This window comes from Pipra filicauda, unplaced genomic scaffold, assembly GCF_003945595.2.
Source record: "Pipra filicauda isolate LSUMZ 115617 unplaced genomic scaffold, ASM394559v2 scaffold210_size2929891_pilon, whole genome shotgun sequence".
In the NCBI taxonomy this organism is placed as follows: domain Eukaryota; kingdom Metazoa; phylum Chordata; class Aves; order Passeriformes; family Pipridae; genus Pipra; species Pipra filicauda.
Genome location: NW_024104322.1, coordinates 1,372,245 through 1,444,333, shown reverse-complemented (window position 1 = coordinate 1,444,333; position 72,089 = coordinate 1,372,245). Strand labels below are relative to the sequence as shown.

The 72,089-nt window shown below is 36.3% G+C and overlaps 1 protein-coding gene across 4 annotated transcripts; it reads right to left on the bottom strand.

Annotated features, from left to right (window-relative positions):
• Window positions 1-13,726: 13,726 nt before the first annotated feature.
• MDFIC (MyoD family inhibitor domain containing) lies at window positions 13,727-64,542 on the bottom strand. Of its 4 annotated transcripts, none has more exons than XM_027746152.2 (5): window positions 64,487-64,542; window positions 62,330-62,485; window positions 50,774-50,905; window positions 27,896-28,171; window positions 13,727-15,113 (listed from the first exon to the last, which is right to left on the bottom strand). In XM_027746152.2, exons 2-5 carry the CDS (start codon window positions 62,418-62,420, stop codon window positions 14,866-14,868), a joined length of 747 nt encoding a protein of 248 aa, XP_027601953.1. In that variant the 5' UTR covers window positions 62,421-62,485; window positions 64,487-64,542; the 3' UTR covers window positions 13,727-14,865. The 4 variants fall into 4 exon arrangements, with proteins under 4 accessions (XP_027601953.1, XP_027601954.1, XP_027601955.1 ...); XM_027746153.2 differs by lacking the exon at window positions 64,487-64,542 and adding an exon at window positions 62,952-63,029; XM_027746154.2 differs by lacking the exon at window positions 64,487-64,542 and adding an exon at window positions 62,764-62,838.
• Between the last annotated feature and the right edge of the window lie 7,547 nt (window positions 64,543-72,089).

Here is a 72,089-nt window from a genome sequence, read left to right as displayed (position 1 = left end):
ACCTTTTACCGAACATCACCATATTGACCAAATCATGGCACTAAGTTCCGTGTTCAGTCTTTCCTTAAAGACCTGCAGGGGCAGTGGCTCCACCATCTCCCGGGACAGCCCATTCCACTATCTAATCACCCTTACTGTGAAGAATTCCTTTCTAATGTCTAACCTAAACCACCCTGGCACAGCTTAAGACTATATACTCTTGTCCTGTTGCTAATTGCCTGGGAGAAGTGGCCGACCCCCATTTTGCTACAACTTCCTTTCATATGAGAATCTTTGCTTTCTTGACTTTTTCTTTTTTGCTACTGCTTTTTAAGGAACCATTAAGGAACCATGCTGTTCCAAAGAAAAGACTGAAAATAAAAGTTGTGTTCTCAAGCATCTGATTACTAGGTTGTCACCCAGACTCTGTATAATTGTAAATCATACAGTTGTAGATCAGTGATGTCTGTTTTTAAAGACATTCTAATATAGAGCAGCTCATAAACATTAATACATATGGATTTGTATTTCTACATTAAAAAAAAAATCTAGACACACCTCTAATTTGTGATACTCTGACATTTTGTTTATTTGAAGAAGGAAAAATAACCCTAAAACAAACACAAATTATTGTATGGCTAAGTTGGAAATCAGAAACTCTGCAGAAGGGATGATGAAGTCTATGTCTGTGTCAAATGGGAGGCACACATTAACATCAATTTTGCTCTTTCCTGGATGGCTAGACTTGCAATGTTACTACCAACCAGAGAAGTCCAACTTGTACACGCTTACATGGGATATTCCCCTGATGCAGTCTCTTCCACTAATCTTCTAAGTGTTGTATGTGATTCCTTCTGTGTGCAAAAGCTACAGGGCAAACAGCGATCAATGTGTAATTTGACTTGATGCCCTTTGAGTTTCCCAGTACTCTGAAACAGGCAAAATCACTTAGAGCAGCTGATTCAATTTGTCAGGCAGCACTGTGCGTAATGTGTATTAGCCCTAATTCAGCTGTAGCAGAATAGGGTGTCTTGTCAGTCTGTCAGTACATTGGGCTGGTTATTCACAGGAGCAAGGCAGAGTAGGATGTGAGCCATAAACAGTCCAAGCAAGAATATTTAGTTAGAGAGGAACTCATGTATATGTACATGAGTATAAATATTAACATTTACAGGCACATAGCAATACATTGTATAGACATAAATACAGTGACTGTAGATATTGAAAGGAAAGTTTACAGACAGGCACTTTCCCACATACCTCACCAAAGCACTTTGAAGGAACAAAGAAATTTTCTCTTTGGCTGTTTTTGAACACGGTTTTCAGTTTTCCAGGCTATTACCTCTCAGGAGGTTTTGGTTTTCATTTCACTTTGGTTTGGATTTTGGGGTTTTTTGCTCTCCAGTTGCCTGGTTCTATCTGTCCCAGCACCCTGAGGCACATTTCTGAGAAAGGAAAGGTAAGAGGAAAATACAGGTTCCTCCATTTAATGTTAGTTTCAACTGTGAAGCTTTTTTTATACGAAGTTCCCCCTGCTACTCTGCCATCAGACCTTTATATTCAGTGAATTTGAAATCAGCTTAACAATAGAAAATTATAATAAAGAAAACAATGCATGTCTATTGTTTAGTATATTAATGTCAGGAAATAGTCATTTACACTAATTGTATCTACATGTGAGCAATCAGTTCTGCTGTCCATGGTTTAAAAGTCCATTAAAGAAGATTATATATTGGCATGATCCCCTTAATTCAAGCCTGAAGGCTATGGTAATATTCATACAGGTAGGCAGGCAGTGGGCCTACGCAGATGCAGATTTATAATTCCCTTTCATAAATAATAGTTTTATAAAATATACAAATGTGGTGTTTGAGCTACATCCCAGGATCATATCTTAGCTTCTATTTGAAACATGCTAGAACACCTTTGGCCTCTATTGAAAATACAAAAAGATCTAACCTGAGAAAAAAAATGAGCTATCCTGCATTTATTTAAACCACATACAACACTGAAGCATCTTTCATCAAAGATGCAGAGGTACTTACCTTTCTTGATACACTATTTCTTGAAATGTCAGGATCCTAGAGAATTTCCATTAAGCCTCCAGTCAGCTTTTTTCTTAGTCTCTTCTGTTGCTTATCTGAGCTCAGAATTGGGCCCAAATAATTCAAACACAAGAGTTTAACATGCATATTAACCCAAGCAGCACCGGATAAAGTGTTTCATACATAATTAGTAAAAAAATAAAGTATCTGAAATGCAATCAGCACAGAAGATATCACAAACAATTGTGCCCTTTCCATTTAAATTTTCACAAAAGACCTCAAAAAGTCTTTACACTTTTTTGCAAATTGCCTGCCCTTTGTGCACCAGCATCCTCGCTGGAGTGCTGATAGACTATGCAGGGCATCTACAGTCAACAGGACCTTGCTTTGCACTAACCTGATTAAGTAAGGAATACTCACTTCCCAGGAATCCCCCATGGAGCAATAGCATTCCTACGTGCCCAGCCATAACAGCAGTAATGACTGGATTCTGAGAGAATTTGAAAACCTTCCTCAACACACTTATTTCTGTTTTTCAACCTATATTCAAAGCGATACTTTGGCATTGCAATGTGATTTTTGACAGGGTTACAGTAAATTCATCATGCTAAACTGAAATGTTTCTGGCAGATGTCTACTCTGCAACAATCAAGCTATGTGTACAGTAAAATATGACAACCACAGCGATACTTCTAGTCGTAAAAATTACACATATATTTTATTAATGCTAACTGTGAGCACAATTACGCAGTATATTATTTATTGTTTTAAGTAGAAGACGTATAATTCAAAAACTTGCTTCAGCATGTTATGTGGATCAAAAATTTTATAAATTTAGTCTTGAGTCAAAAACTGTTATTGGTAAAAAGAAAATAAACAAGCAAATGTGTTAATAACAACAAAGTTTCTTTTTCAATCCTTCGGGCTTTTTTTCTTAGCCACTACCAAATTATTTTTTCAGTAATTTCTAGTTTTATTCCTGAAGACTACCCTCGAACAATGGATTTAGAAAGCTATTTGCACGGGAGAGCGCCCGGGGGGAACCTGAATCATTAAAGGAGAATACCATAACTTTTCCAAAAGTAAATGTTACAAAACCGGAGACAAAGAAGTAGGAATTATTTTGAAAGTAATTTACACTATTCATATTTACGAGTCAAGCTCAAACTATGCAAAGCGGCTTGTTCCTTGAGCAGCAGAATTACTTTTCATTTGTGTGATTTCAGTCACTCAGTTTGACTCCTGTGCATTTAATACAATGTGAATTTCAGCTGTAGGTTTTTCCACAATTAAACATTTTTAGTAAGTCTCCCTTCCATGGATTCCCTGATGGCTTATAAGAGCTGATCGAATTCTGCAAGTGTCCTCTCAGTGGGGTAAGAATAAGGCCATTTTCCTTTGTTTTTTGGGTTTTGTTTTTTTTTTCAATTGCTCTCACCTTACACTTGGTTTAAATGGGACCAACAGGCTTACAAGTTATTAGTACTGAATAAAAAAATGGCTAAACACAGATGCAAGCATACACATTACAGTGGATTATTTAGCCCTTTTCTCTCTGGAAACCAGGATAAGAAAAGTGTAAAATTCATTTTGGTCATTGGAGAAATCCCCGTATGTCTCATAACACAGTCTAACAAACTACTAATAATTTCCATAGGGGTCAATTTTCATTTTATCACTTGACTCCCTTAAGGATAACCCGGGACCAAGGAAACCTGAGGGAAATAAATAAATAAATAAACCTAATGGTATAGTTTGTGAGTTAAATTTCTCCTGGAGTAGGGGAATGCAAAAGTATTGCTGAATCAATGTAACACAGCATTATATTAACCTCTAACTAAGGAGTAGGGAAGTGAAATATGCAGTTAAGTCTCTACACACATCTGACCTCTCCACCTGCTCTATAATTTCCTGCATTGCAACGTGTGGAAGGATAGTGTACAAAGAAAAGAGTCAGTACCCACTTCCTTTCCCCAGCCCAGAGGAATTAGACCTTCTAGCTCTGTATTTTTGCTCTTTTAACATTTCAGAGTAGATTTGTAACAGTTATGATGAGCCTACTGGCAGCTCACAACACACAAATCCCATTGGCCCTTTGTTTAATACACCGGAATACACTTTATCTTGTAAATTTTCCATAAACTTTTATAGCATAGATGAACTTTCATGCTTTATTTCAGTGTGAGTGGACTATTTATCTTAGCACTGGTGCTTATCTTCCTTTCACAGCCCATTTTATTAACCTTTTTTATATTAAGTAAATTCGCTTTTTATCTATGATGTTTGTTTTACAGGTAATTCATCCAATTTAAGGTATTTTCTTAGGGACTTCAATTTCATTTTGCCCTTGAAATTAACATTTAATGTGTTTTACATTTTTGCAATAGAAATTAATCTTTATTTGAATTATTAGTCCAGAATTATAACCTACATTCACTATATTTGAATGTTGGTATGGGAATCATCTAATCATCTGTGACCACCACATTATCCCAGACAGCTTCTGTGAGAGAGGACATACATATCTGTGTTGTGGAAATCCTGCAGTGGCAAAAAACCCCCAGCACCATTTAAAGTCCACTTTATTAGATTAGACTGTGGTACTACAATATTAGATATTGGTACTTCTCATGCTCCCACCAGCAAGGGTAAAGAAGAAAAGCAAGAAAAAAATTCCAGCAAATAAAACCCCAACCCACAGAGATGCTGTAGAACCTATTATGGGAAGACAGTCAAGGAGCAATCCACCTTGAGGACCCAGGAGAACTGCATCTGATGCATGTATCTTCCTTGCAGAGCACAGGTCAGAAAACGTCACTTCCTCATTAGGTAATCTCTCTGAGCCCAGCTGATAAAAAGTACAGAATACCACTACTTTCCTTACACACATAAAATACATAGATATTGTGCCAATAAAGGTGTTTTTTTGAAAAATATTTATTTCTATTTATTTTAATGTTTGACATAAGTAAGAATTCTATGAACCCCATTTGCAGTTAGGATAATCTATTCCTGCCACTAGAAAACAAATCCATGAGGTATTACTGCACCATCTCATTTAACCTCTTTAATATGAAAAAGAGTAAAATTCTATCCAGTTCAGCATTTATTCACTACATTTTTTTCTCTATATATGGTATATATATGTATGTATGTATGTATGTATGCGTACACACACACAGACTTTTAAGGGTAAGCATATCTTTCAGAAAAGCATCAGTAGTGGGCCAAGATTATCAGGAGGTGTGTAATCAAATGCTGAATTTGATAGTTTGTTCAACTCACTACTATCTTCACAGCTACATTCAGGTAAGAAATTGGACATCAATTTTATTTTGGCTTTACATTTTAGCTCTTTTTGCATCTCTTTGGCAGAATAAGAAGAGGTTCAAAGCACTGTAATTTGTGCCTGTGAAGATACCAGTACAGTGTGATGAAGTCACATCTCAGTCTTCTGCTAGATAAACACAAGTAGAATAAGCTATGCAATTCTCTATTTTAAAGTGATTTTATGTCTCTAAGTAATTTTTATTGTTCTGTTATGGATTATTTCTGTTTTTCAAAATGTGAAGAACAGAAAGTAGAGTTCTGAAACTGATTTCCTTAGCACATGCTCTTCCCTGCTTCCACTTACTGCATGATCCATTTAAATACTGAAAGGTCAGCACAAAAGGCCACAGCATTTCAGTTGAAAACCATTGTTCAGTACCTTCTTCACCATGACCCTCTGATCTTTTCAAAGTGTTGAAAATTAATCTTTTTTTTCTATGAAGTAAATTCTAAATATTTCCTTTCTCTTTCATAGCATGGAAAAACATTTTCTCAGAAGAGGTCCATCCTACCAGGTTCAGATTGCTCTAAATAAGCACCTTGTGAAAAGGTACGTATTTAATTTACTGTTCCATCAACTATTGATTCATCTATAAATTCTGCTAGAAATGTTTCCAGATCGGTGATTAAAATGTTGAAGAGAGCACAGTACCAATTTCCTCAGAACCTCTCTAAAATCACCCTTTTAACAATATTTTCATTTGACAACTACTGTTTGAGACCTATCAGTTACTTGGTTTTAGTCTACATCACCTGCACATATTAAAGTATAATATTGCAAATCAGGATGTCATATAAATCCTCAGTCAAAAGTGTTAAGAAATCAAATACATTATGGCTATACAACTATTCTTATCAGACAAACTTTTATTCTCATTAATGAATAATTGAGAAGTATTTTCCATAAAACTATATTGACATACATTAGTACTTTTTCTATAGCTTAATTTGTCATTATTTTCAGATCAAACTACCAATGATTTTGCCTGTGAATGAAATGAGCTTCTGATTACCATTTTTGAACATGAGGAGTAGGTAGCATCAACCTTTTGAAATACAGTTTTTTATGTTAAAATCCACACTAACTCATGCTCTTAAGACCATAGTGCAAGGCTACTACAAAGTTATAGGTAAATTTAATAAGAAAAACATCAGTCTTTAGTAGCTTTTTTTTAATTCATAAATATGTATTAAGCATCAAAGAAGCAGTGAGAATCAATAGGACTGGACAGGAAGTTTTAGTGAAAACACAGAGGATGCTGTATTAGTAAACCGAGTGCTGAAAAGAAATGGCAAGCAGCTGAAAGCTGAGATGGAGTGAAAATACAAAAGTAACAAATGGAGATAAGCCTTAATGACATGGTAGAATCATTTTCTCAGTTTATTTGCTAAGACAGTACTTGTAGGTGTCCATCCTGGAAATTTTAAAAAGTGTTCCACAAACCCCATGAAAATCTTTCAAGGGTTTATGTAGAAGATCACGATGTTGATTCTTTGGACTGTTCCCTTTACAGAAGTTAAGGTGAAACTGAAATACCGTCACCTTTCATGCTACCGAAATCCATGCATGTTTATAGACATGAATATATCTCTTATCTCAATATACCATCCAACATCTCTGTTTCTTTTTAGCAGAAAAAAAATGCCTGCTCTCTGAGTCTTGTGATAGTTTGAAATGAGAAGCATAGCTCATACAGTTTTTAGTGTCTGAAATTAATGTTGTACTGAAAAAGACAGGTTGAAGAAAATGGAACTAGATTTCTTAGGATTCGGCAAGAGAAAACCAGATAGGAGTATATAAACTATATGAAAGGTTAATATATGAAAGTGATACAAGAGAACAGTGATTGTTCTACACATCCACTGGGAATGGAACATAGGTACATGAGTCTTACTTGCAGAAATGAAAATAAGATTAAATGGGGTGTTAGAAAAAAGCTTTCTATCTATAAAACTGTAGCACTGGTGACAATTATCTCTAGTGTCCAAAATTCCCTCCATCAGAGGTTTCCAAGAGCATGATTCTGGATATTCTTTCAGCTTAGAGTGCTGAACTGGAAGTTCTCTAGAAGTCTTTTCCAACCATGTACTCCTGTGTTTCCACAAGATTTGTGTGCACATTTGGGGATTAATCTCTTTCAGTACTAGCCTTATTTATACGAATGATTATGCCAAGTAATTTCCAGCAGAAGTTAGAAGTTAATATAACTTAGAAACACAGTATGTTTTTGTCCTTTCCAAACAATTTGCGAGATAGGTGTTCAGTATGAAGTAACCTGTTTTCATTTACATGTACATATACTACAAAAATATTACAGTTTTGCTTTCAGATGCTATAAAAATTACTATCAACTTTAAAAGGATGTGAAACACCAAAAAATACATTTTCACCACAGGTTTTTGTTACAAGACTTGCATATGCAATACATGGAACAATTTAAAAATCATTTTGATGCATTATGAATCACCTGTAAAAAACTAAATAAGTGAGGACATTCTCAATTTGGTAAATATTTATAGAGCCAAACAATATGAAGTATATGTAACAATCAAATTTCTAGTGAAAATGTATGCAAGAAGGTTTATTTTGAAAGGACAATTCCTACTCCCAGTGTCATACCCAATTAAATTCTCCAGGTAATGACCCCATTTGCATAGAGAGCTGAACCCACAAGTGGGAATTTTAATGGGCACACCACCTGAGTACATTAATTGAGAGTGACACTACTTGAACTAGTTTTGTGCTTACCCCACTGAAAATTCTACTCATATTATTTTTAATGTCAAGCTACAAGTCAAATTTCAAGATGATGGATTTGTTCTTTTTTAAGCATTGAATTTGAATAAAAGAAGGCTTTAATTCTGTTATGCATTGCATACCTTTAACTAATCTGTAGTTCTGATTCTCACCATTGCTTCATTTTTTCAGTGATTGGAATTTAATTTTATTCATTAATTTGTGAATAATTAGATAGAAAATAATGCCTTCAGCAGCTAAATTACTTCTGGATTGCTGCTTAATGTATTTTAACCAGAATATGTGTTACAGTTAGGCTGACATAATAGTTTACTAAAATGTAATTGTGTAAATATGTCTAATTATTCTTTCTGAAGAAACAAGATTGAATATAAAATTTCAGTCATGGATACCTTAATTTTCTTAAACTTAACCCCATGAAAGCTTGGTAGTTGCAAAGCAGATTACTGATACAGAGTGAGCAGTGGTCAATAGAAGTGAGTCCCTTGTACCACATTTCCCTTTATCCTTCACATGCTACTTCTAATGACCTTGAAATTACTGTAGATTCTAAATCGCTGCTATTAGTCTACATTAAATATGTAATCAAGGTGTCTCCTCCTCACATGAAGAAACAGACAAACGGAGTTGCATTTCCTAGGGAGGAAAGCAAACCCATGTTTTTTAATACATTTATTCTTCCCTGTTTCTTCTTATTAGTCCTCAGTAACTGAAAGTAGCACAGAATGTAAAAACTAGCATATATACATATCTGTTACTGTAAAATATATTAATTTTAAATTAATGTACTAGTCTTATTCTTGTGATCAGAACTATTTTGAATATTGCCAGTCTGCAAGACTCTGCAGAATCCAACTCAACAGAACTTTTGGTTCTTTATTTGAGCAAGACAGAATCAACACATTTTGATTTCCATATGTTTAAACATAAACAATTATTGAGCTACAGTTACTTAGATGAAGTCCAGAGTTCCAAAGACATAATTTTTACAAGTCTGTTTGACTAGAAGTTGCATATAGCAGTGAATGTAAAAAAGATGAAGAAATAACTTACAATGTAACATGTATTGTGGTATTGTCCTAGACCTCCACAATGAAGGCCCTTTCTGTTCTCTTTGAACAACAAAGATTTAAAAGAAAAACAAAGCCAAATATACCACCTTGTGATAAAGCTAAAGAGACTAAGGTAGACACTGTGGATTTGGTGCCTAAAAAAGCAGGATTGTAACGTCAAACATATGCAAGTTAGAGTACAGACTATTCACAGTGTGGTCACTTCATGCAACTTGGAGATGAGACAAATTGCTGAATCCTACATCACTGATTGAAGAGGGATTGTGTAGTGCTTGGGCACCAATCACATACCCTTCTGAGATGATATAAAGAGCCTCAATTAAGGTGGAGTATTTTGTCAGTTAAAATATCACATGCATATCAGAATAAAAATTAGTAAGATAGTATTAAAGGTATAAAGGTATTATACAATCTTTCATCTAACATCACATTTTTATGAATACTGGATGGTTATGTACTAACAAATGCTATAACATGCATACATAAAAGAAGAAAACAGGATTGTATGCAGTGCACTGGAACAGGTTGCCCAGAGAAGTTGTGAATGTTCCATTCCTGGAAGTGTTCAAGGCCAGGTTGGATGGCAAGTTGAAGGCGTCCCTGCTCACAGCAGGAGGGTTGGAACTGGATGATGCTTAAAGTCCCTTCCAACTCAAGCCATTCTATGAATCTGTTATTAAAAACCATATAGAGATTAAGATGACCTAATCAAACTCTTGCAGAATGATGATTCGGAGAAAGTTCTCTCTTTCCAACTATAGTAAAAGTAGCTCATCATATTAAAGATTTCTAAAGAAGAGAAGAGCGATCCTTTTATGCCATGAAACCATGGGTAAATAGCATAAGCAAGTGTTTTGTACAAGCAACCAACTTCACATTCAAGCGTACTGAGCACACTCAACAAGTGCATCATGGAAGTGAGGGCACAGTATTATTTTTACCAAACTTCTTTCAATATCCTGACACTGAAATTGAGTTAAGGTCCCCCTGCTCTCTTTGGGAGTGCTAAGAACTGGCAGAAGGGTCAGAAGGTAGAGGAAAAAGTACGATTAATGCCTGTAGGATTCTAGAGCTACTAGTGTCACCATCAACACTATATGGAGTCTTCCAACACATGGTGTATGCACTTAAATAAAGACAGAGAGAACAACAGAGAAAAGACACCAGGGAGATATTTCTCTAAGGTTTAGCTTAATTCTGGGGCCAAGAGTAAGATTTCAGATGTATGATTAATTTGATGATATATATGTTGCCTTCCAGAAAGTTACAAGAGTGCAGACAATAGGAGATTTATCTGGAGATACATCGATGCAATTGGCATTGCTCTCCAAGAACATATATCAAATATTGCAACCATTAAGACAATTTAAAAAAAAAAACTAAATATGTGAAGAGCTCAGAAAAGTTTATCACTTAGAATATTATAAATACAGTGATTCATCAAAGTCAACAAACAGTTCTCAAGCTGAGTACTATGGCTGAAATAGAGTAATTAGTCAATCAAAAAGCTCCTGAATGATCCTGATCCTTCTTCACAACAGCCATTTTTTTCTAGAAATATTATGTTTTATAGCTACTGGCTAGAACACCTGTAATAATTCTCAAATGATGCTATTTGTCTATGTTTTTATTACTTCTCTTACTAAAACAATTATTTTTGCAAATGGTCTCAATGGCAAGACTTCATGATACACACTCCAGCATAATTTCTGTCAGTTTTATCATCTTTCCTCTGCAATACCCAGAGAAGCAATTTTTTTAGACCCTCCAAGGGCCCACATATACACAGACATGGTAGAATTTTCAATAAATTTAGAATAGACATAGAAAAATTAGTGTAAAAGACTGTAGACATGCAGTTTCTGCAGTTTTAAAGTAACATAAGCATGTTCACACAGCTCAGGACAACATGAAAAAAAATCTTTGGTTAAATCACAGTTGGAAGTCTACTCCATCTGTGTTTAAACTAACTGATTTTAAAAACATACCTTAATTTAAAACAGTGGTACTGTGTGCAAGCCTTTGTTTCCCAGCCACATAGACAATTAGACCGTAGTATGTCTTCTGCAATACTATGAACCAACTACACTCTTGGTTCAGCTTGTTTTTAGAACCTGAGTGGGCTTAGCTCCACCTGTAAGACAACTTGTGTACACTGGTTCACCCTCTGTGTAAATCACTCAAAGACCAACATAACACCTTCAGGAAGTGTCATAATGGAATAAAAACCACAAATAGACATGAAATTATATGAAATTAATGTTCAGAGGAGTAACAATGCAAGATTAGAAGAAAAAGATATCCCAAAGTTTCAAAATAAAGATCTTTATTTCAAAATAGTGTTTGTAAGTAGCACATCCAGTTGATATAAAATACAAACAGCAAGTTTTTCAAATGGGCCGGTTTGCAGAACTATATACTGAAACACTGTACAAGTTACAAAAACTATTATAAAATAGACAATTAAGTTCTGATATTTTAATTTTATTTAAACTCTATTTTCACATTTGACTCCTAATTCTGCTTGTTTTAATTACACAAGGTGCTTACAAGATTGTTTATAGAGTGAAAACTACAAAACAGAATTTAAGAATATAAATATAGAAAGGAATTCCTTAAACTACATGCTAATATTCTCTGCTACAAAGATACATTTTCCAAAAGTGCTAATATCTCTATGACAAACAGTAGCAGATTGCATTTAAATGTCAAACAAAACACACAATTTTTTATTTTTTTCAATTGTCTGTAATACTTTGATACTTCTAATCACTATGAGGTTTAATAACACTATTTTCACTTCCTAGTATTTCACAAATGAAGTGGGAAAAGACATGTCTGCATGTGTATGTGCATCCATGCGAGTGACAGAGTATGAACACATATGCATATATGCACGAACTAAGTTTTTGTAATTATTATTTGTATTTTAACAGTAATGGAAGTGAATGCTTAAAAAAAAATACTTTTCCCAGGTTTTCATAATTCTGACAAATCAAAAACCCTTATAAGTTCCTATAAGTAGAAACAAGGGTTTGTACAGGCCAAACTGTATAGATAACTTTTACACAGGAAAAGGACTCCCTAGATTGGTATTTTCTCTCTTTTTTTTTTTTTTAAATCATATCATCCTGTGGTAAAAGTAACGTTTAGTAAGATTTAGTATTTTTAAAACATCATATACAAATGTGCAGTTTTCCAAGCACAAAACTGGAACTGCTCCAGCTGGCATGGATATTGGGGTAGGACAAGAGTCTGGAAGACCAGTTCTCTGTCCCCAAAGGCACATTCAGACAAGAAACAGCCATAATTCACCTCTCTGCAACCAGAAGGACATGAGGAAAGACAGTTCATGGTGCTGGTTAGCCTCAGAGAACATGTCCCACCATGACGGTGTCAACTATAGACCTACAATGGACAAAGCACTGTCTCGACTTTTCCCAAGGTGCATTGAGTCCCAGTGCTTACTATGATGCCCCCAATTTCCCCAGAGGCATTATGTCTTACAAAGGTAAAACGGCTCCAGGCAATGCCACTCAGCCAAGGCACCTCTTCCCCCCTCCCAATGTGGTTCAGACTTTTAGGAGTCATAATTGAGCCCCATAGGTCAGATTCTGAGCACTGGGAATTTATCAGTTTAACTATGTGATTCCTTATTAGCCTCCCTATTACCATAATATTTTTTTGCTGTCTAACTGGAGTTAAACCAATGGAAAATTCTGACATGAATGGAAATGCGTGTAGTTGATGCCAAGCAGATCAGAATCTGGCCCAATATATGGGAAAAAAACCCATAATAAGAAATAATCCTTGTAGTAACCATAAAAAACAGAGTAGGACACCCTCTGCAGGTGAATCCACATTGCATCAGAATACACCACAATATTGCATATGTTAAGGCAAAATGTAACACTTCCCAGCTCCCCAGTGTAGTTGAGGATTTGGTTATGTTACCTTCAGTGATAACTTGCAGTAGTAGGCACTACTAGCCAGTGTTCACAAGAAGAAGCTTTGGTTAATATCAGACAATTTGTTGATTTAGCTTCACACTCCTGTGATCTTTAGCTTGTCACATTTGCATAAACTGAATTCACTATAGAATAAAGAGACATTTATGGTCAATTCACTCAACACATATATGCTATTGGCTATTGATGATTCTTGTAACAAGGCCTAAATTTATGAGATCTAGCAATCTACAAATGGGAATTCTGAAGTGTGGATAGGAAAGTTTAAGTATGTGACATCAAGATGTGTAGGTGGTTTACACAGAAAAGTTCATGAGTTACAGACATGGAGGGAAGAAACTAGCAGGTGGTAAAGAAAATGGGTATCTTGATTACCTAAATCTAGGAATGTGATAAACCTTTTTATGTGCTGAAAAAAATTCATTTCACAATTACAATTACAAAGAGAGGTATTTCTTGGAAAACCCTGATGGTATAATAGGGAAAAGGTTGTCCAACAGATCCTAACTGTATTTTTCAAACATTTTAAATCCCAGTCCTTTTATTTTCAAAGGCTATCATACATTTTTAAAATGTCCTTTTTTATACAGTTATTTTAAAATAACACTTAGAATGTATTTGAGAATAAACATTTTTTCACTTGCTTTTTGCATTCAATGACAGAATTCCTTAGTCAAGTGAGTTTTAATTTGGTCTTTATATTTGGTTTAAATTCTGCTACCCTCTGTGGATCTTTCTCACACAGTGAAGAAATAAATACTAACTTTTGTGACACTGGCTCTAAGGCCACAAACACTGACTGGGCCACTTAATGCACAGGTTGAGATTCTTGAGTTAACTTCTAATAATTTCCCCCTTACAACCAAATTTTGAAGATTTGTTAGTCTATTAGTTTGTTACTCTAAAGATATATGTCATGTCTAGACAGATTTCAAAAGTCTCTTTCTAAAAAGAAGCATTTCAAGTAATAATAGTACTGAAGTAAAAAATAAGTTCTCTATTCTGTCTTGATTGATAACAAAGAAATCCTGGTACTCTTCTAGTCCATCGCAAAACTTACACTTGACTACAGTTTTTTTGATAGTATCAATATTGACAATGCAAAATACCAGGAATCTCTCTCTCAAACCAATGAGATATTAAAAACAAAAGAAATATTGCTAACTTGACCACTGTAGCAAAACCAACAATACATTTCTAATGCTGGCTTTTGAATTAAGCTTAAAATAATAGAGCAAAGTTGCTTTCAACCCAAAGAGATAGAAATAAAGATGTTTTGATTTTCAGAAAGTTTGTAAAGGCACGTTATGCATGGAGGCATTTGAGTGTTTAAACACTAAAGTAGGTAAAGGTAAATACTTAAGGCTTTGCTCTGCAGTCTGTTCTCTGACCAAAACCTATCACTCAATTCAAATGGTAATTTTGCCTTCATACAACCTGTGGTATCAGGTCTATAAATTGGTTTCAACAAAGTCTTCCGTTTGCAAAGACAAAAGGAAGCTGGAATGTAGCTTTAGTTTCACATACAAAACTATACAACCTGTGTTAGAATACAGATTTGAGGATTGCTTTTTAAAAAAACATTTATATAAAGGGAATTAGCAGTGCAATACCAGTTGGTTGTGTGAAAATCTTACCTTGTCTTTCTTTAAATGCTTTTAAAGAAAAGCTCTCCAGTTTTACAGAGAATAAAATAAAAAGGGATAAATATTTCATGATGGGAAGCAGATCCCACAGCATTCCATGCAGATCTCCAAGCAGTCTGAAGATTCACAACATGCGTCCATTATGCCACAGTCCATATCACACGGGCAGTTACAGTCATCTCCCATCTCGTCCCCACAGCAACAGCAGCAGGCTTCTGATGTGCAGATGCCACAGGATGCTTGTCCCAGAACAATGTTACAGAGGGTGAAAAATTCACAGAACAAGCAAGCCAGGATACAGTGAACACAGCAATCTTCATATGTAATAGTTCAGTAGCACATCATGAACAAACAAATACCCCCCCCCCCCAAAAAAAAAAAGGAAAGAAAAAAGAGGAAATAATTAGTATGTTATTGTAAATCCAGATATATCACTATGTCAAATAAGTAGCTGAATGAAAATTGTTCAGACTAGATATAAACTAACACCACAAGAAATGTTTCCCATCTTTTCAGGACTGGTTTTGGTGCAAGTTTCTTGTCACCACTTCCCTTTATGCAAATCCCAAGTACAAAACATCTGCTTAGATAAATTTCTCTAGTCATTTATTATGTAAAATATCTGTATCTATTATCTTCAGTTTTAACTTCTTCTACACAGTGATTGAAAATAATAAAATTAGAAAAACAGCTAGTGAGGGAAATTACCTAAAATTTTCAGCCTCTCCCAGTACATCTCACCCTTCTAAATCTGTTTTGTTGACTTGGTGATTAGGAAGGAAAATAAAAGAGTTGCCTCAACATTTTTACTTTCTGTATTGTTTTATGTACACCTTAGAAGCATAAAGCATAGCATGTTATAGGCATTTCTTACTTTCAACTGTATGTAAAATATTCAGTCAAAACAGATTTTTCTATTGCTTCTCCTTACAAATCTATTGGCAAACCTTTTAATGTACTACTTTAATATTCCATAGAGTTCATAACTACACCTGAACATCAATATCCATGTCTTACAAGTACTACGAAATTATATGAGATAATTAAGGTGTCCCACAAACCATCTGCAAAAAATATGGCGCCCAAAGAGTAAATATATGGAATAACTTCAAACAATTAATATATCCATGAGACATGACAGGTAAACACAAAGATTGGAACCAAACATGTGAAAACTTAAAAATAGAAGATGGAGAAATACTTCCTTCCTAGCCTCAGCTTTCATTCTTCTTTTTACTGCTTGCAAACCTTGAACTCTTTAGCCACAGACAGGTGAAGATTGGGAAAACGTTCTGGGGAAAATATCCTGCACAATCTCACCCTTTCCCTGTCTATCACTGGTATCTTCTGTGAGAGGCTGTTAGGAATGACAGGATATTGAGCCACATGGGCAATTGTCTGACCACCTACAGATGTTATGTTCTATAGATGTTATGTTCTATAGATGTTATGTTCTTACAGTTTACAGGTTGTTACTTCTGTCATAGGGGAAAACTTGCAATTACTTGCAACAGTTATACTATTCTCAGGCCTTCTAAACAAATTTATAAATGTAAAAAATTATGCAGTAGCTATGACAAGTATCTTGATTGATTCAAAATACCTTTAACATTGCAGAAACACTGACTGCAGGGTAGTGCAGTGATGACTTAACACCAGAAAGTATGAATACTTCAGCAATGCAGCAACAGAGGCTCAGAGCTTACTATACTACTTAGATACAACACTTAACTTGGATATACCTGTACCGCAAGGTCCTAAGCCTCAACTAGTCACACTCATAATGTACTAATGAACACTTATGCTCAAAAGAAAACTGAAATATCAGAAAAAGCAAGATGGGGAAAAAAACCGTAACCACCAAAACTCCCTACTACTGTGCAGGAAGTGTGTGTGTGTGTGTGTATGGCCAGTCTTCGCGAGCGAAGATTTGGGAAAGGTCATTAACCCTTCGAGCCTGCGCAGTGGATTTTTTAGGTGAGACACAGCGTGCGCTGAACTGAGCCCACCCTTTAATCCTGAGGTTCATCTGCCGGGGCCGAGCGAGCTTGGACGATGGCAGTGAGGTCCTCAGGACGTAGGTTTGTTTAGAGTGACCTTCTCTTAGATGGATGGCCTTACAGGGCTGATGAGCTCCATCTGCCCGGGGGAGTTTTTCCCAAAACTGAGAGGAAACCACAGGTAAGATTAACCCGCTTTTAAAGAAAGTTGTTGCTTGCATTAAAAGGCTGTTTTTCACAAAGTCATACTGTCACTAAATAAATGACCTTCGTAGAAAACACAGAGGATATTTTAAAAAAAACCTGGGGAGTATCAGTTCACTGAAGAGGACCAAAGCCAGACCGATAGCGATTAATCAGCTGGTTGTCATGGAGATGGGTGTTAAATTTGTTCAGGTACAATCTCCTTTCAGATTTTCTTTTAATATGAAGGAAAAAGATAAAGAAGCCAAGAGTTCTATCTAAGAAGCCTTCATATTTGAGGAATTGAGGTTTTACTATTTTGCATCCTTAAAATACAGCTGAAAGAAGCTAATACAACAACAAATGTTTTTCTACAAATGTTTTAGTACACCATAATCAACATTTATGTGTTTTGGTATTGAAAAATAAAACACTCAAACAAATCTTGCCTGCTTAATGCAGCATATGAAAAATTGCAGGAGAAGAAATAAACACTCACAGATGTTATACGTACTTGTTGAATGGGCAAGAGACAGAGTTCATAGGTTAAACAAAAGGGACTACATTCAGAAAGCACTTTCTGGACCCACAAAAGAACTTTTCCCTCCTAATCTATAAAACCCACCAAATCAAGACTTACAAGAAGAGGCTGTGTTGATTCAAATAAAGGTATTTCAAAGGTAAAAGTTATCAAAAATCGTCCAAGACTCGGTAAGAAATTTTGGCCACTAGTGTTATTATGGAAACTCTGTAGAGGGTCTCTTTTTCCATCTCTTCTTCACTGACTGAAACACTAAAAGGATTTTTTTACCCCTTTTTTTATTTTTATTTCCTTCTCCCCAGATGGCAAAACTAATTTTCCATTCAGAAAATCTTTATATAACAATTTTACTTAACCTCCACAAACAATTAACATAAAGTAGAGATATCCTTTACTGCTCTCTTTATTCTTGCAATGACTCATTTGTACAATGATCATAAACTTTGATCCACATTTCAAGGACAAATCTGAAATAATCATGCTTTTATGTTCTTCATGTTATTGACTTTTAATAGCTATCCAGGTAGCAATTATTTAACACATGACAAAGCATGCTGTTACCTAGTCCTACCTAACTTGCTGAGTTCAGAATCATGACTCTAAAGGGTTGTAATACAGTTGGATAAAATGGGTGGAAGAATAATTTCTTCCATAAATTACCCCTCTTTCTTAGCTTCTTATCTAGAGATGCAATTATAAGATAAAAATATAGTCACAGTGTGTTTTTGTAGTAATAACAAACCTACATGCCACACAAAACATCCTTTTCTAACACCCATATTCCTACAGCAACCTGTCTGTTCCACAGAAAACATTTTACAGCTAAAAAACACTTCCTTTGACTGTTGTTGCTGGGTGGCATGATCTGTGGAATGCAGCCATGAGGGTGTTATATATATAGCTCACTCCAAAAGAGATGACCACAAGCTTTTCATTACAATGTGGAGACTACTACAATATATTTCACTGCTTGTATAAGACACTCCAATAATTTTTTTGTGATTACAAGACCAAGGAGACTATTTTAAATTACACATTATTCCAAATTTCAAAACTTTTTCAACACGTTAAGAATAAAGACTATATTTAACTTCCACTCATTGACTTTACCACATCAAAATCCTAATTTTTTTTTTTTTTTTTTGCAGATGAGTGAGGAGTGGAACTTTAATCTAACCAGAATTAAACATAATTTATATATTTGTAAACTGGATTACTTTAATGTCTGACAATGCGTTTTCGAGTATATTTTAGTCTTTTCTAATGAAGAAATGATACAGTAGTATCAGTTATGACACTGGTGTTATCTTAAAATTATCTATTTCTTTGTTTTCATTTTTGTTTGGTTGTTTTTTTTAAGAATCAGAGGTTTTCTCATTCTTCTTTTCCCATTAGATATATTAATGCAATTAAGAATTAGTGGCATGTCTTTATTGAGGACCAAACTCCATCAGCCTTGATGTTCAGGATGCAGTACTGTTGGTAATAAGTTAACTCTCAAGTTTCTTGAGGTTTGAGTTTTCATTAAACTAATTTCTTTTTCTGTGAATGTATTTAAGTGTCACTACATAGGTCAACCATTACTGAAGATAACCTTTTCCTTAGGACTGCCACACTACACCACAGCATTCTCAAATTTCCATAACTTTTCAATTCTTATAGTACACTTTTTTCTAATTAATGGAGAAATGCTGCACTACAGATTGTCACTAAACAAAAGTGAGGATGTGGGGTGCAAACACTGTATAGAGGTAAACTTTGAAAGGAAAAAAAAAATAAAAACTCTGAACTAGTATATCTACCTTAGTTCCTTTATCAAATGCATTTGATTTCATCAAAGTACAGTATCACATTTGTTGACTATGATCCAAGCTCCCAAAAGCTATGCTAAATGGCATAAATTACAATAGACTTGTTCTGTAGGCAGTGATAGCATACTTTATTAGACCAAGTCACATTTGGGAAAAAAAGATGAGCTTTCAGACACTCAAGCTTATCTTCAATTATTCTTTCATTTTGCCTGGGATGAAAGCTAGACCTGATGCTAAAAGGGTCATCCCATACGGCATTTTTAAAAACCAAAACAAGTAAAGCTGTTTTTTAGTCTTTTGGCACATCCCCAAAAGTTACAGATTTGTTATGAAACTTCATCAAAACTGTTAAATAATGCCAAGACAAAGAGAAACACAACCAACACATCCAAGTTTTTGCTGCTTTATATGGTACGCATACATTCAGCTACTTTGTGCAGATCTAACCAAAGATTGTATACAGTACATATAACATCTACTTTAACGGGCTTATAAATGTTACCACAGACAATATCCAGAGAAGATATAGGCCTAAAATCCCTTCAAACTGTTTACACACTGTTATTCAAAGCCCAGAAGGCCCCACTTATAACTTACTCCAGTTAAAACTGCTATGCTCATTAAAGGAAAAGAAACAATATCAACAATAAAACTATTTTTATGTTTGTCCATATCTTTAAATATTTGCATGCACATACCACTTTTTACTTCTAAAATCTTTGCATACCCTGGTATCCAATTCCTTTCAAATACTGAAGTAAATATTTTTTTTATTTCAATTTCCCTTTTATCACTTCATTTTTATGAAAAGGTGCGGCTCTAGTTAAGAAACAGGCTTTTAAGAGATCATCGAAACTATAAAAGGGACACAAAAGGAGAACTGAAAAATGTACAGAGAAATGCATGTGCAGGTTGATATCTCCTGCTTTTATAATGTTTGACACCAATCTGTCACAAACTGACCCAAAAAGCTTTCATACTAAGCAGGCAGGTCACATATGATAAAAGGTTTTCATGTCTGCAATGGTAAATAAACTCACTTACAGGATGGTCACCTTGGTCAGCTTCTTACTAACTATATTCACCAAGTTCAGACAACTCAAAACAAATCTCCAGGCACTGTGCTGTCTCACAGAGAGAATCAAAAAGGGCAAACCCGCAATCAAAGTGAAGCTGAGGTCTTCAGCGGGGGTTTACTCCGGGCCCCTGCAGAGCCCTGAACAGAAGCCCCAGCAGGTGCTACAGGCATCCCGCAGTCTGGCAGTGTGGTGCTGGCAGCGGCAGGGATGAATACACAGCGCCAACGGCTGAGACAACCGACAGTGAGAGCAGCACAGTCAGCCAACGAGAAACCACCCCGGCACAGGTTTCTTAAGAGTGGGCATTGCACAGAGGTGAGGCGTAAAACTGTCGAGCAGTGGCACGCAGCTTTCACGCCTCCCACCGATCCTGCAGCATACAGGGTTCATGTGCAGCCTCTGCTACCCATCACGTTTCTTTCGAGAAAACTCACTGCACTCAGGAAAATGCTCATGGAAAAATAAGAAAGGTACAAAAATAAACTGACACATTGCAAGGAGTACAGTTATCTCTAGATAATAGAGTGACTTTTTTTTAGACACAGTTACAAAGCCTAGTATATGTGATATTTCAGCATTTCAAATAAAAAACTATCTTTGTTGATCAAGAAATTTAAAATGTTGCCTGATCAGGCAAATCACACTGCAAAACACATGGAAACTTTCATCACAGCTTATATTCTAAACTCTTCATATATAACCCGAGGAGTAAAATTATCCATTTCAAACATAAATATATACTAAGAAATCTCCTAATTTCCAATACCTAAGACTTCCTTAGAATCTGAAGCTTTCATTGCCACTGCTCATCACTGCAAATACTGAGACTAGTTAGATGCTAGCTAGGCCATGACCTTGTAAAATGGATGCCATGGGAAGACGTCTTTTTTTTGTTACATGCCCTGTTTTCCACTCAGTGCTTTTAAACAATATATAAATTACCTTCCAAGACTTCTGTGTAAAAAAAAGTAAACTATGCTTAAAACACAACATTCTTCAAAATGTCTTCTTAAAAAAACACACATTTGACCGTATGATAATGTTAATTGCTCACTGCCTGATTGACAACTGTGTTCTGATACAACCTCGTCTAACAAAAAACCCCTCTGTTTAGCAATTCCTGCTCAGATATAAATCCACTTTCAATCAATTTCTAAAAGTTAATGAAAATTTTTGCCCAAGTAGAGTGATTGGCAGGACACTAACAAGTAGCTGCCCAAATGCTACCTAATGCTATGGAATGGATTTCAGAGCGCATGTATGCTTAAAAAAAAAGAAAGACTGAGAGAGAGATGGCCAGTAGATATTTCTGCAACGTTATGCTATTCATTGCTCTTACCAAATGTCAGTAAATAATACTGATCAAATGACCAAAGAGTTTATAAAAGAAAACTTACTGCTGCTCTTGTGTCACTCAAGAGGAAAAAAAACCAACCCAATCCTATTGAAAATCATGTTCCCAAAAGGAAAGTTTACTGAGAACAATTTTTCTGTTTATATAAAATTCTATAAACCAAAGAAAAAACACTCTTAGTTCAAATAAAAGTCTGCTACTGTGCTAGGACTACTCACTACTTTCCATGCATATGCACCTAGTGGTTGTTAAGACCTTAGCTTAACATAAAGGGTACTTGGTGGACTTGCTTTGTCTTCAGTTAAGCCATTAGTATCACTTGGGATACTCTAATAAATTAATGTAGTCAGCAGCATGAGTTAAACAGTGACCACGAACCCCATGCTTGCATTCAACATCTAGAACAGATGAAGTTGCATTATACTAAAAAGAAGAGGGAGGAGGTGAGGGAAGCCTCATCCAAACGCACCCTGAAATGTTGAATTTTAAACATTGGATTTAAAAAAACCCCACACGTTGGATGAAATTGTTCATCATATCTCTAAGCTCAGTAGCACAAGATATACAGTCCAGAAAGTTGAGGAAGCTTGCTTCAGGCTTTTCTTCTGGAAAAGCATGAGTGGTAACTTCAATGTGTTGGCAAGCCTGCATTGCCTGTCCTTTTCCAAAGCTTCACTTCTATGCTGCAGGCTTTATCTACCTCAATCCTGCATCTAGCCTTATTACACTTCCTAAAGACCTGTCCTGAAAAACAAAACATTGTAAAGAAGATACCTTCTAGTGTCTTTCTGGTTTCAAAAGCCTGGGATGGAATAAAGAGTAGATCCCACTGTACATAGAGGAGGCAGGCTCATGATCTGTTTAGCATCGTTTAACCATCTACTGTTTCCAAACGAATACAGCAATTGTGTATGCTCAAAGCCTTTTGAATATGTGAAATACTGCATTAAACTCAAATTATCACTCAAAGTGTGGGAACTTCCCTGACAAACATAGTAACTTTTGAGGTCCCAACAACTTGACCAAGAGCAAGAGCTCAATTTCAAAACTTAATTAAACCCTGAATTAAACCCTCTCTCCATCCTCAACTTTTCATAAAGGATTGCTTTGATTCAAAATATTCATAACATCAAGTTTCCTAATTGGTAGGAAAACTCAGTTTGGTTTTTACAAAAAAATAAGTACCTACTTTGGCCCCCTCCACCCCCTTAATTAAATTCCTCTTCTATCCCTTCCCCTGCCCAACTTCTTCCCTTTCCTCCTCCAAATCTGCATATGTCATTATTACTTACCTTCCACTACTCTGATACACATATGTAGGCATGCAGTTACTCATTTTTCTTCGTTTCCTGACATCAAGATCTACTGCTCTGCTGCCTCACTGCTGTCTCCTTTAGATCTCCTCTCTTCTTTAAGTTGCTCTGGACACATACAAATGCTTCTGAACACAGCAGCTAGACTGTCTTCCTTTTTACTCATTTACAATTGCTTTTTCATGTTTCCAAGGTGTTTTTCTCCACTACTCATAACAAGTGCAAGACAGTAACAATTCTCTTTGCTAGTGGCCTACCAACCAGAATTTTGGACGAACTGTGACACCTATGGCATCAATAATTTAAAATATTATTAAAATTTCTTTGAGTTAATTTTTTTTTTAAATTCCCAATATGCACTGAAACCTACCCAGTACCTTTGAAAAATCTTTAGAACTGAAACAGTGTTTAAAAACTGCTTTTTAAGAACGACATTCCTACTATTTCATAAATACTTTGGTTTTTTGTAGTGTAAGTAATGGAGCTGAGTAAGATTTCTTCAGGGACAATATGAATTAATAATAGATGTAGAGGAAAAGCAGAACTGGTGAGTGCACTCACACCCTCCTAAGTCTCCTTGGATGTGTTTCTAAACAGCATATTCTGGAATGCTGACACAATTGCACATCACAGAATCACAGAATATTCTGAGTTGGAAGGGACCCACAAGGATCATCAAGTCCAAATCTTAAGTGAATGGCCTGTATAGGGATTGAACCCACAACTTTGGCTTTATTAGCACCATGCTGGAACCAACTGAGCTAATCCCAGGGTCATATATACTACTGACTCATTTGAAAAAGAGAGTTTTTAATGTTTTTATACTACTGCTACCAAAATTTCTGCTACATTTTAAGCATTTCCAATGCAACTTCAATTCCAAAAGCTCACAAGATGTGACTCACAGCACAAGTGGATTTTGCAGTTGGAACAATTAATAAAAGTTCTTAACTATGGTGGGGGAAATTTGGGGGGACAGAGGGCTTCACAGCTTGCATTAGGACTGTCTAGTACTTTGGAGACCAACAGGAGCACTACTGATCTTCATGGGAAGATGAGACATCCAGGGTAAAGTAATACTGAACTTCTTTTAGCTTTCTAGTGCATATACAGAAACATGCAGTATATGAAGCAGCATGCTACATTTTAAATAAGCAAGAGCCCAAATAAACTCCTGCACAGAATGGGTGGCAAGCCCAAATGTTTCTTGATTCAATCCTGCTTCAAGCCCTTCCAGGTTTTCTGTTCTGTCAACAGATACGATATTTTAGAGCAAAGTAAGTACCAGATCTGGACTTCCTTTGCATTACAAATAGCTGTGGTGCTCCAGAAATATTCATATCTTGTCTTTTAAGAAGAATCAAGAAGAATGCAGCTTTTGGGAGGGAATAAGAAAAGGTGAAAAATATTTTCTCTTTTCTATAGTCTAAACTCAGAATTCTCACTTTTCTTCCTTCTGAGGACATAACATATTTCTTTTCTCTGGCCACTTTCCTTTACTTGATTTCAGCTATTCTCCTGACTGACAACAGAGCAGAACACTCAAGGAGGAAGACTAGGTAGATGAAGTAAAAATACAGGATGCGTATTTTCAGGTTTTAACCTGGAAATTAATTAATCTATTAATTAGAAAATCTATTAATTAATTATTAAAAATCTATTAATTAGATTACAAAATCCAAGGTACTACATAAGAAATAGCAAAAAAAAAAATTAATTTAAATATCTGGAAGTGTACAAGTTTACCCATACTTTTTTCTACTAAAATTTTCTGGATACTACAGTAAACTAAGTTGGTGAGTTAGTTCAGGTGATTCATTACTCGATACTCACAGTACAAAATAAATATAGTTTGTCTCTTTCTCCATAAGGCTACATAAGATACTACATAGAAGTTATATTACCATATAGATGTGTCCAAACACAAACACACACCTTCAAGGAAATTCAAACCCTGCAGCTCTTCAGCAGTAACCAGTGGCTTATGAGGTTAACATGGTACAAGTTAAATCAAAGCCAATCAGTTAAGCAATGTTGCAAATAATTTCCAATAGTTTCCTATCTTTTCCATCTTCTTGTAAGTCTTTTCAATAGTTGCTACAGAAACGTCATTGCATCAGAACAGGCAACGGCTCAGAAAAATGTCTCTTTGCCCACAAAAGTATGATTCATCATACAGTGAAGTTATAGAAGTTATGTTCAAATGAAACTATGTATACCATTTTGAAAGAGTGTCTATGCAATTCTTAGTCACTGAGCTTCCTGATATACTCTTCTGGTTTAGTACAGTTAGATGCATTCATCAAACATATATATACACAAATATATTGTTTAAATGAAATTAAACTCCTTTGAAAAAATAACCTGGCTAAGTATATAAGGTTTTTGAACCAGATACCAGAGAGCAAATCTTCCAGAAGTAGTCATAAGGGGTTATCATGACTTATAGTAATAACGAAATTATTTTAAAATTATGGATAAATCATTTTATATTTATATCATTTTATATATATATTATATAAATATTTAGATATTTCAACTGACCATTTCTAGAGTCTCTGACTGTGCATCTTATAAAAAACACTGTGAGATGATAGGACAAATAAAGTATGTAATGATACTTCCTGCAAGGCAAAAGCTTGATAAGAGTATTACTTATAGCTTTTAGTTCCCCCATGAAGCCCCCCACAGGGTACATCACTGAAAAGCTGAAGAAACTGTCAGAAGGGTTGTATATGTGTGCATGCAGATGTGGTTACACAAATATAAAACATGTCTGTCAAACAACTGTAAAGTAAAATAAATTTCAAAACCAGAAAATTATTTTAAAAAACAGACATTCTCTTATTGGCATATCCCAATACACCAGACATACTTTAATCATTGCACAATAAAACTTGTGCTTCACTCAGATTAATTAACAGAAAACTTAGAGCTACAGACATTAGCAGCACCGATCAAGCTATTGAGAGCATATATCCAAGTTCCCACATCCAAAATGAGAATAGTACAAAGTTAGATGTACAATATTAACTATATTTAATTTTAGCTATTACGGTGACTCAAGAAACCACGTGTAACAGTAAGGATTATCCTGTACTTCTGTACTTTGAAAGAATGCAAGTAATACAGTGCGACAATACTATGTAATTATCTAAATTGTACTCATATATGCCTTTAAAAATAACAACATTTCTGACTGTATATAAAAATACTGTATATTGGCAGTTTGAGGCAACCAACACAATCATGTGTTGGATATTAAAATCAGATATTAGAATTTAAAGCCAAATCTGAAGGTATCTTATCCATTTTCTAAACTATTCAGTAACTTGACATAATTATTTTCATGGTTATTAAACAACAAAAAAAATCCCACCAGCTGTATTTATTGCAATATAATTTTAGAAGAAAAAAAGAAGTGTTTGCCATAATTAATTGTATAGGGGAAAGGACAGGGAAGGCACTGTCTCTTTAGAACTCTGCAGGTGCTTCTTTTTTAGAGGTTGAATTTCTTAAATTCAGAGGCCTGAATTTAAAGACTGACTTTCTACACTCACATGAACAGATCTAGGTCTCGTAAGTTAGTTTTTTGAAAGTGCACTGAGGAAAAACATATAAGGAAAATATCAGGCCGGAGGGTAAACTGTATTTCACATAACAGAAAAGGGAATACAGGAAGTATGATGTGATTTTGGAAAGAAAAATTAGAGGACTGAAAGTACAACAGAAAAATAACAGTAGGTTCTTGAAGATAAATATAAAAATAAACAACAGCAAGGAAGACCAGCCCATGGAATAGTCTGAGTGAAGCCGTTCTTGATATCACTACACAGATTCACTGAGTAAGTTTGACTGAAGTAGTTGAAGTCAAGAGAACTCACTCCACTGACATCAGTAGGCTTCGTTCAGGCCACTACATGCAGTCCTTCTGATCCCTCTTCCTTTCATCTAGGCCGAGAATCCTCCCCATTTCACTGAACAGTACTGTCTCCCATTTCTCTAAGAATCTGTGTTTGTACCCACGGTACAAACCACTGGAGGGGTTTTTTTAACCAGTCACATCTATGCCTGCCTCAAACCAATAAAATTTACAGCGTGCCTGCACCCTTCTCGTAATGGGCAGTAGCAAAGCCCATCAAGTATATTAGTGCTAATGGGAAGGCAGTGGATCGAGGAGAGAGTCAGGAACTCTGGGACCATGAGTGTAATTGCAAGCAGTGAGACAGAGCTAAAACATAAGGGAAATTATTTACTTCTGCTTATTTAAGCTGTGCAGAAGGACTATGAAGCATTTTCATGCACATTATTTACTGCTCAAATATAGCATAAGGCATGCTAAACACTGAAATTTTATTATCTAGTGTTCAGACTTCATGGCTAGTCAGGATATATGTTAACAGAATATTTCAAAAGCAAAGTCCACCCTCACGGAGCCTGCCATTACTGGATTTAAATACTTACTATGCTTTAAACTAGTAGTACTTTAATGTTTGTTTCTGGTGCATATGTGACAATGTTGACAGGAGTTTCTGTCACTTCAGGATACTAACTACAGAGACTTATGCATTATGAGACTATATTGATCAAATATTTGAGAGCAAGAACTCTCCAATTGCTTTCCTTTCCTTCAAATACTTAATATTTTCCTCTGGGAAAGAATCATGTCTTTTATCATAATGGCTTCCATTTGCTTCTAGAGCATGAGTTCACACTCTTCAATTATTTTCTGTTAATTGTGTAATTTTTTGTGAGAATGGTGCTTGGTTGGTCTTTATTCAGTTTGGGGTTTTAAAATTAAGAATATCAGCTTACCTTCTGGTGAAGTACCTGGCTTTTGAGAAAACACAGAACTTATTTTACTCTTTTGGCTGCCGTTGCTGTTGACAGACAAGGTGGACTGAATTTTTCTGTGCATTTTTTCTGAAACGGGAGCTGAAAGTGTTCTGTTGTCTGCAGGTATGTGCTTGACCCCGTTGTGAAGTCCACTTCCATTACCCAGACCCACGTGGCCATTTTGGATTTTGCCACTTTCTTCCTCACCCCTTTCCAGTGCTGAAGTATTCGGCTGAGGCAAACGTTGAGGTTGCGCTTCAAAGGAAAGAAAGAAAGGGTTAATTTAAATTGTAAATTGATAACTGAACACTTTAGGCTAGACCGGGAATGGAACTGTCATTGCTCTTATTGATCCAATAATAGACTGACAAGAAAGCAAAACAACAGAGCAAAAAATATCTCTAAATTAAAAATAATTAGTAGGTATTCAAAAAGCACATCATATATGCATGAGGTCTAGATTCCCCATTCAGCACTGCAAGACTGTGAATTACACAGAAAGCATAAGACAAGCAATTTGAAGAAAGGAAAAAGTCGAGCATGGCAAACAAAGTAGCAAAACTGAGATAAACTTGTACTAAGGGAACCAAGTGAATAATGGGGGAAATGCAATCAAATGAGAGAAAAAAGTACTGGAGTGAACATACAGACCGCAGAACAGAATTTCAGTTGCAGGTTGGCCAACCTGCAAGTCTTCAGAAAATAACCTTAGTGACACAGTAGGGGTCCCCCGATACACAGCCACCACAGACCAGTATATTAAAGAAGAAGAAGAGGAGTATCCAGGTAACTAACAACATTTTGAGCTTAATTCATAAAGATCATGGATTGCTGGGAAGTACAAAACCAAACAAAATCTGGTTTTGTGGAGGAGGTAACCAGAAGGCACATGCATTCAAACAGTTGTGGCAAGCCAGAGTTCACCCCTCCATGTTCTTCAAATCAGAATCACAATTTTAGAAATAGCTGTAATGGGCCGGTTGGGAATTTAATGGCAACATACTGAAATGGTCAAAGATAAAAAAATACAGAACCTGTCAAGGCAAGAATCTGCAGTGACCTAGTTAAGACTCTGAGAGTACACGTTATAAACTCATTCTAATGAGTAAGCATGAAACTTTATCGTTCTGTGTTGAGCTACTGTATCATACAGAAGAATAATTATAATAACATAGAAAAGAGGCTGCCTATGTATTTAAAGTCTGTAACTAAAGAAAAGATGTAGGATTTTTTTTTTTATGTAAAGCTTCGTAATACAAAAGTCGTTTCAATTTAACGATTCTTATATAGAAAAAAATGCAGACTTTGTTGGAAAACTAATTAAACTATACACATAGTATCACAACAAGATTACACAATCAAAAAACATAAGCTCAATCACATCTCCCAATCAAAACATCACTGCATCATGCTTGGACATAAAGAAGTTTTCAGACAGTCCAATCTCCAACAATTTATAAATTTTATGTCAAGGAGAAAGTCCAGATTCTACTAGAGACTCAACTGAAGAGAAATTAGTGTCAGGGGTAAAGAAAAACAGTGCTGCAGTTCATTCTCTTTTCAGGCGGTTCACATCCATTTTCAGATGATTTCACAGTACACATTCATATACATATTACGCTGTGTACAAGGTAACAACACATATAGATAATTATAATTAGCTTTCTCTAAAAAGAAACATCTCCATTGATCACTTCAGGTACAAGTTACCAAATTTTCAGACAAATATGACTGGGTCATATAGACCAACAAGGTCTCTAAAAAGACTCTCAGTTCTAAATTTGCCTAACAAATCCTCAATGTTTCCCTTTTATTCAGGACACTGACCATTCTCAGATTGCTTCCTTCAACTATCATAAACTTTTTCAGACTAAACTTCATATAAATCATAAACTTTACATACTAGTCACAGGCGAATAGTTTAAATATGAAATGGTTCATTTTTTTTCTTGCTATTCGATTTTTTCGCTCATCGCCACTAAGATTTTCAGCAAATCGACTTGATTGCCCACATCAATCCAGGTCAAAGTAACCACGCTTGAACCTACCTTACCAAAGTGATAATTTTCTGTTGCTGGAAATAAAGAGAGGGCTGGGGGAAACATTTAGGTTTTAGCCTCCCCAAAGATTTTACAGGGAAGACAAAGACCAAAGATTGTTCACTTCCTTTACCAGCAGTAACTGCTCACAAACCTCCAAGCCAACAGAGTAGGAGCACAACACTATCTGATACCTGAACAATTAATTATTGCCCAAAGACGTTTTTATTGACAATGCTGAAAATGCTTCTTCAAAGCTTCTTCTGACAATGCTTCTTCAATTTTGCATTAGTGTTTGCAAAACCTACAAACAGAAGCATAAGCAAGGCACTTTCTTCACTTTGAAATTCAATTTGTAGTATATATTTGGTTAACTTCTCCAGACTTATATAAAGGTCCCAAAACAAATTTTTAGGGAGCCTTTCCCTATCTGAATAAATATCATTAAAAGCATAGATTTTTGTAGATTCCCTTTCCATGTATGTGCAAAATTAATTTTGTTAAAAATCAAGTCATTCCTTCCATTTTAAAAATAGGCAATGGAGACCTAAACACAGTCAAAAATATCTGTCAACATTAGAAATCAAAATTCAATGTTTATGTCCTTAGCATCCCCAAAGTTTATTTTCATTATCCCACTTTTCATGGTCCATGTAATGATGTTTCCTCAGTCTGCACTGTCTATGATCTCCAAGTGTGAAGTGGTGCAATTGCATCAAATAGAATTACTGGGGAGGGGTTAACCGTCCTCAATAAACAAAAGCTATTCTAAACTATTCTAAAGAACTATTCTAAAATTCTCTGTGTCTGATGCCAGTTTCTAAAACTAACAGTTATGACTTTTTCCAAGCCAGCTAAATTGGTGGTGGCAGCTTACAATTGTTTGTGTATTTTTGGGTCTTTGCTATGATACAATAACTTGACAAATTATCCAAAATTCAATCTGCAAAATTAGGTGTGTTTCTGTCAAACTGTAGGTGAATGAAAAGTCCTGGGAAATCTAAACAGTTATGGTTTTGATTTTATTATTATTTTTACTAAGGGTTTGGAGTTTTCTATGTTTTTTTAATTTTAATTTTTTATTAACTTATCCTGTTCCCAAAGTACTCGAGTCTTCTAGCATTAACATACAACTTTTTAGCTGACTGGCTTTACACTATTCAAATGTTATATGCAGGTCAAATCAAAATGGAATAAAACCCCAAATGGATTAGTTATCTCAATTTAAATTTATTTTAACTTTATTGATAATTTTGCACTAGGGAGACTTGAATATTATGGTTAAAACACACTTGAAACCAATTAGGAACCATATGACCGCATTCTAGCATAAAGAACAAAAGCAATTGACAGTTCTGAGATTAAACCACAACCACCTCAGTTTAAAACAGAAATATTTTTACCTTATTTTTTAAAGGTTGTGTATATCTTAAAAAAAAAAAAAGGTGTAATATGAGGAACGACACAATGCTTCTTAAAACACAGTGATACCCAGGGACTCTCACTCTCTCTTTAATGATCCACTGCTCTCATTCAGCTGTCTTTCTTTTTTCAAATCTTTACATATGTGACAGCTCTCAAAAGTAGACCATAGACCATCTGGCATTTTCCGAGGTGTAACTTGTGCAAATTCAGCTCTACTGGGAACACAATGCTATCTTCTGCCTGTGTTATAAAAGATACAATAGAATGTAGAACTTATGAGTTGTTTTGAATTATTCATTTTTTGCCTGTATATTCAAGAAATTTTACAAACTCTGCATTTTGTACTACATAATCACATGCGTTAAAGGTACAAAGAAACTTTTTGACACCTCTTTTCTACAGAAAGATGGCATTTTGTTTGATATCTGAACATTCAGCACCTGTTATATCATTCTAAACAGACCGTGTGCTGCTACAAAAGATCCCATTTTACACTCTATGTATGAGTAAAAATTTTATTCTTGATATTCAGTAACTAATGCAATACACATCAAAATTTCAAATACGTGTTGGATGAACACTCAGCATCTTCAAATCAGGATGGGACTGGTCACTTACTGTATGCTAAAGATTTAAGAAAAAATCATTCCTCAGACAACACAGAAAAATTGTCATTTCAAATATCCACAATGAGTAGTTTTAAAATGTCTTAGGAAATACTGTGCTTTTCAGGTTAATATGTTTTTAATCTTTAGCAAAACCAGTTGTCGTGGTTTGAGTCAATATTTTATACAGTGCTAACACTAGTGGATTTTCAATAAGAATGATAAATATTAGATTAATGATTCAATAGACTGAAGCTTTTTTGATAGAAAACTAGCAGATAATGTAGGTAATAATAACTGTACAGGAATCTGCTGCCTGTGGAAAAGTAATAAAAAGGCAATATATTGCTATGGCATATAATCTATTAGTGTGTTTCATGGTTTCCTTGTCATTGGTTTCCTTGCAAAGTGGGCCTTAATACAATAACTTCTGCTGTTATTTAACTAACTTTACATAACAATTTAATTGTAAGGTTACTATTTGGTGAATATGAGTAGTAAACATGTATTATGGTTTTGATGGTTTTGAAGTAACTATGCACATTCTCTTTCAGACTGTAAAACCCTTAGCACACTTTAAATGAATATGCACATATACATGCACCCTGACCACACACTGTTTTTACACCTTGCAAAGTACCAACTAAGAGAAAAATCCTGATGCACCTATTTAACAGAAAAGGTATGTCTACAGAGGGAAACTCTCAACCAAAAGAGGACAGTCTAAGCTATCATTAAGGATTTTAGACAAAACACAAAAACAAACATACACTGAATGCAGACTCCTCTGAGTCAATGTGAATCAAAAGAAAACATCAGGAGGGAGAAAAGAATTGAGACAGCTAATTAGTAGCCTAATCACATCAAAAGCAATTCCAAGGCAGCTGATACAGATACCCGTGGAGTTTGCTAGGCCGGCCAATGAGCCTGATAGCAAAAAATACTTTCCAGTTTACAGCCTGGGTTATCTGACTACACACCCAGAGAGGTAAGAATGCTGTTTACCTTTGTCTATGGCACAATAGTTTATGATAACAAAGGCCTGTACAGAATCAATATTTTTGCAGGTGAATGAGGGAGGAATAAAATGTTCAACTCCTGGGTATAAAAATTCTATTACTGAAAAAATACAACATATCATTTCACTTGTCAATATTCTCAACAGTTCTCTGCTCCCAAAACAGCTGCAACACGAATAAAAGGATGATCTCCTTTTTGGAAATACAGAGGTCCTGATTGAGTCCATTAAAACTTAAAGCCAAGACCTACATGATAATTCGAGCTGGAAAAACTGTTTGATCTCAGTGGTAGCTGCTCCTACTCCCTCTGCATGGATCACACGGGAATAGACCATATGTAATGGACATAAGATTCAGACCTCTGTTTTTTATCAGTGCTTCTTTGTAACACCAACCTAAGCTTAAGGCAAAAAATAAAGCAGGTGATAGATAGTCAAGAATTGCACAGTAAAACCGGGGCTGCCTGGATTCTAGAGTAAAATTAAGGTGATTCTAAATTGCTTCTGGAAAAAACATAAATTCTTGAGATATAAAAGTCAACATTTCCAACTGACTAGCAAAAAATCTTACCTGTTCAAAAATATTACATATTGTATGAATTATACACTCAATAGATATAAAATTTCAGTGAAGCTGGGGGAACTCAAGTATCTCAATCCCTCTCCATCCCCACTTCTCTAACTAAAATCCTGACTAGTCTCTACACAATCTTCAAACCACATCAATAGTTTTCTCTGCCTAGCTATCCAGAATATTAACATTCAGATTACAAGATGTACCTCTGAGTCAACCTGTGAAGTAGCTTTTGTCAGCAATTATTTTTGAATATTTTCTGGGACATAAATAGCATATACTGCAGCTACCATATCACAGAAGGCATACATTAACTAAATAACAAGGTACCATCAAGGCACAATCTATCTTTTAAAATCATTTTTTTACACTGAATTTTTTATACCATGCTGACTTTACAAGGAAAACAAAGTACCAACTAACAGCATCAGCCACCTTTTTAGAATTGCTTCTTGTAAGATGTGAGGACATCTTCAAAATGAATACAACATATTATTGTGAAACAAGATGCCCTTTGTAATGAAAATACTGTAGTAAAATTGCTGGTATGAGTTTTACAGGACCCACACTGAGAACACTTTGTTAAAGTACGTCTGAGAACACATCCAGGGAACACCTGGTATAACAGCAATGAGGATGACAGAAGACAAAGGGAAAAGACATTTTATCCCATTAGCTCCCAGTTGGTGAAGGGTGGACAAGAATGGCAAACATGTGTGCATGCATGTTTATGGGTTGAGAAGGCAACACAAGTGCACAAGAAGGTGCCAAAAGTACTCTTAAATGTGTGCAAAGACACCAAAGCCTTCCTTTGGAAGCACTGCAGGACCTTACACACTGTTTGAAGGGTTGCAGGAATTATATAAAGATGTCTTTGACATACCCAGAAAGATCCAGTTACCACAGGGAAGCATGAAAAGGGCTGGTAGCCAGAGGTTTACAAAGTTGATAGATATTCCCACTGAAAATATGGAGTGAGATTGTCTATTTACAAATCCTCTTTCCTGATGTAATTTTGCAAAATGAATAAATGCCTGCTGATTTTCTTTAACGATAGCAACGGCAAATTTTTAATCATTGTTAAACTGAGTAAATCCTTAACATTTTTAGTTACCTATCTTGTAACAGTTATCTCAGAATCGAAATATCCTTTGGCTTCTAATTACCATTAGATTGTCAGTAAATTCTCCTTCTTTATCATACACATATCTTGCTGTTATCAACAATGCTTTTTCTGAGACTGCAAATACTGGCATCTATGATAAACTTTGCAGATGATCTGGAAATTCTTGGTAGATCATAATAGAATTAGAAATAAAGATAATTCACATAATGCAATGATTGTGAAGCTACACCTACATAAAGTAGAATATAGTTCTTACTGTAGCATAGAGTTTGTTGCTTCTTGAGAACAAACAGCAGGAATTCACCACAAAAAAATACAAGAGCCAAACACAAACCAGGGCTTTATAGGTAACAAACACCCACAAACTTGGGGAATAAATTTCTCTATAAAGCTGTGTTCAGAAGTGGGAAATTTTACTGCAAGCTTTCCACTTGCAACATTTATCTATCCATTTTTCTTCTCATACATTCTGCTAGGACTGGAAAAGAATTGCACTGTATTTGTTCTTACGTTTCATAGCATTACAACTATAGATGGCAGTGGTAAAAGTTTCACAGACGTGGAATCGCAGCTTTACTCATGGTCACCATTCCAACACTCCTAGGGTATGTTTATGGTGTTTAGCATATTCATTACTACTGCAGCTAGTTTGTTGTTTGTGGGGTTTTGTTGGGTTTTTGACTTATTTAATTTTTTTTAATTAAAGGTGAAATGCTTAGTTATTTTGTTACACATTTTCTACATAAGTAATTTATTAAGAGGAATCTTAATCTAATTGAGAGGGTTTTTGTCTGTTGTTAAATCTTGCTTTATAATGCACAGTGGCTTGTAGAAACTGAATCTGAGAACAAAATAATCAATTAATTAAGAATCAGAGAATTAGCTTTTTGTTAATTCTTAAAGTGATGAAACACTTTAATTCTTAAAGTTTCTCCAACACAAATAATCGGTAATTTCATAAATGTGAAGACAGTCCCTGAAACAATATGGGATATAAGGGGTGCAAACCCAATACAATCCCATCTGATTGAGGAACAGAAAGCTTTGCTTCTGGAGCTCTAATTTTAAAAGGAAGGTTAATTAACCACTAGACACACGCACAAAAAAAAAAAAGGTAACCCAAGCTGTTGGCATGACATTACAGTAGTTATGCAATTAGTACCTACTACAACATGTAGTTATACCACTGTACAAAGACACACTGGTATCCCATGGAATTTAAGACATTAAGTCAAATATTTGAAACAGTTTTGATGCCCCTCACCATCGTGCTACTTGTTCCCAAATCAAATAATGAACATCAAAGAGAAGGTACAAACAACAGGATATCACTTGCTGGGTATTGCCTCATAAGCAGCACAGCAGGATGTACCAGACAGGAGAGATAACCTCAATGTCATTAACAGCCATAACTTGAGAAAGTACACAAAAAGGTCCTTTTGCCTACAGCATCTCTTGCTCCCTTCCTCAAAACCCCAGCAACCACTGACAAACTAGACACTGTTTCACTACAGGAAAGAATGTGGGATGGTGAGGCAAACAGCTTCTCAAGGATAGCCTATTCACCATTTGCCTCTGAGTGAAAAAATATACAGAGGTCAGGTTTATTTTCTACTGACCATATATACTGAGTTTTCAGATGTCAAGATTACAATGTTCAGCTGAACTCATAGAAAAATGCATATAAACTGGCTGTGGTTTTAAAAAGAACATGAAGGCAAATGCTTGGAATGAGCAATTTCCTTTATGTTCACTGCTCCCTTGATTTCTAGTCCTCAGCTCACGTAAGTAACAGAATTTCAGAAGATCCCAAAAACTGTTCCATTTCAAGTGTGACCACCTGCTCTCAGTGCACTATCTTTTGTAATCTCTTTAACTGTAAGTAATACCCAATGTTACTATTAACAATACTAACTAGATGCAGAAATCAAAAATAGAAATAAAGACACGACAGCAACAAAGAGAGAATATAAAAAGGTAGCAGGAAAACACAGAACATTAGTACAAAACAAGAAACAGATACATTGATAGCTGAGTTTCTGATTCCATTGCTGCACTTATTTTCTCTCTGATATTCTTTCTTGCAATCTATAGCTGATGCTAAGTTTGCATCAGCTGATAGCAAGTTCCAGAAAACCAAAGAAAGAAAGCAAGCAAGCACAGTGGCAAGGAAAATGGAACAGGAGAAGCAAATGGACAGTAACTATGAGGAACAGTCTAAAACTCAGGATTTTACATTATTAAAAGAATAGTACGGCAAAAACATCAAAAGAAAAAAGAGCAGATAGCAACCACCCAGAAAAAGACAGCACTGGAAGGGAAGGAAACAAAAGGAAAAATACACAGTGAGCTGAGTCACTTCAGTCTATGAAGGCACAAAAGAGTATAGAAGAAGAAACAAAAAAATCACAAGTAAAATCCCACTAGATCTGAAGTATTTGCTATAAATTTTATAAGTAAGAAAAGAATTAAATGATAAATCATTAGTTGATAAGCAGTGAAATAAAACAAAGATAAACACGTCATATTTATACCGTGGTCTAGTGCTGAAGCAATAGCTCCCCTTCTGTTTGAGGTCAGAAAGGCTCCTGGAGCCCAGGCTAAAAATCAGTCACATTCAGCAATAGCAGTATAATGGAAAATGAAAATTCTGTGTTAGAAAGCAGGGTGAGGACTTGAGGTCCACACCAATAACTCTTCATGACCTGACTTTTCATTACTACCGACTGCATAGTTTATAGAGTGATTGTCAGTAGGAGAAAAAAGATGTGGAAACATAGTAAAGAGAGCAGCAAGTGTCCATCCATTTCCTGATCCTGAAAAAGCAAAGTGTGAGGAGAAATAAAAGCAGCATGTATCTGCACAGATAACATTAAACACATTGAGAAGGGTTAGTCTCTGATATGGATGTCCTTCAGCCACAGGAATTCTCTCATGGCAAGCAGGTCTAGCAGATGGGCACAGGACCCTCCTCACCAATCCACATGGCTGCTATGACCGCGGGCAGGACGAGTGGGGATTCCCCATCCCAAAGAACTCCAGGAACCCCAGATTTTGAGTCACACACAGAAAGTCCAGGCAGAGCTACTGTCACCAAAGCTGTCTCTTGGGCTGGTCTATGCTACTAACTCAACAGCTTGGCATCAGGATGACCTAGAAATGAGAGCTCTTTTTCCTCTTTTGAACTAACTGTTTTGGTGTGCCTTGAAGTGATATGGCACAATCTAATCCAAAATCACAGAATCACAGAATATGTTGAGTTGGAAGGGACCCACAAGGATCATTGAGTCCAACTCCTGGCCCTGCACAGGACCATTCCCAAGAGTCACATCATGTGCCTGAAAGTGTTGTTCAAATGCTTCTTGAACTCTGTCAGGCTTGGTGCTGTGACCACGTCCCTGGGGAGTCTGTTCCAGCACCCAAATACCCTCTGGGTGAAGAACCTCCTTCTAATATCTAACCTAAATCTTCCTTGACACAATTTCAGGCGATTCCCTCAGGTCCTGTCATTGGTCACCCCAAAGAAGAAATCAGTGTCTGCCCCTCCTCTTCCCCTCGTGAGGAAGTTGTAGACTGCAATGAGTCTCCCTTCGGTGTCCTCAATGAGTCTCCCTTCGGTGTCCTCTTCTCCAGGCTGAAGAGACCAAATGACCTCAGTTGCTCCTTATACAGCTTCCCCTCAAGGCCCTTCACCATCTTCATTGCCCTCCTTTGGACACTCTATAAGAGCTTAATATATTTTTTATGTTGTGGTGCCCAAAACTGCACACAATATTCAAGGTGAGGCTGCACCAGTGCAGAGCAGGACAATCCCCTCCCTCAACCGGCTGGTGATGCTTTGTCTGATGCCACCCAGGACATGGTTGACTCTCCTGTCTCCCAGGGCACTGATAACTCATCTTCAACTTGCCATCCACCAGGACCCCCAGGGCCCTTTGTGTGGCACTGCTTTCCAGCATCTCATTCCCCAGTCTGTGCAAACCCCCATCCCAGGTGCAGAATCTGGGATGAACTTGTTGAACTTCACACGGTTGTTGATTGCCCAGTCCTCTGATTTGTTGAGGTCTCTCTGCAGGGCCTCCCTGCCTTTGAGGGAGTCAACAGCTCCTCCCAGTTTTGTATCATCTGCAAACTTGCTTAGGATCCCTTCTAGTCCTGTGTCCAAGTCATTTATGAAGATGTTGAAGAGCACAGGGTCCAAGATGGAGCCCTGAGGAACCCCCCTAGTGAGAGGTCACCAGTCTGATGTTACCCCATTCACTGTTACCCTCTGTGCTCGACCTGTGAACCAACTGCTTACCCACCACATGACGTGTTTGTCCAGAAGGATACTTTGAGAGACAGTATTGAAAGCTGTACTGAAATCTAAAAAGATTACATCAACTGGCTTCCCTTGATCAAAATGGTTTTTTGCAAGCTGTACAAACAAGATTCTTGAGAAAACACTACAGAGTCCTTGAAAAACCTAAATTCTGTTTTTTCTTCCCTAGATTCAAAACTGCAACCAAGGACTAAAGCCTGCATTTCTGTATCACAGCTCATTGCCTTTTCCCTTCCCCACTCCACAGGCAGTTTAACTTTGTTTTACTGAAGAATGCTAGTTTCGTATGCTAAAGGGAAAGGCAACGGAATATATCAGAATATAAACACTTTTCAACAAAGAGATTTGTGTGCTAAATTCCAAACTGAATGTACTTAGCATGCAATCACTGTCATCAATATTTTGCACAAAGGCAAATGTTTTTTACTTCACTGCTTATTTACTGTATTATACCAAAATGATCTAGGAAGACCTCTTTCTGACTCAGCTGGAAAAACCCACTCATCCTGTGTTTTCATACTCAACCTCCATTACATGAATTCAATATAGTAAGAAGAAAAAAAAACCTAAATGAGCTTTTTCCTGCTGCTCACAGGCATATCCCTTCAAGCAGCACAGAAGTCAGACTGCTGACAGTGCCTGGGGAAGACCAAACTTCCTGTAGTAACGATGCACTTGGTTTCCTGAAAGGAAGCAAAGCAGAAGCTCAAACCATTCACAAGAAAGCTCTGATATCTGAGCCACACAGTTACAAATCTGTCCTGCTAGAAAAATAGTGTCACATCAGTGACCAACAGCTACAAGCACAAAAATTCAGAGAAACAAATGCATTAATGCAAAGAAGAAAGCATCAGATTAGCTGAAGTAACAGATAAATTGTCTTAATGGAATGAAATCACCTGTAAAACATTTTTCTTTCATTCCACAACTGAGTGAAGAATTCTGATTCTTCACTCTGTTCATGAAGATACAATTCTCTATGAAATCGTTGTGTCTAAATGATATTAACATAGTAGAGGCCAGTAGCATCTGCAAGTCCTTATAACTGCAGAAGTGACTGAATACTAGTTTTTAGTAAAATACTAGTTTTTATCTCTAACATTCGGATGGGAGCTATTTTTACTTCAATATGTTTGAAAGCATTCAGCACTACACCTGAAATAATTTCCAGTCTCTATTAAAAATATTAAAAATATTTCTTTCAACTTATAAAACTATGTAATTTGACCCACTGAAGTTTATTTAATTAACCCTTTTTTAAAAAATACCTCTAAGTGGCATTTAAATTTGAATAAAGCCCATGCTTGGAATTCTGGATTCAACAAGGATCTTTTTTTTTAATGAAAATATTTTGTTTTGTCTTATTTAGAAAACATACTTCCCTTTATTCACAGAAAAAAAGAAAATCTTTTTGCACATTAATCACAATTTACTTTTAACGGAGTGCAGATACAGCAATGAAATCTGTGCTATGTCGGTATTATTCACAATACTGAAAAATGTCCATTTATACATTTAAAAACATTTTCTTACAAGGTTTTGCAATAAGCTGAAGGATTTCACAGAAAAGAAACAGCATTTTAAGTGAAAGCATTAGAATTTAGATACTTTTCTTTTGTCCTTTTGCAATTCTACAGCTTTAAAAAGTCACAGCTGAGTCAGCAAGCTTCTCTTACCCAAAAAGATCCAAAATACAGCAGCAACCTTATAGCGAAGACAGCAACTACATCAAATGCAAACAACCTTGACCAGGCTGGTGACGGGTGAGCCAAACTGCTGCCTCCATCCCTCTGTGCTGTGCAACTGTTCTCTGCTTGGGAAACATCTCAGCCTCACTTCGTGCATTTCTCAGCACCAAACAAAAAAGCTTAGGAAACACTCAAGTGACTGCTACAAGGACAGAACCCCACTGTTTTCAACACTACCTTGTCCACTCTGCTGAAGAGTCACATCTTCCATTTTATTTGCATTGCTGCCTTTGGAGTTAATTCCAGCACCCTTTTCTTTAATGTTCCTTCAGCATAACTGGCTACATTTTATTGTGCCATAACATTTTCTTAGGCTGATATAACTAACAACTCACGGTGGGAATGTTTCCCTACCCCCTTATATTGAATTAGCATTATGACAATTTAGCCAAAATTTCCTGTTTCTATACAGTGCAGTACTGAGAAGCCAAAATACTCAAAAATCATCAATATTTTATTTTTAAATACATCCTTTTTATTGGCATCCTCAATTTTCAGTCTTTAACTTTCCACTTTTGTTAGTAGCTACAAACTAGGACCAGGTTAATTTTTTTATTTTATTAAAATTTAAATCTCACATAATCACGTGATTAGACGCCGAGTTTCATAGTGTGTAGTAAAATTTTACTCAGGTTCTTTTGCCTGAATTGCACAGTATTTTTTCCTAATGTTTAATTCACTGTTAATTCTCCAGTAGTCAGAATATTTATTCTAATAAGAAGATTCATTGCTACTTACAAAACAGTTTAAATGCTGATGTTAACACAGAGATACTGAAACAGGCTTTTATACTGAAGCACTTTAAAAATATTTCCAGTCAGTCTCTAAGCATAACCTTACTGTCATTGCTTATAAATATGTCATTGTAATAGAGAAAAAAGTGGGTAAACAGAAAAAAAGGACTGTTCAAGCAAACAAATAAACAAGAGGGAAAGGGGGCACTAGAGAAAATAATGCAAACAGAAAAGAGAAATGGCTTGGAGCCAGAATTATAATAGGGATGGGTCAGTCTTTTCTGTTTTTACTTTCTAAAACAAATATGGGGAAGAGGATGCAGAATAATTTATTAAAAATGGGAATAAACTTTCAGGAGTCTTCCAACTTTGACTCCACCATGATAGCCACCACCCTCTACCATATCACTCATATATAACCTCTACTTTCTTCCAAAATTACTCCAAATTCTAAAGGATTTTTTTTAAGTCAAAACTTTGAAGTGCCATTCCATTACAGTCATTGCGAAATGTATTTCTATCTCTAAGTTTTGAAAGCAAAGTGTATTATTCTATGGGAACCTTCCCTGTGCTACCAAACAAATCTTCTCTCCTTTTCCATAAGGACCTGTCCCACAAATATTCAACAAAATATTAATGACCTGAACTTCTTGCCCTATTTCAGCTATCCCAGCAGAGTCCCTGGTGTGGATGTGATAACGAACAAAAGCTTTTGCCAGGTTATTTTCTCTTGTTCAACGAGGGAGCACAGCACAGCAAATGAGGTCTTGCTGTTAGGCTCTTCTCATAGAGTTAGAGTAGCAGATGTTCTGTAACACACAAAGAGTCAAAACCAAATAGTAATTTACTTAGAATTAAGATTGAGTTTATCAATTAAATTGTGGGGAAAAGATTCCTCAGGCATAACACACTGCTATAGACGGGAATCAGAAAATCAAGTGGACAGTGAAGTAGAAAAAGTAACAGTCAAAGGAAGGGAACAAGAAGAGAAAGGGATAAAAAAAAGACACCTTTTATTAGAATTCCTCCTTTGAAATGAAGGCTATAATGAAGACTTATAAGATCCTTATAACTACTTCAGATGCATTAATGTACACTGCTAGTTACTTCACAGTGATTAGTGTTTAGTCCCACTGAAAGATCTATTACCGTACAAAAATATTTATCAATACTGATTTTACATTATAAATATGATAGTGACCATTATCACTAAAAACTCATCACACAGTAAAAAGAATATCTCTCGAGGTAAGGAAAAACTTCACAAAGTCATAGTTACAAAGTAAGCTGGGAAATACTAAATGAAATGGTGTCATTTCATAAAATCACCTATAAGAAAACTAGATGTGTGTTACCCAAAGTTAGCTGTGCATCCTACCTCATCATCCAAATATTTTTCTATATCATCTCTGTGAAAAACTGAGTTCAATCCTTCAGATAAACCTTTCCAGGCAGGTTCATCCCAAATCTCCTCACCAAAACTTAGTTTCCTTCATTTTGAAATTCAAGCAAAAAGAGTATTCTTCACTGATCTGTATTTCTGAATTGTACAGACCTAGAAATTATTCATTCTGGTTTGACACTGCTGTTATGACCAATTCTGGTCAGCATAACAATCTTTCACTGCTTTTCTGTCAAAATGTGCATTTTATTTCATCTTGCAACTTAGAGAATACAGTTAAAATATGCACCTGCCCTAATAAAGAAAGGAGATGGGAAAGGTAGATGCCTTCTAATGGGCTAAGAGACTTGATTTTTGAAGATCTATTTCAGAGCTACCCATACTTTAAGGGAGGCTTGCCCCTGCTCAACCAAGGAACTGACAAAAGGTTTATGCGTCTGTCAGTGGCAAAATCTTGCCCTGAAGGTCAAATCTGACTCACAGGCCACTTTTTTTATAGGTTTGCCTAACTGTTTGCTCTACTTGACTTGTCTCAAAAGCAAACTTCATAACATTTTATGCAAACATTATACAATCTAAAGTCTGAGCTACAAATCAATAAAGCTCACTTAAGCTTGAGGAAGCTCTGCAACAGGAAATAGTCTCTTAGTTGAGATTCTGCTGTAATTAACATTAGCATTGCCAAATTTTCTCTAAACAAGTGTCATAATATTTATAGTTCAAAGTGAAAACACGATAATTGAGATACTGCACAGAACTTGAGGGAAGGAGGTTTAAAAGTAAAATTTAAGACTCTAAAATTCATGAGCCCAGACATAAACTCAGAATTTCAAAGTTCTTGTGTTAGAATGGCACAGGTTTGAGGTTTATAATGACAAAGTTGAAGAGCAGTCTCCATACATGTTTCTCACATGCCAGAGCACTACAGTTAATTTAAAAATAGTTAAGGCTCAGGTGGCAAAAAATTCACCATTCTCTTAAATATGTCTGGAGGCCTACCTCAACAGTAAAATGGTTTAACAAAACCAGTATTAGAAATAGCCTGAGTGACCGCAGCTGTTTGACATTTCAATGTTTTTCAAAAGGCTTCTCTGGGTTTGGATCATGAAGAATTTTTTAAGGGAAAACAGAAAACCACCAACACAACAACACACAAATAGGTCAGAGGCCCCTGTTGTTCCTTGTCTTTTATAAAAATACTTTCAGGGAAAGGTACTTGTGGGTACTTTTGCACTAGAGATATTGCCAGAACGCAGAAGAAGTAAACAGTATTCAGACCTTTCTTTCCTCTGCATAGCTATATAAAGAAGAAAAATGTTTAACCATGATTACTTAGCTAAGGTTTCTGCTGTGACCATGAGTCCCTCTTCATTTTCCACTTTTTTATCAGTAAATTTAAAAAATCAAAATATTAAAAACTATTTTGCTTCTTAAAATTTTGAAGAATTCATTTAATTATTTTGATGTACACACAGCACACAGTACTACTTTTCAGCTTCATAAACTTACTCCAAGCTTTTCACAAGCATGACTGTGAATACAAAATTAAATCTAAAAAGAGAAAAAGAGAACTTTTGCCATGGTTTAAGTTCAACATTTTTGCCAGTAGACAGGTTCATAAAAGTACAACTTGCACGATGATACTTTCGTACACTTTGTAATTTTGTGTTTTCTTTGCTAAATATGGCTAACTGAATACCATTTGTACTGAAAATGAGAGCCTAAAACCACACTGACTCATTGGTTTCTATCTTATATTTCACTTAGAACGCAGTCAAGAATTTTATTACTCTTCCTCTTTAAGGAATTACTACGAGCATATTGTACTTTTTCCCCTTACATGTGGAACTAATCAGGAAACACTATTCTTTCCCATCCAGGCATAAGAGCACATTAATTCTTATGACAGTACTAATACAACAAAGAAAAATATTCTGAAATTAAGATACAATTTACTTCAGGCCCCAATACAGCAAGCATAGTAACCTCAACGTTACTAAAGAATTTCACCTTTGTCTTATAGTGATGATTACCACCATCCAAACTTCCCCAGCCTCAGACCATAAATTCAGATGACAGTTTGAGAGTCACAAGTAAGGTAAAACTGAAAACAAAAGGCTCCAGGTAATTCTGGCTATGAGTGATATGCAGAATACATGTGTCTATCTTTTGGTCATCTGGAGCAGTTTAAAGTTCTCATTGAAGTTTAACTACTGTTCTGTAAATGGACCAACAATAGTAATAAGTTTATTTCTCCACATGGAGTCACCACAGAGTATACAAATTCCTCATCTATCTCAGTCCATCATTAACTGCATCGCCTTAGAGCATCCAACCTAAAGGTGAAGAGAAGAGGCTACACAGAAAACATCTGCATCTTAGCACCTCTATAAGTAAGGGACTACCAATTTCAGCGACACTTGGCTCATTTTACAGGTGACTTCTGTAAACACAGAATCCCACAGAATCACAGACTCAATTAGATGGGAAAAGACTTCTGAGATTATCAAGTCCAAACACCACTATGTCAGCTAGATCACAGCACTAAGTGCCACATCTAGTCTTTCCTTAAACACTTCCAAGGAGAGTGACTCCACCACCTCCCTGGGCAGTCCATTTCAATGTCTTATCACCCTTTCTCTGAAGAAATTCCTCCTGATGTCTAACCTAAACCTCCCCTGGCACAGCCTGAGACTATGTCCTGTTGTCATATCGCTAAGTGCCTGGGAGAAGAGGCCAACCCCCACCTGGCTACAACCTCCTTTCACGTGCTTGTACAGAGCGATAAGGTCACCCCTAAACTCCTCTTCTCCAGCCTAACACCAAAGACCCTGCCTTAAACTCTAAAGACTGTAACTGTAAGGGTACAGCTATCTGTGAAAATCCCTCTCTACCAGAGGGTGGGTGGGTGCTGAAACAGGCTCCAAGCCTGACAGAGTTCAGGAAACCTTTGGATGATGCTCTCAGGCACATGGTGTGATTCTTGGGGATGGTCCATTGCAGGTCTAAGGGTTGGTCCCTTCCAACTCAGCATATGCTGTGATATTGTGATTCTGTGAAAACGAAAACGAAATGAAAAGGCTACGGCTGTGCAACTCACCAGGCCTCTCAATAGGCATGAGAAGAGGTTTTCTGAAGACTTTTGGAACAGAAGTAGTAAGAGATTTGTCAGGCTGGGGGGAGAAACAGAAGTAACACAGGGTAGCTCTCTGCTGGGGAGAGGATTAGAAAATCTCTCTGGGGAAGGAGCTTTCAGGGATAACCTCTACTCCTCCATTACTTCAAGTAGCCAGATTCCTCAAAGATTTATCTTTTTTAAAGAAGGTTTGAAATATCAAATACTGTTTTGCTGTATGTAAGTGTTGAACTGACTTAAATTTTGTTCATTCATAGGTTCACACTTTTTTATACCTAGGTATACTTGGAATATTGTATATAAATCACTTCTTTAACTAAAAGAATGCACCTTTCAGGCTCAGCAATATATTTTGGATAATTCTCATTAATCTATTCTGCACAATTTCTGTACTCACACACTTTATTTTGCTGCAAGAAGACTGTATTTATCATAATTTCTAGCTTTGAAGAGAACCATTTATGTTATCTCTAACACTTTGCATTATTTTATAGACAGAATAAACAGGATCATCTGAAATCACAGTAATTGTAGTATGAGCATGCCCTATAAAATAGCAAAAAAAAAATATTTGGATTAATATCAAACAAAATGAACAGTTCTAACAGCAGATTATCTTCTTCTTGTTGGAAAAAAAAATCCTAAACCCAAACAGCATAATTTAAACTACAGAAGTCACTCACTTAGCCAAATGAAGGGAATCTCCAGACCTTAAAATTACATAAATAATAAAGTAAAATGTCAACATAAAAATATAGAAAACCAAAAGAGAAAAATATCTAGGTTTATATGCAATAAAACAAAACAAAATAAAGAAGAATATAGTAAATAAAGTAGTAGGCACAAGAACATGTAAAACTGTTTGATCCCCACAAAGCTGATTGAAGCATCCCTTTCTCTGAAGAACCATACTTATGAGAGGGGTGTTCCATGGAGGAGAATGAGGCAATTGAAGCTAGAAAATGATGGATAGCAATGACCTTTCTATCTGTAAAACATGGGCATATTTTAGGTATTTAATCTTGAGAATTGGATTATTATTAATCAATTATTCATGAAAATTTGAATCTATGGTAGATGTTTTTTGTTTTCTTAAATATCACATAGCTAAGGTTCTGCTTGAGTACTAGAAAGGAGATTATACCCTCACAAGCAAATAGTGTTCAAGACTGGCATTTTCTTCCCTCCTAAACATTCCCTTGCCTGTGTAACAGCACAAATTGATGATAACCTAATGCCCTTTGCAAAAATTCTCCCTAAATATTCTGAAATCCACCTTTATAGCCTTTTTTCGGGAAAAAAAATCCCCAACCTCTTCCAGAGAACAAAGCAAGGCATTGTGATAATATGGAGTAGCAAAAACTGCTATGGCTTCATTCCTACAGCCACAGGTTACCCTGCTGTTGTTTTAACATATGCTCTTCCTCATTTGTCAGTGGTGAGTGATAGCAGAAGCAGAACCACTCCATTACAGGCCACCAGACCAGACAATGAAAAGAGGTGGAAGGTGTTTGCAGATATTTAAAATGCACTGCAAAAGAAGATAGCAGATGGAGCTATTCGAAAGCTCTTTTGAAAAGCAGAACCTCTACAACCTGAAATAAAATAGAAAATATATGTTTGCCTGTGAAGAGAAGGGAATAGGTCTTAATATTTTCTTGAAAAATATCTGCACTGAAAAAGATAGAGCTCATCCCAATTGGGGGAAGTACTATGGAAATATTCTCCTTTACTCAGGTTTTAAAATTGAAAGATATGGATAGCAATGGACACCTTGTGATGAATAAAGGCAATTTAACACACCTAAACACACCAAATATTTGGCAGTTCTTCCTGTTCTCAAATACTCTATTAAAAATATACAACTTATTTCTAGTCTAATTGAACCTCCAGACATTATATCTAGTTCTCCCTTTGTGTGCTACACTTGAAGAACTGTCTTACCAAATTTCTATTTGTTGTGGTATGCTTCTTAGGGACTACGCAAAGCCCTCTTTAGCCCCCTTTTTAACACTATACAGATTGAATTCCAGGAGGTTTTCCACAATAAGGCATGTTTTCAACTACTCCAGTCATTCCTGAGATATTTGTGGTTCTCCCCTGACCCTTCTCCAACTAACACAGTATTCCAGTAACAGTTATGCAAGTACATTAACAATTAATACAGAAAGTTAATACAACCGTTTCCTGTTTATATAGCTCTTCCTTGTTTATATATCACTATACAGTAACTTTTTGATTTGCAAGCTCTCTTCGAAAACAATTAATTTCTTGGTTGAAGCTTCCCATAAGATTAACCAGCATCTTACGAACATTTTTATTCATGGGGAGGAGGGATGCTCCAAAGGAGGGGGGGGAAAGGCTAATCTGAAGGAGATCTGTAGAGGTTAAAAAGAGGGACCTTGCAAAACGGACTGAAAGGGCAGAGCAAGGTGAACGTAAAACATCTCACTGTGGAAAACCAGGGCAGCATTTTAGTTTATTGGTGTTGCCTGGTAAACTGAGTTCACAAGTGCAAATGACAAATCATACATAATGAAGTCATTACAGGGGCTCCAACACTGGACTTCGTTGTTGGTGTGCCAATAAAACTGACTGATTAATCTAATTCCATATAATAGCAGGATAAAACAGCTGCAAACAAGGAAAATCTTGGAAATTAAATGCTGGAAACATTTATAAAGTAAAAACTAATGCTAAGACAAATGGAGTATGCATCAACTGTGGGGGCGGAAAACAATCTGTATGGGAAAAAAAGAAACTGAATCATTAGGATAGTGGTGAACAGCTGTTAATACTTCAGAAAATTGAAGTATGGCCTGTCTAATATTATTTGAAGAAAACTTCTTTCAATATACAATAATTTGCAAAATTTAGTCTGGTGGGGTAATAGATCTGGTTCAATCAAGAACATTCTGAGCTTCAATACTTACTTAAAGTGAAATACCTGAGCAATGTTTGTCATAAACAAGCTTCTCCTTGCTCCACTTGTTCTAGTTTTCAAACTTTCGTTACTAGGTATATCAAGCTTAATTTGGCAGCAAATAACCCTCCCATCATAGAGATATATAACTAAATACAATCATCAAGTTACTTTACCAGGGGTTTGCACACTCTGCGTCCATTTCTACTGTGTGTTGAAAAAACATACCATTCCCTCACATTCCCTCAGTGCAGCCACTGTAGTATGTCTTTGTGGTGAACAGATTAGAGGAAGCACAGCACCACCCTACAGTCCTTGTTCCTTTCCTCCATAGTTCAGGCATGCTGCTAACTGCTACGAAATAAATCTGCTTTCTCATGAATCTGGGAATAAGGAAGCTTCTAAAAAGAGGGAATGAGAAGGAGGTCAGTCCAAAAGCACACGATGCCACACGCACCTTTCCATATGCTCAACATAAGTGCAAAGCAATCACTTGTCCAGGGACAGTCAAGTCTAAAAAAATAATCTTTTGGTATTAAGTAAACTCTCAATCTGTGCAGGACAAGTCTCCCTCTTTATAGTCATTTGAGAATTAATTTTAAATTGTCAGATAAATATCTGACATGCTAAATGTAGGTTTCCCGTAAAGGATCTATCTAACTATTCAATACATTAGGGGTATAAGTATTTATTGGGATTCATTATTTAGAAAAAAAAGGATTAACTAAGATTTTAAAAGAACTTCAAATACTAACACAAAGCTCAGGAGAAGCTGAGTGTATAGATAAGACTAAAAAACAAGAAAGCAAAACACCCTCCTTTCCCCCCAAAAAACAAAACAAAACTAAAAAGAAATAGATAAGTCCAGCAAAAATTCCAGTTTTGAGAACAGCAAGTTCAGAAACATGAATTTATCCCCCTGTGAACAGTGTAGTCTGTGTGCAGTGTAAAGACAGACTGAAGTGTGTGATCAGACAATGACCTTAGAGAGCTGGAGCACCACTCGGCATTTAGTCCATTTGCTTTCTGAATACACCCTATAATTAGAGAACAGTTTCTCATGCTGCCCCTCCCTTTAGCAACTAACGTTCAAGCATTCACAGAATTTTAAAGCAGTTTAGCTCTGGCAGTTGACAGAAATATTTTTGCCTTAGGAGGGTGCAATTGTGGGTGAGCATTTGGACAGCATATGATCTTCAACTCAAGACAGGAAAATGGGAATAATATTGCATACATGTCTTAAAGCATTCATAACACACACTAGGACTGTGGACCTATAAGAACTAATTAAAAACCTCCACAGTTCTATAGCATAAGTCTAAAATCTTGTCTTACAGCAGTCTTCTAGTTTTGAAAGAAATAACTACTTTAGGATTCAAAACTCTTAAAAAACCTACACCTGACCAGTACTCAGTGCATCTGGAAACAACTGCTTTCATCATACTCTGCCACTTAAATATACAGCCTGGGAAATCGAGGGTGATGACACCTAGCACAGCTGCACACCACAACTCATGTGCCTGCTAATTATACTATTAATGATAAGGGAAGAATATAACATTAAGGCTTTAAAATGTAGATGCTACAGAGGTCTATACCATACTGCACCACCCGAATCACACCTTTCTTTGTACTCATTGCTTATGCATGCTGACAGGAGTCAATCTGGAAAAAAAAATTCAGTAGATGTGCATTACAGTTGCAACCCAATTGCATTTACACACATTTAACAGAGTCAACAAGCAGTATCCCATTACACTGCAAAAGCAAGCCTAAAAGGCAGCAATTTGTTCTGGAAATACTTACTTGTGATGAGGTCACCATCAGTGCGATTTCCCCAGATGGACTGCTCTTGTATCTCTGCTTGTATACTTTGGTTACTGGAAGGCTGGTTTATATCTTTATCTCCTGCCACAGTATTCTCTTGGTCAGTTTTTTCTAAGTCAGAAGAAATTTTAAGATATTAGTTTCTATATTTTTTCTCTATGTGAGCAAAACTTATTTTTGAAAATTAAGAGAGCATAAAATATAACTTAGTATCTAATTTTGTTTCCTTAGAATTAATTTCTAATAAACTTGATTTTCAATTTGGTTTCAGGTCTACGTCAAAATAAGTTCTATTTAAGAAAGTCTTTTAGTCATATTGTATCTAATCGAGCAAATAATACTCAGTAGCTTTTGTAACAAGTTATGGTTGAGGGTTTTTTTATATTTAGTTATCTTCCACAAAATTTTCATATAAAATTTCTTTTGCCCACATACATGTGGCTCTAGCATATAAAAACTATAAGAATTTCACAAAAGTCTGTTCTCTGTTGTTTACAATTAAACATAAGAGAAATATAGTTGAAACTTCAAAACCGACTAGTACAGAAATTCAAAAAATTTCTTATAGCACAAGTATCTATTTTTCATTGAAAAAAAAAACTTTTTAAAAGGCACTGATGAATAAAGTCAATATTTAGCCTATAATGAAAAGTATTTCTTCTCTCCAAGTATACACAAGATTCAGGGAAATTTCCATAGTAAGATTATTTGAGGGATTCTTATTTTACAATATAACAGATTCTGTTGTTTTGATGATTTTGCCAGCTAACACATGCAGATCAGCATTTCCTCAAACCAAGGCAAGTGACAGTTTTCATCTTCACTGTCATTAATGTTTTAATAACCAAATTCACACACATAGATCCTTTTGTTCTTGATTGCTACAGATTGTTCCTGCCGGCATTCAAGGAAACATTTTCAAATCTGGAATTACTTTGTTCATTATTCACAGCAACAGATTATCAGCTTATATCACTTACTCATGGGACCTGTAAAACATTAAATATTCTCAGTCTCATGTATTTTTTTTTTAGTATATTTACAGTAAATTTAAATGAGCAACTGTTGAGAAGTCTGTGAGCTCTGTTTATTTGTTTCAAACAAGAACATGTTTATAAACCCCTTCTCACAATGTAATGATATCATATCCTGAAGTAAAGCAACTATTCCAGTCCTGAGACAAAGAAAAATCATTTATGGCTACTGTGACATAGTAAAGGTTAGTTTCTTCATGTAACCCACAGCAGTTTGATTTCAAATTCTAACTTTCTGCCTTTGTTATCCACCCTATTAGCTGAGGCACTGGACATCACTCAAAATAATATATGCTATCTGGTATGTATAGTAGCATGTGCCTTCAAGCACTGCTGCTCCCCTTCTATCCATTTCCACCTATGAAATGTCTGACCTAGCTACCTCCATCGTACCTCCATCTCAGCCCTCCCTCAACCACCGTTTCTTCAACAACTTATCAATATTTCCTCACACCCATCCTGAGAGGAACTGTTTCACTGAGATTGGCATAGTTATTGAAATTATTGGGAAGATATTGCTTGACTTCAATGAGTTTTGCCCTTGCCCTGATGACTTAATCTCACTGAGATACTCATCCTAGTCCTATTAACAAAAACAAAAACAAAAAAAGCATAGTTTTTCAACCCCTTTGACACACATCAAATACAAATTATTTCTACCTGCTGTCTATCAAATACAAATGCGACTGTATTGAAGTATGATTGATGATTTTGCTTTGTGAAGATAAGTACTAGGTGCAAATGTATTTCAAAAGTGTTTGAAAAGTGCTCTGAAATAGACCGAATAATAAATAAGTAGTGTCCTAGACAGAGCTGGTTTAAAAGCGCTCTGCTTTCCAAAAACACTAAGCTTAAATGAGCTCTTTTAAGAGATTTTGCTCCTAAATTACTTCACTGCAGTAGTGACACCAAAATTACAATATGCACCCAGCAGTGCTAGCACAGAATTGCAGAGTTACTGTATACAATTCTCTTGTATAGGATGCAACTTTGCAGAGCCCTGTTATTTCATGTAGTAAACAATGAATGGCTCTAAGGAAACAATAATGTTAATAATATGGGGCCCTCAGTGTTCTAGATTACAGTTTTATCTAAGAAATCTGAAAAGGAGTGCAGAATACAATCTGTCATCATTACTCATATGAATTTAGTTTTCATCCCTTTGCTTATTTTCAGTTCAGTATTTTTTCTCCCCCCCCCTTTTTTTTTTACTATGTAGGTTGTATCTGTATTTTTCATGTGCTCTTTTACTATTCTAGTTGGATACAGTAAATGGCCAGTCAAAACCATGTAAACTATATTAGCAGTTAACAAGAAAGAAGTAAGAGGAACTATTGAAAAGTTTTTTTTTAAAAAAAGAAACAATGGAGCAATTAAGCACCAAAAAATTTTTATAGAAAATTTACAACAATTAGCATTGAGTATCTCTTTTTTGATCTGTTGAATTCACATGAAAACTTCCCCATGAATGCACATAACAGAAACCTACACCACTAAACAAGTATTTGGTATCTTATTTTGCACTCCAGAATTGCCCACTGGAGCACCTCATCCTTACAGATCCTGCTCTATAGGGTGGTGGGCTCATCCTGGGCAACAGCTAAGGACCACACAGCCAATCCTTCCTTCTCCAGCCCCCAGAAGGACTAGAGGAGAGAACAGAAAGAGCCCAAGGGAAGAAACTTGTGGGTCAAGATACAGTGAAGAAAAGAGGAAGGAAAAATGAAACAGGTGATGCAAAGGCAATCACTCACCATCTCCCACAAACAGACAAAAGGTAGTCTCCAAGCAATGGTTACCTCTCCTAAAACCTCCTCCCCTCAGTTTTTATTGCTGAGCATGGCGTTATATGGCATGTAATAGCCCTCTCATCAACCTGAGTCAGCTGCCTGGGTTGTGTCCCCTCCCAGCCCCATGCCCACTCCCACTACAGTCGCTTCAGTGGAAAAGAGAAAACCTTTATGCTGTGCAAGTACTACTCAGCAATAGCCAAATCACTGGTGTCCTATCAACCTTGTTGGAGTTACTGATCTCAAACACAGCCCCACATGGGTTGCTATGAAGAAAATTAACTCCATCTCAGCCAAATTTAGTTCAATGGGGCTTTAGAAACAGAAAGAGACCTTAAGCTCTCTTTATCTGAGCTTTTTTCATACATCACTTCTGATGCATCAGAATACTGAAAACAGACACATTCTGTTATCTTGATTCTGCTGCTTTTCCTTAAATGCGTACCATGTCTCAGTTTTAGTACCAAGGAATTTATTGATTATTCCCTTATAATAAACAGCTGAAGAAGGGATAAGAATTTTTTTTTTATACTAGAGGTGGAACTACAACATACCCACTATAACCAATCACACCTGAAGACAGCCTCAAGAACATTCCTGAGTCTGTCTTTTGCTGATGCCATTACTTTTATGTTAGGTGCATAAGAATAATGACAACAGTAGTTTATGAAGAATCAACACAAAGATCTTACTCTTCTTTGATGCGCCATGCTTGTGGAAGCCTATAGCTGACAAAACTATTAATGACTGGATCTGGCCATAGACAAGTATGATGTTTTTTTACTGCATCTTCAAGTAAATTTATAACACTTTTCTGTTTCAATCAAGTTTACCCTTAAAGATTTTTTGTGTAAGACTTCTTAGTACTTTAGCTTCTTCTTCCTTTAGTACACCCTTCCACTCATGTAACTACCCTCCAAAACTGACAGCCGAGAAGAAAAAGAGAGATGCTCTTCTTAGCAGTTCAAATAATGGAAGGAAAAGACTCATTATGTTCTGAGTCTGGCAGTGCTGAAGTATAAATCCAATCTCTCTTTAAAACTACAGTAAGTTACTCTAGGCCATGTCACAAAAGCAACACAGACTTCTTACCTACCACAGTTCAGTCCCAAACCAGCTACCTGTGTGGCTATGTACTTCCCCTAAACTAACAGCAGTGCTGGGGCTGAAGAGCTTCTAGTCAAAAGCCCCAGGGAGTGACACCCACACAGAACACACTGCGATTTATCCTGAAGGTAAGCATAGGCAAAAACTCTACTTGTGCAAAGAGATTAATGCAAGTTTAAGGATTAAATAAACAAGAGATATGACATGCTGGCAAAGTATAGAATTGAGATGATTAACAGACAAATCATAACTATGACACAGACTATCGGTGAGCCACTTAGTGAAAAAAAATTAAAATTTTAACACATCTCAAAATTAGTGCTTCATTAAGCAAGTGAATAAAGGGAATTACTGGATTTTTTTTTTAATTTGGAATTACTGAAGTATATATAAATCACTTTTTTAGTACATGCATGCTTTTTACCATAATCTTACTATATTTATTTTTAAATTACACAGCAATACATGTATTTCTAAATTACACAGCAATACATGTATTTCATAGAATCAAAACTTGTTTTCACCTTTGAGACTACTGCCACATTCATTGTTCACTTCTGTTTTAGTTTGGAGACTATGCCTCTGGTTACACAGAGTTCTTTGCAACATGACAAATACATTCTACAAGACTCCACCAACAAAACAGTGTCAGCAGTCTGGGTCAACAATAAGACTATTATTACAAAAGCCCTGTCAAAAAGAAAATTTAACAAATAGTCAGAATTGTCAAGAAAGACCTATGTATAGTTAAATAAAAAGGATATACAAGGAAATCTCCCCTGATTCATTCCAATTTTGCCTTCTATGCCTTTGGAAAGTTGGTCAGAAGTATCTCGCTTTTCAGAGCTACATTTATTCTATCTTTTGCTATAATAAAGAGCATATTGAGAGGAAGTCAAATTAATACACAAAACTGACAGAAAATACAGAAAAGATAGGTAATGAATGTACATTTGCAAGATGACTCAAAGAGCTCAAGTCTTTGACAAATAACCAACTTTTCTACTCTCTGTGCTTGTCCGTTTCTATATTCCCACCCCAGCTGCCCCCACATGCCCCACGACATCTCTTTAGTCAGAAATGGGTCTGTGTTCAAACATGGTATCATATCTTAATGCATCAGTAACTATGTAACATACACATGGAAACAAGTGCCCACATTAAGTGGACTGCATGTCCTCAGAGTGTGATTGACAGATGATTTCTGTTCACTAGATGACACACAAACCTATATACTGATTCAGCCATCTCTTAGAGGCATGTGAACCATAAGAGTGCATGACTAGTAAAATGACAAATTGGACTTGAGAAACAGGTTTAGAGTTTGCCTATAAAATTTAGGAGTTTGTATATAAAATGAATTTAAAATGCTGTTGCTGCAATGACAGAAGGCTTTGCTGCTATGACACATTACTTTTCTGTTCATCAGGGATGTGGTGGACTGCACCAAATAAGAAGTAAAGCAAAAGCAACTAGTGGGAAAGGCTTCTGGAGACTTGGGTGCATCATTCTCCTCAAGGAGAGAGGAATAAGCAAAACAGACTGGCACAGTGGAGTCACTGTGACCTTCAAAAATGCAGTCACTAACAGTCCAGCAGTTTTATTGTTATGGGGCAGAGGAAAGATGGAAGCACGGGACAAAGCTTATTTAGGCACCTTATTTTGACCCAGTTGTTGGGATGTAAACATGAATCCTCAGAAGCCTTGAGTTATCCTAGAACAAGCAGATGCAGATTTAAAACTACATGTGCAGAGCTCAAATAATCCCAAATAAAATTTTGTCCTTCAAAGGAAAGCAAAATTACAGAAGGAAAAAAAACCAACAAACAAATAATACCACCCCCCCACACAAAACACAAACACAAAAGTAGATCTATGAGGAATAAAAAAGTCAAAGAATGTTTCCAAAAGGAAATATAACAATCAATTCTCTGTCTCAAGTCTACAATTGCTGGGAGGGGTTGAAGAGCATGTGACGAGCTTCTAACACTTCCTTTGTTCATTAATATCTTTATTGGCAAGGAAGCACTGAGATGCTATTTCCTACTGAAAATTCCACCGTTTGCAAAAATAACACAAAGGAACCATGATAATACCAGGTTTCACAGTGTAACCATTAACAGTTACACTTACCATCTACTTCATGAAATGCCTAAAACTTTTAAGTTCAACAGTTCTTGTAACAGCATGCCTATTCCAGTTCATGATTTGCCTGAAACAATGTCATTTCATTAAGGGCTGGTTGTAACATCTAATTAATACTGATAAACCATAAATTATGGAGCTGGAAGCCTCCAATTAGATGTTTGATTGTTTTAAAACTCATAACCCACTTTATTTGGATTAATTTCATTTCAGTAGTTTTCACTTAAATGTCTCATTGCAATTTCAATGACCTCAAAAATGCCACTGAAAAAATTAGACTCTCAAAATTAGAGCAATTTAACTGAGCTTCTTGGAAAACTCTTACACAGAATTTTCCAGGTACAAGCTATGGAGCAACTACATTCATTCATGGCTAGGCTTCACGAATGAAGATTTGGGAAAGGCTCTATCCACATTTGTTACAAGCACACTGGTGCTTGTTACAAGCACTTGGTGGCTAATAAGGCCAATACAAGACAGACATGCCCGATTGCAAAAGGCCCAGCAGAAAGACTCCTTAGATGGTATATTCTGCAAGACACGGTTCTTTCTGTGTTGTCTTTTCTCCTCGAGAGTGATCCTGTGTGCGTTCTCAAAGGAAGCAGCAGCGTTATACAAATGTACTAGAGATTTGACAGCCTAGACCAAATTTGAGTCAGTCATGATAACTTAAAATTTAATAGCAATATGCAAATAGGTACTCTGCATTATTAGAAATATTAAATAAATACATAAGTGAAAACTTTTTTTCACAAATAAACACACTAATTATGCTGTCAGTTACAAATTTATGTCATTCATCCAACAAAGTTTCACATGCATACAAAACCAGTCTCATAGAAGGGCTAAGCAATACTTGGTAGCTATGGCTGTATTAGCAACAGCATGGGCCAGTAAAACTGGACCTGTACAGTGAAAGAGTTAATCTTAAGGACGCATTCTATATTACACATGTTCCAGGGGCTTTCTACTTTGGACTAGGTCTCAGAATTAATCTCAAAAACTCAAGGCTTATTAGTGGCCAGAGTGTATTAGGCACATTCCTACAGTGCATCTTTCAGACTATTTTATGCAAAAGGAATTCAATCCAGGTCACTCCCTAGGATCACTCTGCAACATAAACAAAAGCGGAGGTGAACAGCAGATTTACTTCAAAACTGCATTGCTGATCCAAATAAAAACACTAGGATAACATGATCAGTGCTGGATGTTACTTATTAGAGGGGAAAAAAGTTTAAAGCAAAGAGAAATCTAACTTCTGAGGGCCTGGAGTTGAATTTAAGAAGAATTACTGTGATATAAAATTAGCCTATGAGATGGAAAAAAAGTATTTCAAATTTGATGCAAGACCTTTACAGTCAACTCTATGAAGTAAAAGTCTATCACACCCATGTGGGCATGAATCACTTTACTAGAACAGTATGCATGTGAAACCGAAAGCAGAAGTAGTATATATATCTACTATAACTAGAGTCAGATGCCTATTTACCAAAGTTTTAGATATTTTAGTCAGTAATATTCAATAAATGCCTCAGTACTGGCACACAGCAATGAAACAAATTAACACAGATTCTCTTGACTCTTGTCAGATTGCAAGTGGGAACACAAATATAGAGGAAGTATTTGCTAAGTTTGAGCAATCTGAGTACACCGGTTAACGGTTAAAATAAAAATCTATTACTCATAACACTGAGACACTGCTGGTAAAGTGGAATAATTATGGTGATAGTAATCATTGTTGCCTCAAGAACATCCAAACTTTCCCTGCATTAAGTCTTTTATCACCCAGTCTAAGCAGGTTCCTTTAGTGCTCCCCATCATGAAAATAGTTAAGTATAGAAAACACAAAGAGATCTGAATCACATTCTTGAAGAAGGGTACTTTTTACTTTTTCTCAATGGAAGTATTGGTGAATATGGTTTCTTCAGACACCAACTCGGAACTGCATTGGTATCCAGCAACCACAAGATGATTTGCACCAGAGAGAAAAGTCACTTAAAGAACTTGACCCTTAATATTTCTACTAGACATCTCCATCATCCTCCCCACCCCCCATTAAAATAAAAAATTCTAGTGGATTTCCATCATCTAAAGAGTTGAAGTACAATTATAAGTCTCAATCTCATAAGTTGTTTATTATTACTATTATTATTGTTTTTACTTTCTTTCTGAATTTAGAAACTTAAATATTATTCATTTGTTATTCTAGGTTACAGTTAGTAAACAATAAGCAAAGGTAAAAGCATTCCAAATACTTTATAATTTTTCTAAAATGTGGCCCGATTCTCTAAATGCAGTTCTATGTCCACTGAATTTCTCTCTTATATTCCATGGTTTATTCAAGTGCAGAGGATTTAATTAAAAAGTCTACCCACGGTCCAGGTAATAATCACACCACAACCTCTAACACACTGAACATTTTCCTTAGAGCAGAGTGTGCAATGGTCACTAATTGTAACATTCCTTCCTTAGTACCATTATTTTGGTATGTACCAGTTGAGAAAATACCTGATCACAGCCAAACTGCAGCAGTTTGAGCATAGATATGACACTATTTGCTGACTATATCACACAGGTAGAAGCAGTCATAATTTGGTTCCAAGGACAATGAGCTACAGGAGAAGAGAGGGCATGACCAGGATCTTGAACAAGGGTGCATGAGTAGAGCTACACTTTTGGAGGCATGTAGCAACAATTAACATGTTTGCAGAAATTAGGTTAAACCTTTTATCCTGTAGTGTGTATCTTAGAGCAGCAGACTCCACTGACACAGACAATGGTTTAAAGACTGAAGTTGAGTTTTGACATGGCCACAAAAAAATACACTGATTCCATTTGCTCTCTCTCACAGCACACTAATTATGAAGGGGCAAAGTTCCATACTCTCACTAATATTTATGCATTCATTAAAAAATGAACTACCAAGGAAGAACAGTGATGGGGGAGACATTGAGAGAGCATGTTGGTTAAAGTAACACACAAAAGTTCTTTTAATTGTGAAAGCCAGAGCATGCCACACCTATGCAGTAGGCCAAACTATGTCTCAAACCCACAGTTTTCACCACATCCACAACCTGATGAATATACTCGCAATCTGCCTAAGCTTGATTACTTTTGTCTGATTTTCAATTAGGCTGTGGGATAGCTATTTTTGAATATTCAAAATTCAATTGAAGTTTCATTTCCTTTCCTGGAAAAATACAATTAATCTTCAGCATCTGAATGCATATGATAGCAAGCAAAAGAAACACTGAATATCTGGATTTTTGACTATACTTTACAGAACTACAGAAGAGAAGAAGTTTGTTCTCAGGATGTGAGGTGTCTCTACCAGTTAACAAATATAGAAAGCACATTAAAGTATGGTGCTACAAAACAAAAATTCCTTCCCATTAGAATGCCCTTAATACTTTAATATTCATACAACATAAGCCATCTTCTTCTGATAAAGGAATCTGTACTTCTAGGTGGACAGAGATTTCAAGTATCTCACTGTGAATATATGGAATCATTTCCAGAAATAATATGAATTTCAATCACAGCTTTTAAAATTATCGCCAAATTCTAGAGAAAGCACAATATCAGGTGTCCTGGGGGTAAAATAAAAGGATAGGGGCTGTTGAAAGTCTTAGACTTAGTCTTAGATCTTCAGCCCTGGAATATCTGAACTACCTTACCCTGTAACCACACACTGCAAAGCTGACAACAGAAATGTTGGAATATAGACTGGAAATGTTATGAACTCACCTCTTCCTCTTTCCACCCCCATTTCCCCAACAGACTTAAGCTAGAAAAAAGCAACAAATATCCACAGTTATCCTTAAATCTAAGTTCATTAGAATAAAAATTATGTATTTGAATGCTGAATTTTGTTTAAAAAACAACCTTGTCTTTATGTGAGTTGTACATATGCTTTAAAATTGAGCATGTGCCTTAAAAGGTGTGGCCAGTGAGCAAACCTGAATCATTATTTGTTTGTACCTTACCGATCCCTAAGAAAGCTGTCAGCTATAACTGTGTCATTCAGACTTTTTGCACATAACTTGTCAGTGGACAGATCAGTATTTGTTTACTTACTTTTCATTAAAAAAACAGAAGGGCATGTATTGAAAATCTTACATAAGATTTTAGTTCATAGCAAAAACTCAGTTTAAAGTGGCACTGTGAGAATGAGACCACTTTCCATGCTTGTTAGTACACTGACTTACAACTTGAGTAACTTTGATCTATGGCCTATATGCAGAATTTAACCAGTGTGGCCACTTGATCACATTACAGATAAGAACAACACACTGAAAATAAACACATATCACAGGTACTGATGGTTCTGGTAAAAATATGATTCTAACAGTTCAGTTCTGCATGCTTGATCTTCTGTATCTAATCCTTTTTTATTATTATTTTTTACTGTTTAGAAGTTATGAGTCATTCTCTAGGACAAAAAAAACCAACCAACAATAAGATAAGTATAAGCCAACTTGCTATGTCTCCCTGCCAAAACATTTTTTACTTAGCTATGGATACTTTCTGGTTTCTCAAATGAGTCTCCAGCTTTGATTTCACATAGCTATTGATTTTCCAAGCTACAAAAACACGACTACATCCTTAATCCACAGTTGCACAACTGTGTTACCAGGCTCTGCTCCAGTTAACCAGTTATGAAGAAAGTTACAGTTCTTCAACAAGCTTATTTGTCTGTTCTTTGGAGAGTTTTTAAACTCCTGTAGAATTCTGGAAAACAAGGTTGTAGCTGTAAACAAATAAAAAAAAAAAACTCCTCATCTTCACAGACCAGGACTTGAGAGGCAAATATACTTCCAGTTTTGAGGATAACCTGCAGTACACTTTGTCAAACTTCCCTACATGAAGGTGATCAGAGTACCAATATGTTTTCTGCAAATGCAAATAAGACATAACTTAAAGAATTTCTCTTTAAGATGAATGTACTTTTAAACAATCTATTTAATAGCTGAAATGAAACAGGTTATATTCTCAGAAACTGACTTGAGCTGCAGCGTCACAGAGTAATCTAACAAAAAAACAGCAAAGTGACCTCCAACCTGAACAACACTCCTGCTGTTGGATCAACCTTCCTTAACTTACTTCAAGACCTGGAAGAAGAGCTCTACAGGAAAGAGCAAAGAGCTTCTAAACATAAACACAAAGCTGAGAAACAGGAAAGGGATTTTTAAGGAGCAGCATCTGCCTCTGAACAACTGCAGTTTTTCAAGTACTGAAAACTGGTGCTGAGATCACTGCACCTTCTTTTTTCTTTATATATGGGAATTTCTGGTTAAAACAATAAAGAGGTGAAGTGAAAGTGCTACAGAGACACACTAAAGAGCGGAGGGCAGGGGAAGAGGAAAGAAAAGAGGGGTTAAAATTCTCAAAACAAATCAGTAAATGTATCATTCAAATAAAAGGCGCAACAATTACAGAGAAACTTTAAAGCAACTTACCTCGAGGGAGAGAGATCAAAGAGCTGTTTTCAGTTGGAGCTTGAGCTGGCCCTCCAGGCCCCGGAGGAAGAGGTTCTCTCACTTGGGACATCTGCCAGCTCTCGCGTCGAATAACAGAGAGCCTGCACCCCTCTCCAACAAAACTAACACGCGACCCTGAAGGAAAAAGCAAAAGAAAAGGCTCGTTAACGTATTTTATGCAGAAAACTCACGGCTCGGGGCGAGGGACTGCGGAGGGGGAGCAAGGAAGCGGCGGCAACTTCGCGGCGCGGCTGCGGGCGCGCCCCCCGCCCCCTGCGGCGAGCGCCCGTGGGGCCAGGGGGCGGCGGCCGCGGGGCGGGAGCGGCCGCGGGCGCGGAGCCGGGCGGCCGCGGGGGGCGCCCGGGGGGGCCCGTCCTTCGCGGCGGAGCGGCCGGCAGCGCGGCGCGCCCTACCTCCGCATTTCCTCCCGCTCCGCCGCGCCGCCCGGCCCTCCCCCGCGTCCCGGCCGTGGGATCCTTCGCGTTGCTTCCCCGCTCTGCTGCCACCGCCGCGCCGTCCGCCCCGGCTGCCGCCTCCTCTCCCGCCCCGCGCCCGCGGGCCTTCCCCCGAGCCAGTGGCGCGCACAGCCTGGCACTCGCACCCGCTGTCCCCTCGCCGCCACAGTCACTCCTTCTCCATCATTTCCGGACAATGAAACATCCCACTCCGGCTGGCGGCGGTTCTGCAGTCCTGCCGCCCGCCCAGGGCTGGGCTGCGTGGGGCCGGGTCTGGGGGGCCGGCCGGCCGCGGGACGCCTCGCTGCCCCCAGCCGGGCCTCCAGCCATGGAAATTCCCCCAAGAGACCTAAACCCATCAGGCAGAAATAGGCAAGAAGGGAAGAAAACAGGATAACGTGAAAGGGAGGCTTTCCCGCCCGGGCAGGGGTTGCAGTGCGGCACTGGTAGCGGTGCGGGGCACGGCGCACGGCGCAGCGCTGCTCCCGACTTGGCCGCGGCGCTGTGATCGCCCGCCACCAGTTGCGCCTCGGCGCGGGGAGCAGCACGTGGAGCGCCGCAGGCCCCCGCCTGCTCTTCCACCCCTCACCTTCCCCTGTCTGGTAACATGCACATATATCCATAAAAAGGACTCCACAGCGGGCACACAGAAATATTCAAAGAACACGAAGAATACAACAAGCAGTTTTCAAAAGTAAAACCCTAGAGTGCAAACTACTTCCTGTGCTGTCATCTGCCAAGCAGTGTTACCTGGACTTTCTCCATATAGGAAATACATTTCTTTCCCATGGCACAGACTGATGTGATCATCAGCCTCATGCTCCGTTCTTGCCCCCACTGTGGGGTACTGCAATTATTGCTCATGTGTGTGCTGGTGTCCCCAACCTACATGCTTTGCCTTGCTTGTCACAGTATGTCACCTTGCGCTATCAAAGCTTGTCTATGTTTAAAATGTATTTTCCTTTAAATTTACAAGCAGGTTTTTTGTTATGGTTTAGTAAATATACTTTACTAATATATCTCATTACTGTGAGATACTTAGATAGATATGTTTATTGGGAAACAAAAGTAGGAAGACAGCCAAGTTATAGACTATCTGCATCCTAACATATGAGATTAGAACTGGTGGATATTTGTTCTGATATCACGTATGCTAAGGAATATGCTCAGGTATTAAAAGTTCACTTTTTAAAGTTTAGCATTTTCCTGCCATGTTTGCAAAACAACCACAACAGCATGTAAATACCTGACTAGAAGCCAGTGCTGCGTGTAACTCCACACTCTTCAGGGCCAACTCAGACTTCAGAAGTCATCGGTAATTTTGCACCATTGTATAACACTACTATTGACATTGTTGGTGCAAAAGAGAACAGTGTGACAAAAGGTGCATACACTTTCCTCTAAGAAATACTATAATTTTAAAGCATTTCAGTAACCGAAGTCTTTCTTTAAATTTTTATATAACAAAATGGGGGGGAAAGGAATGTTTTTTGTAGGAAATAAGCTGCGTAAAAAAAATCCATTTGGGGGCACACAAAGTTATTATTGTACTGTGGAATAATAATAATATTGGTTTCAATATCTACACTTCTCATCTATGAAAACATTGCATAATTTTCCATGGTCCTCTCCTTGCTGTCCTGAGGGCAGAGCAATTGAGACACAAGGTAGAATGACTTACCTCAAACTCCCAAGTGAGTCAGTAGCAGAAGAGAGGTTATGACTCACTCTCGACATACAAGCTTGTGTTTTTCCCTCTGAAACTGGAAACATAGCAGAGAGCAGTGGGAAGAGCAATAATTTAGCCAGCCACACCCTGCCTTCAAAATATTTCATTGGATAATAAATGCCTGTGAAAAGATGATACTGTGCAGGGTTGGTGATTTGGGTTTTTTTAACCTTATCTATGAAACCATATGGTAAACTCCATGACTTTCAGTTTATCTTCTTTTAAAAGATCACTGGATGAGCTCATTTTCCCAAGGTTCAATTGTAGAATTTACAGCAACTAGATGAATTAACAGGATCTCCAGCAGACATTGCAGCTGATGTACTGGGAGATAATCCTAAACAAAATCAGATTAAGAAAAGGTAAGAGAATTCAATACACAAAAAGTGCAATTCACTGAAATAGCACATTAAAAATATTGTGCAATACATAATATATTACATACCAGAGACTGTGATAATTCTAAAAAGATGGGTCCAGTGCCGTCACTGTTAATAAGATATCACAGATGGGCAAAGCTCATTGGCATAAGCACTTCCTGACAGTACAACATACTTCTAACAAATACTCAGCTAATCTAAAATAATTGTTGTGTTACTTTCCTGTGTAATACATATCATTCTAAAATGCTATTGAAAATTCTCAGAAAGTGGGCATTTCAGATATTAACACCAGCAGTCTTTCAAGTCAGCTACAAATATGAGATACGCTGTATCTTATTATAGCAACTGAATTATAGGCTGTTGCACATAAGTATTCCAATATAGTCTTCCATTGCTAGACCATAAAATTCAGGTCTTATAGGCAAGTAATGGCAGATTTTGGAGTGGATGTGAAGAGAAACTCAAAAGGTTTCTAGATGGAAAATAAGTACAGTTTGTAGGCAGGTAAAAATGTCCAAACCCCCCCCCCCAAAAACCAAAAAACAAACACCTCACAATAAAACCATGCCACCAACAACAACAAAAAACCCTCCATTTTTTTTTTTCTCTGTTAAAAAAAAATGAAAACACATCTCTATTAAAAGCGCACAAAATGTAGAATATAGTCATATGTCTTCAGGACAAAATTGTTTATCACCATTTCCTAGCCTGAGTTCCTACACAAACCATGCAATAGATATTACCTCCAATCAAAATAGACTTGTCACTGAACAAAAAAAGTGTTTTAGAAAGACAAAAGTTGTTTGTTTAAAGTAACCCACAACATCACAAAATTAACTGATGCAAAGTTTACTTACATTATTAAAATCTGGAGCTATATTTCTAGCTTGAGTTTTCCAAGGCAAACTTCTAGTCTTTGTGCTTTTTTGGATATCAGATAGTTTGTTTTGGAGGAAGTTGTGGATAGCAGAGATGCTCATCTCAACAATGCATAACTCTTCCAATAAAAAATATGATCAATAGCTATTAATTAGGGATCAATGCAGGTCTAGGTATCCAGATTTTCTCCCTATCTTGACATTACTCTTTCCTCCCTAAGGCTACTCTTTAACTGATGCTGATTTCCTTCTGTCAGCAGGAACAGAGGAAGCTGAAAACATTTTCCATCCATCTTAACACTCTAGATCACTTAAATAGTTCTGAAAAATGGACAATAATGTTATTGAATTTAAATTAGCTATCTGCTATGTCTGAGAATATGACTTTCAACTTTGCAATATGCATTTTTAACATATCTGTATTATTCTAAACTTCATTGCTCTTTTCAGTATTAGGATCATGGCAGGATGTCTGTCCTAAATATTTTATAGTGCAGAAATCCTGAAATGGGAGGACTGCTTTAGTTAAAAGGGCTAAATAGAAAACTTGGAGTTAAAACCAAATTATATTGTAAAATAACAAGTGAATAAAAAGATGTACAAGTGAAGCTTACAAATTATTTTTTTTCTTTCAATTTAGATCAAAAGCAGAAATATGTGCAGTATATGCATAAAAACACAGTAAAAGAAAAAAAATGCCTGCTTTGGAGTACCTTTGGTGCCTGGTGTTCATGGCCTTGCTTGTATACTACCCTTCTGCGAAACATCCTGTTTAAAGACATAAATTCTCAGGTGCCAGAGCAGAGTTGATTGCAGCTGTGTTCTAGATGAGAATTTGTACTTCATAAAGCATAAAGTGCTGTGGGATTGACAGTGCCTTAGACACCAGCTGGTCCTAACAGGGCAATCAACCCCTTCTAGGCCAAGGAAACATCCACCTCCAAAGTGCACAAACATAGAAGCAAATAAATAGTTGAATATCTAAAATGAAACTAGAGACATGCTGACTTAGCTCCTTCCATAACCAGAAATGGAATAAAGAAATGCATTCTCTTTTGGAGAAGCAACTTGTTCCAGTAATGCTGTATATTGACCTGGGAGCAAGAGGGTTTTCTACCATAAATGATACTTTTTCAGGTTTGATGTTTTCCTGCCACAGGATGGACTCTATAGTGGGGAGAAAGGGAATATGAGGCTTAATGAGTGCTTTGTGCTGGCTCAAGCTGTCAATTGTGAGTTAAACTCAGTGTAAACATGAATTTAAAATAGGAAAAGGGATTTTTCTCCATTTTATTTTGCTGTTTATAGTAAGTATAATAGTGTAAGAAATATTTTGTTTCTGTAAAACGTCTCACACAGGTGGCAAAGATTTCATTAAAATTGATAAATGATTAAGTAAAACAAATCTCTGAGATTAATTATTTTTGATGTAACTCCAGTGAAGTCCTAGGAGTTGCATGAAGACTAATTCAGCTCGACAAGCTTTGTCCTGCTTAGGGTGAAACACATCACATGACATGGCTTATGGTAGTTTCAGCTATTACTTAGCAAGCTCAAACAAGTAGCTCACTCAAGCAGGTAATAGACCCCATGAAAAATAACAGATCATATATTCAGGCATGCAAAATGACGTTTCATCATAACAAAATGTCAACTACTAATTCATTACCTTCCTACAAATAAGTCAAGAAGAAGTATTCACTATTCAATTACAACTAAGTGTACTGGATTGCAACAGTTAATTTATTTGCATATATTCCTTCAGTTATTCAGTGTTTCACTTTGCAGTTAATATTGTCCTTCATTACTAAAAAGCTTATTTAGGATTTCAGAAGAAACTTAACATTCAGCAAAAAATAATGTTTCAAACTCAGTACTGATTTTTTAATGCACTCAAGATTATTTGGAACTTGTCTTCACATTAAAGAACATCTTAGCAAAGGCAAGCAATGGACAACAGCATCTTTTGAGCTAACTGGGCAGGAATTTTAAGGGAATATTGATTAAAAAGCTAGCTGAACACAGAATATTGTAATGTGAGCTATGTAGAGACTTAGTAAATTTATAATCATGTAATGAATTTACCTGAAACATTAAGTCCCAATAATCCTAGAGGCTGTATTTATAGCATACAAAAAAAAAATTAAGCCAAATATTTCTGATGTTTTTCAGGGTAACAAGGCTCCTTTTGCTTCTGCAAATTCCTTACAGTTGTGAGTATTCATGAAATTTACATTACCTTTTCTCAGCAGTATCAAACTAATCACCAATATCAAATGATGTTTAGGAAAATACCATATCTAGAATTCTACAAAAACTCAAAAATATTTCCATGTGAAAAGAATACCTAGTGAATCCTTCCCAAAAATTTTAAAATTATAAATACTAAACCAAGCGTGTTTTACAAATAGAATCAATAATGCAGTGGAACAGAAGACTGTTATATATTGCTTGTGAAATCATGGTAACACATCCTGAGATCTATAAAAATTTAGTTAATTTTGTGCATCTTTAATATGAATTCATAGTACAGAGTACAGTTGCTCCTTTTGAGCTGCCAGGGAGTACACTATGAATGAGTATTAAAAACATTGTGCATTCTATCTTATATTTTCATAATACTCTTACTTACATATTGTATATTATTCCTAATATATATTCAGAGCACATATTGTAACAGCTCCTTTGGAATCACTAACATGTATTCTGTGAATGTGTATTAACAGCTGAATGCATTTGCATATTATGAGTCCATAATACTGAATGCACAACCTTTGACAAATCTTTGATAAAAAGTCATTGCTACACATAGAATCAGAATTTATTTTCTCGTGCTTCTCACTCACAACTGTGCCATCTTATACAGTTATTTCTCACTCATCTTTACAACTGGAAAAAAAGTAACCAGTACTACAGTAATTCTGGGAATTATAGTTTTCTTGAAGTAAAGTATTTCATGAGGTTGTTTTTTTCCACTCTTTGTTCTATCTCATAATCAATATTTTCTTTCATTACCTGAATATATCCTCCTAGCTTTTCATTTTGGCATCCATATAAATGACTGGACTAAAGTCTTATCATCAAGTGCTCATTCGGATAGTTCATGTAAAATGTAAGTCATAGGAAAAACTAACATAAAAATAAACCTCAGTCAGTTCTACTAGTATTTTTAACTATCATGATTTAATTTGTTTGTATACTTGCCTAAAATAATGGGGCTTTTACCAGCCAGGAACATACAATTCTCTACATTGAACAAAACTAAAATTAAAAAATAATGTTACAAAATAACATGATTACAAAACTTCATTTGGATCAAAAAGTTACTGTTTGTCTACATTGACAGACAAGCTGTCTTGCAACCCATGCAAGTAAAAATGGAAAGAGACACTTCATTTGTCTAAAACAAGGAATGAAGGAAAAATAGTCATCTGCCTCAGTTTCTTACTTTGCTAAATGAAATGAATACAAATCTTGGGTCTAGGTTTGATCTAATTCTGTGACTACACTGTTAGGATGGGGATTTTCCCTAGAAAGAGAAAGAAAAGCTAAGGAGCACTTGGCTTTTGCTCAGTTCCTTTCCTCGTCCTATAGAGTTGCTGAATTAACTAGAAAGACACAAGAGGAAATTACCAATGCCATTTCAAGGATAGTCACCATACCAACTATTAGTTTTAAAATACTTTCAGTTGTATTATTGCTTTTTAAAATAAAGCAGAAAGTATTTTATCTCGTTTTCTCAAATGAGTGAACTTGGGAACAATTGAATGACTTAGGCCTCACATTGATGCAAACAACATTAAAATCTTGACCCATGGATACATCAATCTGTAAACTATTACATTAATTTGCTCTACACTTTGCAGGGAAATATACAGTTTGGGAATTTGGTAAAACAAAGCTAGTGTTTAAGAAATACACAACAGATTTCTATACATATCCATTAATGTCTGTCTAAGTATCTGTCTAGACATCCGTAGTTAACTACACTCACAATGTGCATGCGTAAAGGATATGCTACACTAGACCATGAGATTATACATTTATCCTCATTTGTGAAGGTGGATGCCCAGAACTCATGAATGGAAAAAGATATGTTATAAAGTATTTAATCCTAATCAATATTTATTAACAGAGACAAAGTAACAGTAACACAAACCTAAAATATTTTAGTAAAAAAACCAGCAAGATGGACTTCTTATCGTGCAATAATTAATGAAGTTTTATGATTTATTTTAACCCTAAAGTGCATTTCTAAAAACTCTAATTATACTAATGTAATAAAAGAAATACAATTGTCACTTAATTTCATTAAGCATAACAGATGACAGTTTCAAAGATTAATGCTGAAACTTGTGAAAATTGCAAGTTCAGGTTGAAGTGACAATAATATGGTAGCAATGGGATAGAATTGTGCTTCTCACTGCCTTAATCAATACTAAAACTTATTTTTTCATGTATAAAGAATGTTTAATTTAATTAATTTATTACTAGGTTCTTTCTGCTTAAGTCTTTCTGTCTTTGGATTTTGGTTGCATTTTAAAATATTCTGCCTGCTTATAAATCCACAGCCAATCTCATAAAATATCACCATTGGGAAAGAATCAGTTTTCTGCGTGCCATGTGCAATTTGGGAGATTGATTGTATAACTAGATCAATTACAGGGGACGTGGCTCTATTAAAACTGGAAAAGTTGTACTCTTGTCATCTATGCTATACTCTGTGCAAAATCAGAAGATTTACACTTGTTCCGTTTATGATACCTCACTTATCTTTGCAAAACACAGGCTATACCTACAATCCCCTAGCAAAATCTAGATGTTTAATTTCCGTTTGCAAGTACACACACTACCAAACCAAGTCAGTGTTATATTTAGCTTAGCAGAGCCTATATCATAGGTCACGGCTCTGAAGCTCTTGAGCTGGGACTGAGAAGATCCTACCATAAAATATTTTCATTACAACTTTATGATTCAACACACAAACACATACTCCATGCTACTGTGCACAGATGAGGTTTACTTATGTCACACTTAGTGATAGACCATGTAGTTGAACCTGTTAAAAACTTTAATTTCTAATGCAGTTAATAAACAGTGGTGAGGTGTGTGTATAGTAGACTTTTATAGACAGCTATCAGCAAGAATGCTTACAGCACCTGAATAGAATAAAAAAAGCAATTATTTGGACTATTTGCTTTAAGTATGGATAAATAACATATAATAAAAATTGATACATAAATTTAAACTTCAGAAGTGACAATGATGGCAATTCCCTTTTAAGCAATCTCTTTCACAATTCTATAAAGTCAATACAAGAAGGGTTTCTGGAGCAAAGTTTTATCTCTGGGTTGGGACACAAAGACCTTCCCAAGTAAAAATATAGGCAGTACCAAGTATCAGACCGTACTGAAACCTACTCCTGTCAACAGGTCTAAACTTGTCTTTGACACTGCTAAGGACTAGATGTAAACATTTTCAGGTTGACTGTAAATGACCATGAACCTGTTGTTTGCTTTCTCTGCTAATATCACATATTTCTGCCCTTCTCAGGTTGTATAAGCTGTAAGTGATGAACTTGCAGCTTATATTGCTCTTTACATCTCCTGTACATCTGGCTCATTATTCTCATAACCTACCAAAATTCACATATAAGTGGATAATGTCTTTTAAACTTATTAGTCCAGTTTGATTAAGAGACAATGTTCATAGTAAAGGAGTATATGAGGCAATTTATGGCTTTTGAGGGTGATTAAATGCTGAAATGGGTCCAAGGCATTTGATAATCACAAGAGCTATTTATTGCTGGAATATTCCAGCCACATGACTGTTTTTCCCATCAGCCAGTAAGAGAAGTACATTTAACAAACAACATTAAAAAGACAGATTTTTCTGGATAAATGAAGGTTTGAAAGCAGTTGAGAGCCCCTGCTCATGTCCCATGAAGGGCAGGCATAGGTAAAATTTATATAGAATTCAGAAGGAATGTATTCCTCTCCCTAAGAGCAGGGCTAAGGACAAATAATTCTGTGAGGGAGTTACCTGTATAGAAACTGAGGGCTGAGACTGCAGTATGAACATATGTGATTTGAGTTAGGATTTATGACTCATTTTCATATTGCTACTGTAAAAGGTTAACAATTATCATCTGTGAAACTGGCCTGTTAGCACATGTTGGAATCAAGTCCAGAGTGGTTACAATTCTCCAGTCTTTTGGGAACAAGCCTATTTAATTTTTACCTCCAAAGATATAGATGAAGTAAGGAGTGACATCTTAGAAAAATGCCACTGCAG

Coding starts and splice junctions, on each gene's coding strand:
- MDFIC (XM_027746152.2), bottom strand. CDS start 62,420: ATGTCCCAAGTGAGAGAACCTCTTCCTCCGGGGCCTGGAGGGCCAGCT. Junction 28,172..50,773: donor TGATGGTGACCTCATCACAA/GTAAGTATTTCC, acceptor TTTCCTTTGAAG/CGCAACCTCAACGTTTGCCT. Junction 15,114..27,895: donor GCCAGGTACTTCACCAGAAG/GTAAGCTGATAT, acceptor TTACATATGAAG/ATTGCTGTGTTCACTGTATC.